General features: G+C 43.0%; 5 protein-coding genes, 1 long non-coding RNA gene and 1 pseudogene across 6 annotated transcripts; 2 read left to right on the forward strand and 5 right to left on the reverse strand.

Annotated features, from left to right (window-relative positions):
* Positions 1-5,641: 5,641 nt before the first annotated feature.
* Positions 5,642-8,302, reverse strand: LOC136354663 (uncharacterized). The gene is made up of 3 exons (XR_010738232.1): positions 7,862-8,302; positions 6,799-6,889; positions 5,642-5,851 (listed from the first exon to the last, which is right to left on the reverse strand). It is a non-coding gene; the product is annotated as an uncharacterized lncRNA (long non-coding RNA).
* A 6,294-nt stretch (positions 8,303-14,596) lies between these two features.
* LOC107277139 (uncharacterized) lies at positions 14,597-16,782 on the reverse strand. Its single transcript, XM_015764085.3, has 6 exons — positions 16,183-16,782; positions 15,966-16,058; positions 15,671-15,844; positions 15,424-15,474; positions 15,155-15,298; positions 14,597-15,021 (listed from the first exon to the last, which is right to left on the reverse strand). The coding sequence occupies exons 1-6, from the start codon at positions 16,273-16,275 to the stop codon at positions 14,677-14,679; spliced, it is 900 nt and encodes a 299-aa protein (XP_015619571.1). The 5' UTR covers positions 16,276-16,782; the 3' UTR covers positions 14,597-14,676.
* A 3,879-nt stretch (positions 16,783-20,661) lies between these two features.
* LOC136354585 (uncharacterized) lies at positions 20,662-21,641 on the forward strand. Its single transcript, XM_066306084.1, has 2 exons — positions 20,662-20,779; positions 20,884-21,641. Exon 2 carries the CDS (start codon positions 20,913-20,915, stop codon positions 21,639-21,641), a length of 729 nt encoding a protein of 242 aa, XP_066162181.1. The 5' UTR covers positions 20,662-20,779; positions 20,884-20,912.
* Positions 21,642-36,072: 14,431 nt separating this feature from the next.
* LOC136354722 (basal body protein 10-like) lies at positions 36,073-37,240 on the reverse strand. The gene is made up of 2 exons (XM_066306301.1): positions 37,116-37,240; positions 36,073-37,007 (listed from the first exon to the last, which is right to left on the reverse strand). Exon 2 carries the CDS (start codon positions 37,000-37,002, stop codon positions 36,262-36,264), a length of 741 nt encoding a protein of 246 aa, XP_066162398.1. The 5' UTR covers positions 37,003-37,007; positions 37,116-37,240; the 3' UTR covers positions 36,073-36,261.
* Positions 37,241-39,057: 1,817 nt separating this feature from the next.
* Positions 39,058-41,948, forward strand: LOC136354586 (uncharacterized). The gene is made up of 2 exons (XM_066306085.1): positions 39,058-41,246; positions 41,324-41,948. The coding sequence occupies exons 1-2, from the start codon at positions 39,058-39,060 to the stop codon at positions 41,946-41,948; spliced, it is 2,814 nt and encodes a 937-aa protein (XP_066162182.1).
* A 10,737-nt stretch (positions 41,949-52,685) lies between these two features.
* LOC136354587 (uncharacterized) lies at positions 52,686-55,191 on the reverse strand (annotated as a pseudogene).
* Positions 55,192-66,723: 11,532 nt separating this feature from the next.
* Positions 66,724-69,154, reverse strand: LOC107279674 (protein FAR1-RELATED SEQUENCE 5-like). Its single transcript, XM_015763775.2, has 3 exons — positions 69,032-69,154; positions 68,715-68,891; positions 66,724-68,643 (listed from the first exon to the last, which is right to left on the reverse strand). Exons 1-3 carry the CDS (start codon positions 69,152-69,154, stop codon positions 66,724-66,726), a joined length of 2,220 nt encoding a protein of 739 aa, XP_015619261.2.
* Between the last annotated feature and the right edge of the window lie 2,935 nt (positions 69,155-72,089).

Here is a 72,089-nt window from a genome sequence, read left to right on the forward strand (position 1 = left end):
ACAAGTCCAATGCCTTCTGAGATGATTGCTTGCTTTCTTTGAAAGTTTGTTTAGTAGAACTACTAGTTATTAATACGGTGGACATAAGATTAAGAATTAAATGAAGAATGGGTGTTTACTTTGCTACACTTGAAATTTTGTCAGAGATCATGATCGACTAACAGAATGTAAAAGGAAGCGACGAATAATATCGTGTAAAGAGTGGTTCTTTCCTCTGACAGATAGTAAACCTGCGCATGTGGTGTCCAACAGCTGCAAAATTATATGAGATTTTGCTCCGGTCCAACAAAAAGTATCTCGATGTACTGGTTTCTCACAGTACCAAAACGTTTTCGATCGTTGATCTAGCTCGGCAGGATAATCCAACGATCGAAAACGATTTGGTATCGTGATCAGGTACTGGTACCTCGAGATACTTTTTAATTGATTGGAGCAAATATCATCAAATTATATATAAATCAACTGTAGGCGGATCCAGGCCTTGAGCCCCCTGGGCCATGAACTGAGGCCTGGGACTGAAAGTCAACTATGCAGTGCAGGTTTCACCGTTTAATTTCAAGCTTGTCCCAAAATGCAATTGGCTGGCCTAGGCCTTGGGCCAAGGCTGGGTCTGCTGCATGCATGCTGCCGTTATTTCAAGTTGATCACTTGAGGCAAATAAAGTACTGAGAGTTTAAATTCGTAGATATGGAGAAAGCAGTTTGTTCATTAATGTGTACGAAAAAGAGAGTTTGTTCATTGGCAGTTTGGCACTGTGAAATGATAGGCATATATACCACCAACATGTAAGTTATTTGCTTCCTTAATATCGTTGAGTACATGGTTGTTGATTTCCTGACTCTCTCCATTTGCATGAAATTATTGAGGACAGTACCATGAGAGCTTCACAGATAAAAGATGAACTGTCACTACTAGAAAAAGCATTTCCCCAACGTTGGGGTCTTATTTTCACAGTCGGACATGACTTTTGGAGCCAAATGACTACCTAAAAATATATAAATTGGGGTGATGTTTGTTGTCCGCATGCGAAAATCTATTTTCGCAGGCAAACCACTTAAGCGGCACCTGCGAAAATGATTTTTGCAGGCGCACCTTATATGGTCCGCCTGTGAAAATGAGGAGTAATATAAATAGACCAGTCTGGAGCAGATTTTTTCTAAGTCCCATTCTCTGCCTTTCTTATCCTCTCCCTCACCTCTCTCTCCCTCTCAGATCCCTCTCCCTCACTGACTCTCCTCTCTCCTCTCTAGCGGTGCGGCGGGAACGGCGGCGCGGCGGGGACGGCGTCTGCATGCGGCGGCGCGGCCGGCGGCGGCGGCTCCCCTCGTCCCCTCCCTCCCAGATCCGGCCGGAGGAGGGAGGTGGGAGGCCGGCGGGGGCGACGGCGGCGACGATGCGCGCGGGGCGGCCGGCGGTGGCTCCCCTCGCCCCCTCCCTCCCAGAACTCTCCCACTCTTGGGGGTCTCAATTCTCAAACTTGCCACCATTTGCTTCATCTTCTCCACCATTTATTCCAGCTTGCTGCCTTCTTCTTCAGGTCGAAAATGTTTCATTCATTGCAAACAAGTTAGAGACAATATGGAAAGGGATAGCCAGTGGAGAGTACACCAATTTTTCTCTGAAAACAACATTATTTCTGGTAAGCCAAAGATTCCAGCAAACTGCAGCTAACAAACTCAAAGTAATTCTAATAGAAATTGGATTAGTATCACTCTTGCAAAGAAGAACAAACTCCTCAAAACTCCTACGGGTGGTGTTCCAATTCAGAGCATCTCTACAAATACACCAAATTAACCTAGCCATGTCACAGTTAAACATGATATAGTTAGTTGTTTCCAGTTCTCCACAAAGCTGGTAGAATTCTGAGCCCCTCCCAACCCCTACTTTTAAGGTGGTCTTTCACATTACAATGTACTGGTAGTATATACTGCAAGTATTACAAGGATACGATAGGAATTTGCTAAAAAAATGGCGACGAGATGGGAGTGACACGGGGTGACGCGGCGCCGTGTTTCCTGGAGGGAAACCGGAGCAAGGGCGCGGTGGTCGTGCCGAGGGGGCGGCTGGGCGAGGCGGCAGCCGGGCGCGACGGCGGCGGCTGGGCGAGCGGCCTGGCCGCGTTGGCAGCCTGGGCGAGGCGGCGGCCGGGCGTGGCGGTGGCCTGGGGCTCCTGTGGCCTGGGGCTCCTCGGCCAAGCTGGTCACGGTGGTCGAGGAGGAAGGCGAAGCGAAGGAGGACGACGGCGACTCGGCCGGTGACGCGGCGGCTGCCGGGCGCGGCGCGGAGCAGCGAGGCGGTGGTGCCCGGGCGATTTTTCCTCTTTTTTTTTGTTTTTTTTGTTCCGTGCGAGCGGTATAACACAACCGCATAGGATAATCGATTATCCCGTGCGGTTGGCCCACCCGCGCGCGAAAATACTGATTTTCGTAGACAGCCGGCTGCAAGTGGGACGGATAACCGCACGGAAAAATTAAAATGCCCGTATGAAAAAATCTTGTCTGTAGTAGTGTTCCCTTGCGGAAGATGTCGGCGTCACTCCCCATGTAGTTCTTGTCATAGCAGGCCTCGTGGAAGCTTGCGCTCCTGAACACCTCGACGAGGTGGCGGATGTACGCCATCGTCGCCGGGTCGATGTCTTCCCTCGCCCTCGCCGCCGCCACCATCGCCGGAGAAGCAGTCGAGATTGAGCAAGCTGAGAAGGACACATGTACACGTACAGTTCAATAAAACGGAAGGGAAGCTAGCCATGATCGGATGCATGTATATATGAGGCTTAGTAGATACCTTGCCGCCGGCGAGGAATCAGGCCGGCGGTGCCGACGAGAAGCGGCGGCCGGCGATGAATTAGGGGTGTATGGCAGCGGTTGCTAGGGTTTGGTTTGGGGGAGGGGATCGAAATGGGGAATTTTGGTTGGGGTTGAGGACTTGAGGGATCATGAGAGGGGGAGGGTTAATTTGAAGCAGATGATTTTAGCAAAAACGGAAAGAAACGTACGCCTGCTGGGTGTGTACTTATCCCATCAGTGCCTCATGTTGCCGACATGTGGGCCCCACGTCGCTTGAGGGCCCACACGTCTGTGCCTGATCGCAGCACTAGCCAACCGTTGGAATTTTCTGTTTCTACTGTAGCTAGTTCGTCCTTCAAAATAATTTTAACCTACGTACGTACCTATTAGTATATGGTTTAGAAAAAAAAACATGGATCATGTTAACTAGTTGTTTTTCCATGGCTGCACCATGTGGGAAACTAATTTCAGCAGCCTCGCTACTTTCGTCCAAATGTAGGAATGTATTGTGTACAATACATTTTCTATGTAGCAGCCATTTGAAATCGTCCTGTTTATGTTTTCTTGGATAATGGAAAAAGTGTATCCAGTGCGTGTTCATGTTTTTTAATTAGATGATGGAAACAAGATGTATCTCTTGTTTTTTTTTTAGATAATGGAAAAGGTGTATCTCATGTGTTTATGTTTTTTACATAATAGACAAAGTGTATCTACTGGAAAAATGTATCTCCTGTTTATGCATGTACACAATTGTTTTGAAGCAAAATTAAAACAGGGCAAATCACCTGTTCTTTTACTGCGTCGTCGTCTTCAACCTCGATCTCATCGCTCTCTCCATCTGGGTTAATTTCTCGACCGTTGCCTTTTCAGTTTCTGCAGCAGGCTGGCAAACTTCGTCAGTTTCTGCACCCGAATGAAAAAGATCAGGGAACCACGCAGGAAATATATATTGTATCGGTTTAATTTGTGGCCGGTTAATTTAAATTAAATTTGAAGCAAAACTAAAACAGGGCAAATCACCATGTTCTTTTACTGCAGGGCAAATCAACATCACCATCACTATCATATTCAGCTTCAGATTTCAAATATCCAGCGAAGAATATCTGACACCCACTAATCGTAGTATCCTTCTAATTCCCTGGCCAAAAAATACATATCATGATCATTTCTACTACAAGGGTATGTCATCATCATGCATCTTCTGCTGCTTCACATTGCAAACATTTTCTTTACTGTAGAGATCTTTCATGTATGGCACTTCTCATAGCCTTAAACTAAACTATATCTTTAACGATCTTTATCTATTATAAAAATTCAAGATGTTTTTACCAGAAATTTCTAACGTCATCCCCTTATAGTGCACGGTTTTTTTTTTATCCAATTTCCTCCCAGATCGTATCTGTATCGCCTAATTTTTCTGTCCGATTCCCTCCCAGATGGCTCCCTCGCCAGATCACGTCCATAGCATAATTTTTCCGTCCCAATCCCTTCCAGATCAGTTCAGGCACACTTCACTCAAATTAAAATGTAAAGCTTCTGAAGGAATTTCCATCTGTCGCCTGACTCTCATTATCCCATGTCGTGCTGTCGTTATTTTACCATATTGAATCAGGCTTCCCCACGGTATATTCCAAAAATCCCAAAACAAACACACATGAACAAATCCAAAGTTCCCGTAAAAAGAATCCCATCTCTTGGGTCTGGACAGATGAGGACTCCACCAGGCAAACTCTTTTCTTATCATGCAACACATACACCATATTGTGAGAGACAAAATTTAGAGCATCGATGGTTCAGATCTCGTGGGCTCATGGAAATCAACCAGTATAGGGACACATGCAAATGCAAAACGGATTAAATTTGTAACTTATCGATTAAGTAAAAGAATATGTTTTTCATACAGTAAACCATTATCATTATCATAACATTAGTTTTTCCCATTGCAATGCACGGCCACCCACTGCAACAAAAACCTTATGTAGAGGCTTTTTTTAAGACAATTTTCGAATTGCCTCTAAAATTTAAAGCTCTATAGTCTAGAGACACTGTTTAGAGGCACTTTCAAAATTGCCTAAAATATTTTTACTCTAGAGACACTTTTAGAGACATTTTTAGCATACTTTGTTAAATTTATCTTGTAGAGACATCTTTTTGGCACTTTAAAATTTGCCTTATATATAAAAGCATTTTCTTAAGGCATTTAAAATGATGTAAAGGTATTTTTCCTAATATTAATATATTTCAAGAAACTAGATATAAGTAACACAAATCACATATTTGCATGTAATTATATGAGGTTGAAATGGCTAGTGCATTGAATATAAAAATGATCAACTCAAGAGGTCATGATATTTCCATAGAGAGACTTCTTATAAAATGCGTCTTAGTTCGCAAAAGGCACTTATGAGACACACTTCAAAATGTCTCTATAACACTGTAAAGACATTTTAAAAATGTCTCTATAGTATTAGAAAAATGTCTCTACAAAACATATTGGCATTTTAAAGATGTCTCTATAGTATTTAAAAAATGTCTTTATAAGGCATATTTGTTGTAGTGACCTTTTCTAGTACATATACATAAGCATTTCTTCTTAAAGAAATCAAATTCCCCACGATATATCAAAACATTATTCTTTCAAAAAAATTATAACAACAATATTGTCTCTTCTGATTTTCAGAACAAAAAACCATCTTTTTTCACTATAGGGACAATGTAATCACCATCACCAATTCACCATCTGTCGGATCCCAGAACTAATGATTCGGAAACCGACATGTTTAACTGTATCAAGCCCTAGATCAGTAGATTGATACATGTTCAACAATCTGGATCTTCATCGCATACACTTGATCAAGGCTCTAAAGGAGATTTCTTTATGTAAAATAATATGGTATTTACAAGGTTGTGGCTAACTATTACAACAAAAGCTATAGAATGACTTAACCCTAATGTTTGGCTATAGACTTAAACCATCTGTCTAATCTATATTTTGCGAATTAAGTTAGAATAAAACTAACTTATGTAATTGAACTCCCAGCTTCAGCAAAAACTCCAAATAGACTCTGAAAAAGAGGGGTTGAAGCAAGGGTGAGTACAACATACTCAGCAAGCTATTATATTAATCAACAATGAATGCATGAAATGGTAACATCTGTGTAGAGCTAGGTTTATTTGCAGAAAGGCTAAGAATGTAGAAGTAGAAAACCTGTAATATTTTAAATGCAGCAGTATTTAATAAAATTTCGAATTAGATTTCTATCCAAGATGCCATAGTGAGTCCCAATGCCCGATAACCGCGAGCACGGCTATTCGAATAGTTTTGAGGATATTCATACTGCAGTAGATGTACGCTTTACCCACAATCCATGATGTGCCAAACACATTAGCCTTGTCATGGCAAAGCTTTTTCGGTTACTAACATCAGTGGTACCTGTTCCATGAACTCTAGTCCCCATGCACTCTGAACGTAATGTTATCAGCAGCGAGAGGAGTTCTGGCATTCCCGAGGTCTTTAGAGATAACTGATTGTATGACACCATGTCATCGCAATCAGGGTTTACAAACAATTTGTCCACAATTCATCTCATATATTTACCTGCGCCTCGGTAAATATAACAATTGCCCTTCGCGGCATAAATTTGCCTCCTGCGCGAGGACTTAAGAAGAACCACTATACAAAGGTAGCACTTTTGCTAGATAACTTAATCAGCTAGGTCTATGCCCATACAAGAATTGCGGTCGTACTCATATGTTCTTCACATGTACTTGGCAGTCTTATGTCGGTTGGAACAACACTAGCCACCCGGAAATCAACCATTTCTACCGTACTGTCCCAATCTAAGTTCATTATATTTTATGCAGTCTAACTAGGCAGGGCTAAGCAAAAGCTAGCATATCTGGTTTGCTATGTTCAGGTTATGCATTTGAAATCATGTATGACTAATGCATGAGGTATCGGAGATATAGAATATAGGGTATTTATGCTCAAAGGAGAGGAATAATAACTTGCCTTGCTCCAATGCAAATAAATCTGAGATAGGCAACCTGATTATCCGATCCTCGAAATACCACAGGTTGCCATCCAAATATAATAGACTCTACTGAAGAAGAGGAAGAACCAAATTCAATAAAAGCCATAAAATAGCAAGAAAGCAAGAAACAGTTAGAAGGGCTAGGGTTTAGGGTATAGCCTATCTTTTTTATAGGGTCTTCGGATTATTGGGCTAGTATTGGCTGAAGTTTGGCTTTGGTAGAAGAATGGCTAGGATTTACTTGTTCTCGAGTCGATGCTGAAATAGAATAGCATATCGGCTCGTATTTCATGTATCGGTTATAGGTAGTTGGAGGGTAAATGGTTGTGACGATATTGTAGCTGGCGTGGAGTCTGGATAGCAAGCTGATTGAGGTAGGATAAATATCAGCTAAGGGTTTAGGTGTTTGCTAGTCGTTGCTAGAGTTGGGCAGTATAATGACTAGAATTGGTATCTTCTCTAGCCGGTGTCAACAAACAGCATAACGGCTAGAGGGATAGGAGGTTTGTGTGGGTTTAGTGGGGCGGAAGTGTTACTCCGATAACCGTGAGTGGCGGCGGAGCGGCTAGGATCACACAGAGCCCGAGAGCTAACTGTGCGGCGTGCTGTGGAGGTCGAGGGAATAGTGAAGCTCCGACCACTATACGCATCGAGGCGTGGGGTGCCAGGAGCAGCACTTCGACCTTGGGTTTGGGTTTTGCCGGGCTCTACAACCAACGGTCCGACGTCGGGGATAGTAAACCGCGAACGTCCCCATGGAAGGCGTAAAGTTCCAACCGGCGGCTTTTTAGTGGCTAAAGGGTATTTTGGGTTAAAAAGAAATATTTGAAAAGACAAACATAAATTCAAACAGTATTTGAATAAATTCAAATAAAATATTAAAAGAGCAAATTTGGGGTCAAAAGATAGGGTTTGAATTTAGATAAATTTAGGTCCAAGTTTCACTCGAATCGGATCTACGGTTTAGGAGATATGGGCTTCTAAAGAATAGGATTTGAATTAAATAGGGAAAATACAAAATGTTACTGTGCAGGGGCCCACCTGTCAGTCTTTCTTTTTCTTTTTCTCTTCTTTCTTCTTCTTCCTCCCGTCATCTTCCTCCTCTCCTTCTTCCCGTGTAACAACAGAGAGAGAGAGAGAGAAGGGGCGCTGGGACTCCAGTGGCCGGGGATCGGCAAAGTCGGTGGCAACTTGTGTTCCCGGACGACGCGCATCTGGGGAGGATGGTTTCCGGCAGAGGGAGATGAGGAGTTGGCCGGAACGGCAAGTAGAAGAGCTTCTCTTCGGCTGCAAAGGAGGTGGTTGTGGTGGTTGCTATGGGGTGGGGGAGAAGGGGAAAACGGGAAAAATGGGTTCGCCGGAGGGAGGGGGAGTCAGTGGTGCAAGGATTTAGCTAGGGGAACTATAGAGGAGGAGATCGACCGATGGCGGCGTCGGCCGGACTTGACAGGAGAGAGAAGAAGAAGAGCTCAAGGCTCGGATGGGGAAAAGAGGAGGGGTTTGCCGGCTATTTATAGGCGGTGGACGTCGGTTCATGAAGGTCGGTTCGCCGGTGGAGGACGAGGAAGGCACGGCGACGGCTGCGTAGGGGAAAAGAAAACGGCGCCGGCCTCGTCTCCTGATTGGTCGGCAACGGCGGCGCGTGCACGTGGCGGCCGCAGAGGAATTGGCGGCGGAGAAGGAGGAGCACGGCACGGCGACTGACGTCATGGATGATTCCTTGGCGACGACGGCAAGGTGGCGGCGGCGCGCACGCGCTCCGATGGCGCACGGCGGCGCCCACAGAAGGAAGGGAGGAGAGAGGAGGCGGCTCAGCTGAGGCTGGGCCGACTTGGGCCGCATGAAAGAGAGGAGGGAAAAGGGGAATTCGGCCCAATGTCAAAAAGGAAGAAGTCTAATTTTTATAGAGGTTTGGATGGCTGCAAATAATTTGAATAGGAAGTTTTGGAAGGAAATTTGGCAAAGGAGGGATTCTCCAATTTATTTGAGTGCAATGTTTTTGGAGATAAAATATAATGGACTAAATATCAAAGCACTCAAATGAGAGGGGAATTAACAATATAATTCCTCAATATATATATTCGGAGGAAAATGGTTGGAGGTAAAGATAAAAAGGGTTTGAATCCTAGATTTGATAGCAGGAATATTTGAAGAATTATTTGTGGCTAATAGGGAATCAATTTGGAAGAGGAGGATAAAATAAAAATCTATTCTTCTTAGCACAAGAGCAATCATTCACAATATTTGCAATATTGCTATTCTTGTGCCGAATAGGAAATCAAGCCATAGAGATTAATGATGGCTAGATCAAAGGGAAGAATTTGGATATTTGAAATTTGGAAAAGGGAACTAAGGATATGCTTGGAATCGAAGGATAGGTTTAAGATCAAAGGATGGGTTTAACAATTAATTCCAATAAAATTGGAATTGCTTCTGTATTAAGTTCTAGCACAAAATGGAAAGGTTGCTTAGACCATAATTCATAAAAGTAAAAAGGGTTTTCAAACTAAATTTAAATAAAGGAAGTTTTAGCGAAAGAAAGTTTTAAATCGAAATCGAATCAAGAAATACCTCAAGATAGGTTTTAAATAAAAGTCATAAAAGAGATTAAATAAAATAAGAGGTTTTATGCAAGTTAGTTTTAGGAGGTCTCTCTAATTATATTTTCCTAGGTTTAAAAAGTTATTAAGAACATAAGAATCAGCATGATGCAAGATTAGAAAATTGCTAATTTTCAGGATGTTACACCATCGTCGCCGCTTTCATTTTTCACTCTTAGATATCTCTCATGCATCATACTGAGCTATGAATTCTCGCAGCACGCGAACACTCCTGATGAATCGATCGGCAGCGCAGAAGACGATGACGTCATCTTTCTGGTGATCGCCGTGCAGCTTTGGGATGGCGTCAAGCCTCGCCTTCTCCTCCACCAGTCTCTCCTTGGCGACGGCCGACAAGCTGCTCGACCAAATTGGCAAAGCCGTCCACGGCCACCGACAGCGCAGCCTCCTCTGACTCCGCCCCGTCGAGCCACTCCAGCAGCGACATTACAGGGACGGTGGCCTCCTCCTCTACTCCGTCCGGCGTCATCATCAGGGCAGCGAGGCGGTCGCGGTACCCCGCCATGGCGGCGCGGACGGCCTTGAGGCGGAGCTTCCAAATTAAGTGTATTGTGTACAGTACATTTTTTCTATGTAGGAAATGCTACCATTTGAAATCATCCTGTTTATGTTTTCTTGGATAATGGAAAAGTGTTTCCAGTGCGTGTTCATGTTTTTTTATTAGATGATGGAAACAAAATGTATCTCCTGTTTTTTTTAGATAATGGAAAAGGTGTATCTCATGTGTTTATGTTTTTTACATAATGGAAAAAGTGTATCTACTGGAAAAATGTATCTCCTGTTTATGCATGTACACAATTGAAAAGGGCAAATCACCTGTTCTTTTACTGCAGGGAAAATCACCATCACCATCACTATCATATCGTATTCTGCTTCAGATTTCAAATATCAAGCGAAGAATATTTCACACCCACTAATCACAGTAGCCTTCTAATTCCCTGGCGTAAAAATACATTTTCTTTACTACAGTCTATAGAGATCTTTCATATGTATGGCACTGTTAGAGCCTTAAACTAATTAAATCATATCTTTATTTTTACCTATTATAAAAATTCAAGATGTTTTTGCTAGGAATTTTGTACGTCATCCCCTTATAGTGCACGGTTTTTTTATCCGATTTCCTCCCAGATCGTATCTATACCGTCTAATTTTTCTGTCATATTCCCTCCCGGATGGCTCCTGATTATGTTTTCTTGGATAATGGAATAGTGCATCTCGTGCGTGTTCATGTTTTACTTCTTAGATGATGAAAATAAAGTGCATCTCCTGTTTTTTTAGATAATGGAAAAATTGTATATCCCATATGTTTATTTTTTTAGATAATGGAAAAAGTGTATCTCGGTATGTCGAATCAGGAACTTCTGACGGACCTAGACCCACACCTTTGACAGGTTTGGCCCTGGTCAAAGATTTGTGGTCACTATTAACTCCACCCACCTTTGATGGGCAACGTACATGCAGTACGGCCGTCAATATTTTCTGGTCCGTCTGAGGTGGGGGTCTCCACAATCCCATGGATGTGGTTGCAACCCGTCAAAGGTGAGCACCTGTGACAGGTCCAAAGGGGACGGCCCATCAAAAAGTGACCCATTCTCTGACGAATCTACCTAGGTGCCCGTTAGAGAGGATAATTTCGTGTGCTTTGGCTTACAAAGTATATAGTTAAAAAAAACATGGATCATGTTGATAAGTTGTCTTTCCATGGCTGCACCTGGAAACTAATTTCAGCAACCTCGCTGCTTGCTTCCAAATTAACTTTGTTGTGCTTGTGTACTTCCACATACGTTTAATAATCAAACGAGGTTTTTAGTCACTATAGCGGAACCTTCATTCATAACAGGTGGCAACACACATCTGTGTCGTAGAAAAGAACCCCTTCACTCGTAACAGGTGGCAATACACATCTGTGTTAGAGAAAAGCCTCATTAGTGATTATATATTGGTGACTAATGAGAAAACCTCATGTGTGACGGTTGAATATCCATCATCAATGACTCGTCTTTGTCGGTGATATGTTATGATGCATGACGAGCCCCTGCAGCCATGACGGCCGCGGTGACGACGACGGCGATGGCATACCCTCCGTAAGACTATGGCTCATATTCAATTTGGTGGACTGTGGAGATAAAAGATGCATATAATGGAGGATCCTTGCAAAATGCACCGTTACAACTAGGGGGTATCTGTAAATATTGTTAAGTGCCCTTAGACCTGAACCCGCTCCGATCTGTGCTGTACATTTTAGATCCGACGGTCCACAGTAGATATTGCATTCTCCCACTGAGGAGTAGTATTGCACTAGATACTTCCCCGTTCATTACTAGAACTCACCATGTTCCCTACCACATTTTTTCTCTCTGTCGGCAGAGAATACCCCAAGCACGGTGAGATCTCCTGCCGTTTGCTCCGTATATAATACCGTTTGACTAACACGCATACATATATCTGAAACAAAATTTACCTACATCAATTTCACTTTTGCTGACAAAAGTAATAACGCCGATAATGCGATAGATAGTGAAAATGTAAACAAAATTTACTTTTATTTTGCTACATCAATTTCACTTCTGCTGACAAGAGGGACCATGACTTAGGTTTTGGAGGAGACTAATTCTAATTCATTGTTTAATTAGAACAACGATACGATCCATCCTTATGTAGATGGAGGAAAGGACCCAATCTAATCTCGGGATAGGACCTTGACCCCTACCTATGACAATTCTGGAGACAAAAAGTGACAAAAAACTGTGGATGGTAATGAAATATTTATGGCCCTGTACAGAGAATGACAGAAAGGAAAGTTTCCTGAGTGAGATAGTACAGAACAGGTTACTGAATGTCCAATGCCCTGTGATGCTGGGAGGTGATTAATTTTAAAATGATAAGAAAATCAGGAGGAACGTTCCACATGAGATGGGCTAAAGCTTTCAATTTGTTCTTAACTGACACAGAGCTGAGGGAACTACATAGAGTTGATAATAAATTCACCTGAACAAACAAGCAATTATCCTTTGACAAAAGTTCAGAGTTTGACTAGAGTTGGCTCAGACCATAACCTAATTGTAGTAACAGTTATAAGCTGCAATCAGTTGAACCTTCACAAAAGACAATTCAGGTTTGATGCATCATGGCTGCGTAAAGAAGATTCTAGAGATAAAGTAATTGAGAAATGGCCAAGAAGGCAATAAGTGGCAAAGTTCTATCTTAAGTAGATTGATGAAATGATGGAGTCTAAACATGGAGAGTGAAAGAAGGAAGAAAAAACTCAAGATTCAGGAGGAAATTAAAGAGATAGATATAGGAGGGTAGACAAATTTCTAGGAAAAGTGGACAAAGAGATATGTTTCAAGGAAGAGTTAGTGGAAATATATCATGACAAAGAAATATATTGGCAAAAAAAAAGTGGGGAACAATGGATCCCCCGCGTCAAGCATCGAAGCCTTCTTCGCGCCAAGCCGAAGTTTTCCACCGCGCCAAGCTGAGCCTTCTCCCCGAAGCCTAGCTGAGCAGCAGCAACAGGTGGGCCTAGACACCGTGTTTTCGTACCTGTCATCCACCTTGCGCCATTCTCTCTAATAGACGAACGAATAGGCGTGCCTTCGCGTCCCTGAAGCCAAACTAGCCAAATCTTCACGACCCGACCGTGCATCTCTTGCCATCACTTATCCCGGCACCTCCTGATGTCACAGCACTGCCCAGCTACCCCGTTCCATCCCTCTCTACCCGAGAATGGCGAGACAGAGATAAATCCATAGAACGATCTCACAAGCATCACGTCCAAACTACACCTTTAAGCCTACCCTTGCGCCAACACTCACTCCTAGTTCGCCTCTTCACGTTCCAAGCAAGCCCAGGAAAAGAACTCCCTTGAGATGGCCGGAGTGTGAGCACCCGCATTGGCGCCAGCGAGCCCACAACACCGTGAAAACTCCTCTGGTGAGCTTCTGCCTGAACCAAGTGCATCTTGTTTTTTTCCTTATCCTCTATTGACCCCATTTAACCCTTCACCTCATACAAAATGCCGCTAGATTGCGCCACCTCTCCGTCATCCTTCGTGTCATCCAGAACGCCGCCACCGCTGCCCCTCACCGCTTCGTGTCATCCAGGACAATCACACTCCTAGTACCTCTCTAAGATGATACCCTCAATCAGTTGCAGGGAAAATCTACCAGAGCACCGCTGCCATCGACGCCGCTCACTACCGGGTCGAGAGCCTCATCGCCAGATCTCTCCACATCACCTCATCCACAAACTAGCCACAGAGTAAGCTTCAAAGTAGTCCCTAGACCATCTCCTTGCTCCGAATCGAGACGCCGTCCTCCATACGTAGCGCCATGGCTGCTGCCATCCCGAACTGCCGTCCCTCTCCCTGCCTATTGTTTGTTCTGGAGGAAGAAGGACCTTCATACATAAATAGCAAGAAGCTTAGGGTCCAAACTGCAGAAGTCTATCACTCATGGAAAAATAGGTTCAGGACCTATACGTAATTTCTAGAAACAGATCTAGTGCTCTGATGAAAGAGTGAACCATATTCGAAAGAATGAATCTAAATCCAACATTACGTTTTGTTACATTTGTTCTATCCGACGGCCAGAATTTACTACGTGGATTGGTTCATCCTAGGATCATCACATGATTTACATCATTTTCTTTACTTCGCTTATTATTAATCACAGATTCGCAGTTCAATTGTGCATAGATCATTGCTTAATAAAAAATAAACCGCTTTGACTTTTTATCATTTTATAAAGAAATATAGCAACATTCCTAACACAAAATAAACATATTATCAAACTATATTAAATGATAGTGTTTCAGTGAAACTAATTCGGTGTTGTAGATGTTACTAAATATTTTTTATAAGCTTGATTAAACTTAAAAAGAGTTTGAATAGGAAAAGAGTCAAAGCGGCTTGTAATATGGAACGGATGGAGTATATTTTAGGAGGAAGGGTTACACAGGCACTGACAAGAGGCTTGATCGTCAATCGACATCTGATGTTGCTAATATTTTTGTTCTGGACTTGCATGTTCGTCTATGAATCGATGTTCTGGACTAAATAATACTTATTTTTAATAATGGAATAAACATCCTGGTCTTTGCTCATTATATAGCTACAGCCAATTATGACTAAACAATACTTATGAACTAAGAGTGACACACATCGTCAATTATAATAAACTTTATTGAATCTCGATCACTACATTAAAATGGAGCTCAATTAATTACAAACAGCTAGCAAAAATTGCCAGGTCCCCCATAAAAGAAACCATCATGTTCAAAATCAGAGACACGGTAGCAATTTGATATATATCCGAGAGCAGAATTGATTTGATGGCTGTTGCCGCCTGCATCAAAAAACTTGACGCTACTAAATGATGCAGCGTTTTTGATTGAAGCATTCCCACTGCCCATCGGAGGACTTGGTAATTTATGTTCCTTTTTGAAGGCATAGCCGCCAAACATTATTGTCACTGGTTTATATGACAAGCTTGTAAACAGAGATCTTGGATAGTAACCTGTAAGTCTGGCTTCACCATTAAACCCATAGTAGACTTGCCAATCACCAGAATTTGGATCCTGAAATCATCAATATGTAGTATAGTGTCATCTTTCATATATATATATACACGAGGAGATATCAAAAATTGAATGTAATAAGATTGATCCGTGATTAATTCAAAAGGAATTAAAGGTATATATATACACGTACCTTGGATACTCTGACTGTAATGTATTGTTTGTCGCTAGAGGTGGTGGAAACAGGGTTAATCACCATTCCTGGAACGATTTCTGAGCTAAATACACTTTCGAATCCAGGACAACGCATATCAGGACAGGCATTAGATCCTTGAGTCTGCCATTAATTGGAGCACAAGATATTAATTACATGATAAATACAAAATCTTTATGATAGTACCATATCCTTAAAGATATAAGAATTGATGGACAGAAAACTGCAGTGTTTATGACGAAACTTACAAACCAAGTACTGAAGTGCGTCTGTGAATCATTGTATGATTCAGGCTCAATCTGCATGAGGTACAATTAAACTAAATGTTAAAACTAGAAAAAAATGGAGTAAATTAATGGTTAATCTAAGGAACTTAGTGACACATGTTCAAGTGACAGTGCAAAGCTCATCCAACTGTGTTGAGCATAACCTACTAAGCTAGCTAGTGTAGGCTTGAACTTACAATTTCAAATCAAGAAGATAATTTTAACTTACATTCCATCCAGCTATAACATTATTTATGGCGGATGCTTCATCCTTATTATAAATCGAAATGAAACCTCCTGTTTGTTGTCCATGCTCTAGATTAAAGCCATAAACATCCATGGTGGCCTCTACTCCATAATACGTTATAGCATTATCTGAAGGACCCCATCCATATACTGCAAGCTGCAAATGTACGTATTTGGTCATGAAAGTTATGATCATGTGTAAAAAAAATTCATCTTTCAGATATAGAAGACAGCAAAAAAAAAAGGGGGGGGGGGGAAAACATAGATATGACACTCACATACAACGTGCCAGCTTGATTTGATTCATGACCCGACGAAGATAAATTCACATCAAGTATAGGGGCCATCAATGTTTGCCAATTCTTTTGGACCTGATTAATTGTTTCGGAAAAGGGAAATGAATCAATATGGACTATAGTTACAACCGTGTTTTAGTTGAATAAAATAGAATCTGAATTATAACAGCATATGGCTATAGAGAATTAAGTATAGTACCTCTTCTTCCATAAGAGGGAAGCAACCTCCTACTGTTGAACTAGCAAGGAACAACACACAGAGCAGTGCAGATTGAGTAAAAAATTTCTCCATATTAGAAGTGGGGAATGGAAGAGGGTATTATGTTTTGAGTTCGTTTTGCGCTAGCCCTGTTTCATCTATTTTATATAGATGAGCTTCAACCTTATTAAATAAGTAATCTGAACTAAATCTTTTGCATTCAATGCAAAATCAAAAACCAAATCTTTAATTCAATGAAACATTAATGAATATATATTTATAATACTGCCATTAATAGGAGGTGCATTTATAGAAGATACTCCTTTTGTCCCACTGAATAAGGCGCGGTCAAATTTGGCATGGTCTTCAAAACTAATATTTGACTTTAAATTTTTCATATATTACAATGTTGTAGCAACAAAATCATGATTACATGAAAGTAAATTCAAATATCATTTCAATGATATTATTTCCATAAAATAAAATTTAGTTTATAATAAAATAAATATTGGTCAAATATTTAAATAGTTGAATAATAAAATGTGTGCACGCCTTATTCCGTAGAACGGATCGGATGGAGTATATTTAAACCATTGGATAAATAAAAATAGATAAATATTTGTATCATAGCTAATATAACGTACCTTAATTTCTATATTGGAAAACTTAATTATGCCAAATTTCTAAAGGAGTTTTTTTTTTCTAAAAACATACGGTTACCAAAGTAATGAAGATGGTACTCCCTCCATCCCAAATTACAAGGCCTATATTTTTTATATACAGTCTTCAATGATATACTTTAACCATTAAATTTTTTCCATGTTATGTTTTCAATTAATATAAAATTAGCATCATATAAAATTACTTCAAAATATGAATCTAGTGATATAACATGCATAATACTTAACATAGATATGGTTACTATGATTATTAGTAAAAAATTACCGAGTTTGATTTTTCTAAAAAAGGGGGTGCCCTATAATTTGGGACAGAGGGAGTATCCAGCTAGCCGGAACATGCCCAAAAAGGGCCAGTTAGTCTGATCTCTTATTGTATCAAACAAGGGGAACATACCTCCTACCACTAACAAATTGTAACGTCCGGGATTTGAATGGCAAGAATTCGTAAATGTTCATCACATAATTCCATATCCCTAACAGCATGGTGCAAGCTATTATTATAGCAGCATAAAATTAACGTAAATAGAGTATTTTGGGTGATCTTAGGCCGTTACTATCGATGGGCCGTACCCGCCTACGGTACTTGTAATGTATGGGGGACGTTGACACCAGGTTATACACAAGATCATGGTAAAGAGATAGGAGACCGGGTTTTCTTATACAGGTTTGGGCCCTCTTCTAATTAGTAATAGCACTACTTCTATTTGCCGAAACCAGTGATGCCATTATATATCAATATTTCACGAGTGCAAGTGGAGGAGAACATAATCTTGACTCTGTCATTCTAGCGGCATAAAGCACAAGCAGATAGTCAATGGCTAAAAGTTGCCGGCTTCCTTAAGTAGGAACTCAGCAAGTTTGGAGGAGGCAATAAGATCCAAACTGTTGTTGGCTTTTGTGGTACTCATTAGATCATATTGGCCTCATCTGGGCTTGCCTTTGGATTCTTCGCGTGTCATATGTTGTATCTTGGCTTGTCCCCTCTTCTTCTGGGGTGTCTTGTATTTTTAGGGAGGTAAATATAGATTTGATCCAAGTAGTCCAGATTTGGTGGAAATAGGACCATGTTCATCTTTCCTTATTCGGGAATACTTTCATTATCTACTCAGGTATATATACTTCAGGCTCGATTTCGTATAGGACTTGTACATGGTGCGCCCTGTGAGCTTGGTACACAAGTATTGGTATCCCCATATCTAGGGCATTGATAGTAGCCCCCGAACTCTATTCTTTGCTCTGTTATATGATTATCCTGAAATCAACAACACACAACAAACTGTTAGATAGAAAACCCCCGAGCGAACACTCAGGAGTAATATGATATAGATTGAAAGTTTGAAAGCAAAGCATATCTATGTGTGATATAACTTTTGCATTATAGAGTTGTATACTATCCCTAGCTAGCCCCCTGTTGGATTATTGGGAAAGGTAACTTTCCTAGGAAGGCAACCGGTATTCACATCTCATAGTGTTGAAGGAATAGGTTCCTAGCCCTTAGCCATGATGTAACGTACCAAAATTTTTGAAAGGAAATACCGGACCTCTTAAGGGCACGTAAGGTTCCCCTTAGCCATGATCACATAAGGTTCCGCGCGCGTGCGAAAATACCGGACCTCTTAAGGGCACGTCTAGAAAAATTGATTTTCACAGGTAGGGTTAAATCTAGAGGTTCTTAAGCTATTTTCGCAAACGGTTGTAAGAGGGTTTTTTTGGCCGCTTGAAAAAATAAAAAGCCAACGTACGTCGAAAAAATTCGATGTCGGTAAAAAATCCATACATCGTGGACATTTAGTAAACATTTTTCGTTCCGTACGTTTAGGCTTTTATGGCTGGCTTGAAGTTGAATCAGTCAATCTGTTTCTGATGATGTTGTTGCCAATTTTTCACTGTGACCTTCTAGCACTGACAGCAAAATCTAGAATGATAGGACTCATGTTTGAATTTAGATATGTACTTGCAGTAGTCCAAAGAAATTGCATACTACTCCCTCCGTCCCATAATATAAGGGATTTTGGTGGGATGTGACACGTCCTAGTACTATGAATCTGAATCCGGATAGGGGAGCCTGTCCAGATTAATTCGTAGTACTAGGATGTGGGACCTCTGTTCAGATTAATTCATAGTACTAGGATGTGTCGCATTCCACCAAAATCCCTTATATTATGGGACGGAAAGAGTAAGTTTTATTCATACACATCTCTACTCTGAAAGCACTAATACAGTCTATACAAAAGCAAGGTCAATTGAAGTCACTAGTTCAGATCAGGGTGTCAGTGATGAACCATCTTTGTCGGGTTAATACGACTTGTTTGGGATCACTCATCTTATAGATCGAAAACTACACCGTTTAAGATATGACTATCGGGGATGACCCGTCCCTGATATGAGGTCATATTTGTCGGGTCGTAGTTGTAACACGTCATGGATAACCTATAACGTATCACAACCTTGCGCCGTCACAGATAACATATCATCCGTGATGGGTGTAATAAGATGACCCGTCAATGATGAGAGCACTCATCGTGAAGGGTGGTAGTTAAAACCTATCATGGATGAAGGACAGTTCAAATTTTTGAAAATTTTAAAATCCTTGGATAGAGTCATACCCTATATGAAGTTGTAGATATCGATAAGATCTTTAAATTTAAATTTGACAACATTTGAATTTGAAATAGTTTATATGCCTAAAAATACATTATAAGTGGTGAGATCTATTTTTCAAATAATCTCGGATGGAGACACACCCTATATCAAAGTCAAAGGGTTCAATGAGATTACAAGTTTCGAGTTGACAATATTTTTATTTGAGATTGTTTACATCCGATCCCCAAATATGTGTTATAATTCATGTGATATATTTCCAAAATATTTTTTGAAATTTTCAAATGACCTTGGATTGAGATATGTCCTACACTAAGGCTGTGTTCGGCAGCCATATTTCCCTACTCATCTCTATCGTTTTCTGCACACACGCCTTTTATACCGCTGAACATTGTGTTTTTTGTAAAATTTTTCTATAGGAAAGTTGTTTTAAAACTTCATATTAATCCATTTTTGAAAAAAAATTAACTAATACTTAATTAACCATGAACTAATGAGTCGCTCCATTTTATATGTATGGGGAAGAGTTCCCAAATTTGGGTGCCAAACTCTATTTAAAATTGTAGAGCTATTCCCTCTGTCTCTAAATATAATGGATTTTAGTTAGATGTGACGTATCCTAGTATAAAGAATTTGGACGTGCCTCATATCTAGATTCGTTATATACTAGAATGTGTCACATCCAACCAAAATCTCTTATATTTTAGGACAGAGGGAGTAGATGAGACTTGTAAACTCTGTAGCAAGTACACAAACACATCAAAAAGTTAATTTGGAAGCAAGTAGCTAGATGAGATTGGCAAACCATATATGCATATCATGGTAAGTTAAAATTATTTTAAACGGTATGCTTTTTTATTATCTAAAAACAGTACTTCCTCCATAAGAAAAACCTAATCCTAGATTTGAACCTGGCCACTACCTACATATTATGTCCAGATTCAAACCCAGGATTGAGTTTTTTTTTCGGGAGGGAATAGAAACAGAAAATTCCAACGGTTGGCTAGTGCTGCGTTAGGCACAGACGTGTGGGCCCCCAAGCGACGTGGGCCCACACGTCGACAACATGAGGCACTGATGGGTAAGTACACACTAACACACCCAGAAGGCGTACGTTTCTTTCCGTTTTTGCTCAAATCATCTGCTTCAAATTAACCCTCCCTCCCTCCCCTCCCTCAACCCTACCAAAATTCCCCATTTCGATCCCCTTCCCCCAAACCAAACCCTAGCAGCCGCCGCCACACACCCCTAAATCATCGCCGGCCGCCGCTTCTCGTCGTCACCACCGGCCGGCTCCGTCGCCGGCGGCAAGCCAGGTACGTGCTGACCATCTACTAAGCCTCATATCTACATGCATCCGATCATGGCTAGCTTTCCTTCCGTTTGATTGAACTGTACTGTGTGCATGTGTCTTTCTCAGCTTGCTACATCTCGACTGCTTCTCCGGCGATGGCAGCGGCGGCGAGGGAAGACATCCACCCGGCGACGATGGCGTACATCCGCCACCTCGTCGAGGTGTTCAGGACCACAAGCTTCCACGACGCCTGCTACGACCAGAACTACATGGGGAGCGACGCCGACATCTTCCGCCACCGCCCGGGGACCACCGCCGTCCCGGACGACGTCGACGCCGCGCTCGACGCCATCGAAGAGATCCTCCGCAAGGGGAGCCCCACGCTCGCCGCCGACGAGCGCCTCGACATCCTCTACAACCGAACCCTGCAGGAGGAGACGGTCGGCGCCGTCGAGGACGCCGTCGCTTCCATGGAGGCGCAGGTCGCCGGCGAACGCGACATCGTGGACGCCAAGAAGCTCCGCCTCAAGGCCGTCCGCGCCGCCGTGGCGGAGTACCGCGACGGCCTCGCCGCCCTGATGACGCCGGCGGACGGAGTAGAGGAGCAGGAGGCCACCGCCGCCGTGATGTCGCTGCTGGAGCGGCTCGACGCGGCGGAGTCGGAGGCGGCCGCGCTGGCGGCGGACGTGGACGGCTTCGACGGCTTGGTCGAGCAGCTCGCCGCCGCCAGGGAGAGGCTGGTGGAGGAGAAGGCGAGGCTCGACGCCATCCCGGTGCCGTCCGGCGATCACCGGAAAGACGACGTCATCGTCTTCCGCGCTGCCGATCGATTCAACAGGAGTGTTCGCGTGCTGCGAGAATTCGTAGCTCAGTACGATGCATGAGTGATCTCATCTAAGAGTGAAAAATAAAAGCAGCGATGACAGTGAATTGGTGATGGTGATTACATATTGTCCCTATAGTGATGAAAAAAATATGTGTATTTTTTATCCGCAAAATCAGAGACAATATTGTTGTTATATATATATATATTTTTTGAAAGGATATGCTTTTGATATGTCGTGGGGAATTTGATTTCGTTAAGAAGAAATGTTTATGTATATGTACTAGAAAAGGTGACCGTGCATTGCAACGGGAAGAACTAATGTTATGATAATGATTATCGTTTACTCTAAGAAAAGCATATTCTTTTTAGTTAATCGATGAGTTGATTTCAACGAGCCCACGAGATCTAAACCATCGATGCTCTGAATTTTCTCTCACAATATGATGTATGTGTTGCACCATAAGAAAAGAATTTGCAGGGAGTCTCTTGTAACAAAGCCCACCATGCGAAGGGCTAAGAACGCTGGTTCAAAATTCCGGGGTGGAATTTCTGAAATTTTGGGTAATTCGGAATCTTTTCAATAGGGAACTGTTTTGCTCCCTCTTTAGTTTTAGAATATTATTTTAATTTAGAAATTTTATTTAAATTTCACCAAACTTTGTTCACCATTCAAAATTTTATTTTGAACCAAAATTAATAGGAATAGGAATAGCAATAGGCAAACTGATATATTAAACCCTGGGCTTGACGATTAAGAGGTAGTTGAAGACAATGCCGATATCAGTGACACGCGTAAGTTAATCAACACAGTGGACGATTCAAATCCAATATTCTCTAATGGAAAAAAACAGTACAGAAGCATTCTCCAATGAGGAAAACATAGAACATTATAAGCAATCTCTATGAGGAAAAAATAATTAGAGAAAAAAATAGAACAGTTCAGAAGCGGTAGCAAGTAGGGGTAGCAGGCAATAGCAGAGCAGCACGTACATAGACCATATTTATGGACTCACTAACTCCCGCATCTTCTTTATCTATTGCATCGCATGTCCTCATCCATTCCTTGAAGAGAGAGAGAGATTGCATGTGAGGGGAGTGCCACCACTGCTACAAAGAAGATTTTTCCAAACGGTCCAAATCGATTTTCACATGCGGTTGCCTGACCCACATGTGAGAAAAGGTCTGCAAAAATCGCAATTTTCCCATGCGGCTAGCGTAACCGCATAAAAAAGGTGATTTTTGCATACGGTCCTCTAAGCCAACCACATAAGAAAATATTTTTTGGCGAAAAAAAATAAAGATCCAACAAAAAACCCTAGCCGTCCCACCATGCTGCGGCCGCACGCTCTCGCCGCCGTCGCTCCCGAGGGTAGGGGTGGCGGATCTGCCCGCCGACTGCTCGCACCCACCGCCGCCGCTTGCCACCATCACCTCCAGTCATCATCGTTGGCCGCTGCTGCTTGCCGGTACCACCTACCGACGCGCCCGCCTACCCGCCCGCCGTTGCGCCCTGCCGCCTCGCCAACGGATCCACGCGGATCCAGGTGAGGGACGGCCACTGCCGCCGGATCCGGGCGGGGGACGGCCGTCGCTGCACCCCTTCTGCCCCGCCGTCGTGCTCCTCTCGCCTCCACCGCCACCCACAGTCACTTGCCCCATTGCTGCTGCCCGAGGTCGAGGACGGTGGATCAACTACTACCAACGCTCCCCGCCGGCACCGCCGTCACCGCTCCCGCTGGCGCCCGCACAACCACCGCTGCCTATCGTCAGTAGCCGCCGCCACCGGTCGTCGCGGGTGCCGAGCCTGCCGCCGTCGACCCTCCCCACCGATGCCGCCGCGCCTCCCTGCTGCCGTCACCGCTCCCACCGTCACCCGCCCAACTACCATCCGCCCGTCGCGGGCGCCGAGCTCGCCGCCGGTTGCCGAGAGAGAGGAGGGGAGAGGAGGTGAGAGAGAGAGGACTGAGAAATTGAGATGGAAGAGGAGAAGTGGTGGGGACAGAAAGGACTAAGAGGAGAAGATAAAATTGCCAGTGCAAAATTTTGAAGTTTTGGAGAGGGGAAGAGGATCCTTAAGAGGCCCCCATGTTCAGAAATGTAGGGGAAGAGATTGTTTACTATGGTAATCAATTTGTAAAGACTGATATGTGCACACTTGCTCTAAAATCACATTATCCATACGGAAGCAATTAATATTAACTTAAAACCCATAGAAATTATAGCTACTTCATACATATATATATAAGAGCAATTTTACGGTTCTTGAGGAGGTACCATGAGGTACCATTTTTTCTATTGTAAATTTGGTATCTCTTGATACCTAGGTACTATGAGTTACCATGAGGTACCAAATTTTATATATAAAGGACCTCCTAAAGGACCATAGAATTGCTCTATATATAAAGTTCGTACTGAATTCATTCAAAGGTTACTGTATGTTGATGTGCCATCTATATTGAAAGGGGCGGGAACAGCAAAATTTGAAGGCAGGAATGCTGCTGAAATTTCTTGGTCCAGCCAAAGAAAAGTCACATCTGAACATGGTCCTTGTTTCTTCATATCATATGATACTTTTGTTATAAATTTTCTGAAAGGTAAAATAAATATAGTTTCTGAACAGAAAAATAATACATCATACATATGGAGCAGATACACAATCAAACAGGGCAAGTATATGCATTAGTTAGCTGCATCAACACATAAATCGCGAGAGGTTCTTGTTAACACCTAGCAAATTTTTACATTTTTACTTAATGTGAACTATATATCACTAGGAATTAAGTGCATCACCTAAATTGATACCAGTACACAACTCGTCTCATTGTGCGGTTGCGCCTGCAAATAAAGGCTAGATATCTACCATGTAATTCAGCATATCATTGTATGTTATAATAAGGATAACGTAGTAGATACATATATATATTGTACTGATGATCAGTATATGCATCAGGAAAAGAAGTTCTTAATTAAGGAAATAAACTTTGTTCTATATGCATAAATATAATTCTGGTGAATTAAACTTTATTGTCCAAGATTAATATTTATGAAGTGATATCTCACCTGTAACTAGCCATGCCTGCATATGTTTGATAGAAAAAAAATGTCTCCTATCAGCAGATGTACTGTTCAAGAATTTTTTTTTTCTAGCATGACAGGATGCAAATGAAAGATAGTATGCGTTGTGATGACTGCTGCCATTAAGTTGTCAGTGATCTGCAGATCTATTCCAACGCGCTGAAAAAATTATGGATGCAAATTCAGCAAAGCACGAAGGAAATCTTATTTGAGCAAATATTGTTTCAGGATGAATTGTATAGAGAGGATAATAAGGAATTGGAAATATTGTTTCAGGTCAAAAAGGTACTGAATAGATATGATTATATATTTTCTAGAAACTGAAGCTAGCTACTATATCATATCTTATTATTATTAGGACATCATGTTAAAAATTATAGATATCTGCCCTGGACCAAACAGGCATTAATCCATTACTATGATCTGATAGATACACCAGTTGCCTGAAAGTTAAATCAGATTTAAAGCAAGCCAATTTCCCTGCAAAATGAAGGACATCATCATGTATATATATTCACACATGTATTCTGTATGACTAAAGGCAGCAGAAATCAATTTATGCAAAATGTCGAAACGGCGCAGCCGGTTCAGCTAACACTTTAGCTTCTGGAATTGTGTGTGTAGATTCACAGTGAGCTATATATATGCCGTCGGTGTAAACCAATTCTAATCAGTTACATGCTCAAAAGCCCACTGTTCTTTATTATCAGTTCTACCACTGGTGGAGAAACCATCTTTGGTCGGTCGGTTAATTTCCACAATAGTCCCGGTTCAAATAAAAACTAGGACTAAAAATCATTTATTTAGTCCCGGTTTAAAAGTTGAGGGGTACCTTTTGATCTTTAGTCCCGGTTCAAGAAGTTGTCGGGTTCAAGACAGACCACAATTATTTTTACTTCCGGTTGGTATAAATAACCGGGACTAAAAATAGATCTTTAGTATACCAACCGGGAGTAAAGAGTACCCCGAACCGCGCGCCATCAACTCGATATTATCCGCGTGCACTCCTCTCGATCTCCTCCCCTCTCATTTACTCCTCCTCCATCCCTTCCTCTCCCCCTTCATCCCCTTCCTATCCCCTTCCCCTCCCGTTCCTCGCCTTCCCCTCTCTGAGCGGCGGCCGGGCGGGCGGTAGTGACGGCCGGGCGGGAGCGGCGGCGCACAGCGAGAGCGGCGGCCGGTCAGCTGAGCTGGTGCGGAGGCCGAGAGGACGGGGGCCAGGAGGCCGGCGGCGCCCTCCCCTTTGCTGCCGATTTTTTTTTTGAATTTGTCATTGGATTTGATCTATGATATATGTGATATTGGATCTGATCTGGGATGTATCTGAGTTGTGATGTATTTATTTTAGGATTTGTGATGTTTTTTTTGTTTGAGATTTTGTGATGTAATGTATTTGTGATCTGTGATACATTTCTTTCCAACATGTGAAGTATTTCTTTCCAAATATGTGATGCTACTTTGATTTGGGGATGATTTGGGGATATGATCGAGGATATTTTGGGAGCAGATCGATTTGAGCAAAGAAACAAAAAAACAGGGACCAACCGAGACTGCTCCCACCATAACACTAACCGGGACTAAATATGGATTTTTAGTCCCGGTTATTTCACCCGGGATTAAAGATGGGTATCTTTAGTCCTGGATTCGTAGTCCCGGTTGTATATAACCGGGACTATAGGGGGTTCCCAACTGGGAGTAAAGCCCCTTTCTCCACCAGCGTACAACACACAGGAAATATATCTATCTGGACCTCACTGTTCTTTATTATAATCATATTTTTCAAGTATTTCTAAACTTTTACTTCCTCTGAATTCTATAGAAAAATATGCAGTATTCGAAAAGATAAAAGAAATGAAGGAACAGGGAAAACCTTATTGTTTTCCTCCACTTAATTTAAACAGGCCACAAATAATAAAATAAAACGGGGACATAATTATTTATTGTGGTTCAATCACCCTCGTCGATCACATTTCGCCATCCGGCAAAAGCTCCGGCGCTGCTGCAAAAGCCAACGGTGTCGTGAAGAGAGATCGAGGTTGAAGACAATGGGCACGCAGTACTTGTAGCACGAATCTCAACGCGGGATCGTACGGTGGGGAGGAACTGACCTGGGGTGATAGTGAAACCGTAGATATATTTGTCTAGAATGAATAAAGTTAGCTAAGTCGTTAAAGTTAGCTAAATCGTAGATATATTGTTAGATATATTTGTCTAGAACGATATAAGTTCAAGTCAGAAAGGGTACGTATACAGTATACTCTCTGTTCTTATATTTTCACTGTCTATCACATGAGATGGCGTAGTTGTGAATCTTGTGATCACTTTTCCACTGCAGAAGTGAAATTGATGTTGCAAAATATTTGACAACTGTTGTAATTTGTGTTTGATGCCCATATATATATATATATACACACACACACAAACCAGGACTTCTCCTTGTGGCCGTCCAGTTTGTATTAATTCTTTGTATTCTTCTTTGACCCTTTTTAATTTTTACTTCCAGTTCCAGATATGATTCTATAGAAAGTTATATGCCAATATGCCATATTCGAAAAGATCAAACAAATTAATTCACAGAGAAACTAAAACCTTGCGGTTTTTTTTAGAAAAAAGTAAATACTGCCCAGCTTTTTATAAAAAGCATACTTAGGCCCTGTTTGATTCAGCTTAGGATTATTATAATCTAGCTTATTAAGAGTAAGCTGAAACAAACAAGTAGATTATTATAGCAGATTATTATAATCTATAAGCTAGATTATTATAATCTAATAAGCTGCTCTAGATGAGCTTTTTTCAGATTATTGAGTGGCTAAAGACCCACTACTCCTACATACTTGAGAAAAATTACCCACCTATGCCATAAACTGAACAGATTGCTGAGAGCATTATAGACCGGCGGCGGCGACAGGCGCGGTGAGTAGCTTCGGCGGTTAGACCGGTTGATCCATACAGGTCAGACCGACGGCATCCGAGCGGTCAGACCGGCAAGGCAACTTCGGTCAGACCGATCTCCGTCGATTTGAAGGGTAACTTTTATTTCCGCTAAAAGTTTTCGGTTTTTGGGTATACCAACCATTCACCCCCCTCTGGTTGGCTTAGTTCTTGTGATTCGATCCTACAAATATATTCGAAAAGATCAAACAAATTAATTCACAGGGAAACTAAAACCTTGTTGTTTTTCTCCAATTTTAAACCGATACAATATGTTTCCAGTGGTTCCCTAATTCCATGATTAGCCCTGAGATGAAAGTAAAACCACACGTAGAGGCACCATTAACGAATCACAGATAGATCGCCGGACTTGCAATTGCATGCATCAGCGTCACCTAACCGTCGTCGCATTCCACCGTCCGGCCGGCGAGATCACTCACCCGGCTGCCGCCACCGGCGCCGGCGCTGGCGGCGGCTACGACATGGCGCAGATGGAGGAGGCAACGGTCGAGAAACTGACGTTTGCCAGCCTAGCTGGTGCAGAAACTGCAAAGGCAACGGTCGACAAATTACGCGTAGCACGAATCTCAAAGCGGGATCGTACGACCGCGCGCTAACCTAGCTCTAGCTGGCCTCACCACTGACACTCTGACAGTAACAGCTCCCTCTCCTCGCTTTCCATGTCGGCTTTAAATTAAATGGCCCTGAGCTCCATTGATCCCCATTCCCCGAATCCCTAGCCACCCATCTCGCCGCGCGCCGCCACCACCGCCGTCAGCCGCTGCTAACTAGGTCGGATCGATCTCGATGGCAGCGCCCGTGCTGGTCGTGGTTCGCCTGAACGCGGCGGCGGTCGACCCGGCGACGGTTGTATACCTCCGCGACCTCGTCGGGGCTCTCAATGGGAAGACTTTCCAGCTCGCCTGCGACAGCCAGATCGCCGCCGCCGCTGCTGCCGACAACGACGCCGGCATGTTCCGCCTCCGCCCGGAGCCGTCCCTGCTCGCCGGCGTCCCCGACAACGTCGCCTCCGCCATCAACGCGCTGGAGAAGCTCCTCCGCAAGGGGAGCCCTGCGCTGGCGGCGTACGAGCGCCACGCGACCTTCCTGAGGCGCGCGCGGCAGGAGGAGGCCGTCGGCGCCGCCCTGGCCGACGTGGTCGCCGTCAACAACCTCATCAACGACCTCCAGGACGCCCTGGATGCCAGGAGGGTCCAGCTGGTGGTCGCGCAGAGCACCAAGTCGCAGATCTTTGCCGAGATCACCGCCGCCGCTCGCTCGCCAGCGGTGATCACCGAGGAGAGCCGCTCATGGGCCGCCGCTGAGCTGGCGGCGCTGCTCCCGAGACTGAGACAGGCGCAGGAGAGGGAGACGGAGGTGGAGATGGCGATGGCGAGGATGATGCCGTCTTTCCTCGTGATGTTCTGGCACCTCGAGATCGCCAAGGCCCGAGCGGAAGCCGCCGACGCGGCGCTCGATGCCATCCCCGAAATGCCCAGCAACTGGATGGATGACTTTCAGGTCGTCCGTGACGGGGCAATGCGTTTCGAAGAGAGTGTGGACGTGCTTCGCGAGTACATGGCGTAGCCAGGCCGGATCTAGATTAAATTGTATCGCTGCTCGTTTGTCGATTTTTTGCCGCTATAGTTATCTTGAGTTTGATAAATGTGTGAAACAAAATTCGTGGATGAATAATAATAGTTGTCTCTTCAAAAATAAGCCATTTCTAGTACACAAAGAAGAGAACGAAGTTTCAACTGCAAGATCAAAACTGATTAGATCATCATAGGTGGTACGTCTAAACTGATTTTGAAATGATTTAATTTTACAAGTTCGGATGGTGAGAGATATAATATTGGCAACCTTTTATACACCCTCTACTTAATTAGCAAATACTACTGAAGAACTGATCTTTACTCGAATAGCAAAAATCACATTTGTCCCGATTCGAATAGGAATCAAGACTAAAGAATATTTTTTAGCCCTGGGTCAAACACCCAACGGTACTTTATGTTCTTTAGTCCCGAGACTAAAGATTATTTTTAGCCACGGTTCAATAGTTGACAGGTCGTATTAGGCCCAACTATCTCTAGTACCGATGGGTAGCATTAACCTATAGTAGAGATATCTTTAGTCCCGGTTGGTGTTACCAACCCGGACTAAAGATGACTCCACAGTTAGTTTAATAAAAAACATCTCTATTCTAAGTTAGATGTGTGTATGTAGTATGTGGGATGGTAATGCACGTGAGAGCCAAGGTAACAGATCTAGTACTTTTTTTTTTGAGTTCGAATCCCACATCCTACACATTTTCTTGTGTTGGTACGCATCTTTAATCCTAAATTGAGAGCCCCGGTTACACAACCGGGACTACTAAGGGTTTCCAACCAGGGCTAAAAATCACTTCCCCATCTATGAGATGAGACTATAATCATGTGTGGATGAAATAATGATTAATTAATACCTACTAGTAGATACATGGACACCTAACGGAAAACGGTGTTACAATATCATTTTGAAACGGAGGGAGTATCATATTTCTTTCACACATGTCACCGTGTGTCGAGTATCTAAAATACGTCGTTGTCACTAGCGCATGCTCTCAGTCATTAAAATGGCCATCCCATTAATAATCTAGGTTTACTCACACATACATATATCGATCAGATCAGTCCAAACATCGTGCAGAATACCGATAGTATGAATTGAACATCACCATATATAATCCCGTTAGTTTCCTACACATGAATATCAGTATGCTTTGTTTCTGAGGTTCTTGTCCTCATTTCAGAAAATGGAACCTGTTGCCTTATCTTGTACTCCGTACACCTTAATACCTTATACGATGGATAGTGCTCTAGTACTAAATAGTACATGTTATCTTAATAGATCCAATACTACCATTGAACTTCTCCACAACGTAGTTAAGAACATAACACTAGCAGAAAAATGATTTCGGCGGGTGTCCTTCCTCTTAATTTCACACCCTACTATGAAAAAGCCAATCACCATGCGGCCAATAAATAGATTTTAGCAGGTGTCCAACCATGTCACCTGCGGCTCTTTAAAAATATAGTATTTTCAAAGGAGGGTAGCTAGCCGACTGCCTGCGAAAATCAATTTTCATAGGTGAGGCTCCTAAGGCAGCCACCTGCAAAAATCGATTTTCACAATTACTTTTTGTCAAAAAAATAGATGGGGCGTGGGGGTTGAGGATGTGACCGGCATCCAATAGTTTGTCTTTTGAGGAGGAAGTGACTGTATTCCTCGCGAAAATCGATGGTAGTGGATGCCATTGAAAACTTGAAGTAATTGCTAAAGGAAGACGAAATGACAATACCGCCGTGAGCATTTAAGAGTGCACGACCTAAAAAATGTTGTCTACATGGGTGGTCATCGTCATACGACTGTCCGCGTAAATATATACATATTTTCTAGGTGGCGGTACAAGGCAACCATCTACGCATGTCTTATTATTATGGGCGACCACTTAGGGCTGCTGTCCAAATAAATTGAAATGATTCTTTTGAGCCAGTTAGCAGCCGCCATTTGCATTCTTATCTGCTGTTTGGTTCATAGCCACACTTTGTCATCACTTGCCAACAAAAATAGCTACACTTTGCCAAAGGGAAGATGATCAAATTCTTAGCCACTACAGCTTACTAAGCCTAAGGAAATCTTGCCTCACTTTTTTAGTCATTAACATGTGGGACCCAATTTGTTCGAAGAGAATCTTGCCACACTGTGGCTACAACCAAACACCCACCAAGCTTATTAAATTTGCCTAACCTTAGACGTGGCAAACTGTGGCTTGCAAGCAAACACCTACCAAGCATGAACGCGTCTACACAAAATCATTTATCTACTAGTGGTTCATGCTCTGTGACTGTGTTAGTCATGGCAATGTCCTAATCTCTATCTGTTTCTAATTACTACAAGAATACGGGATTTTGTCAAGTTTACACATTTTCTTAGCAGTCAAAACTAACCGCCAAGTATACACATTTTTTTGTTGAGGGTTATGTACGACCGCCAAGGTATATGAAGCTTTTCTTGTGAGTTGCCCTAATCGACGAGTAAAACTCTATTTTTATTGGCGGTTGTAAGCAAAACCTCCAAGGAAAGTAAGAAATGAACGGAATTTTCTTGTCGGTCGATCTGACCGCCAATAAACGTTTTATTGACGGTTAGCGAGCATGAAATTTGAATTTCCACTTGCCCTCTATACTTGATGGTTATTTCTTGACGGTTGGCCGACAAGATATAAAACCTTTGGTAGTTTTTATTCTATCCTTGGCATTTTTGGCCACCAAGAATTCCCGATTCTTGTAACGACAGGGACCCACTGTACAATTAATTATATTTGGAGGGTAATAAACATCGAACTAGTTAATTTGGTGTTAACTGTCTATTAATTAAAAATCATAAACTAAAACAATATAATCACTCGAGTCTCTCTACGCCATGAAGGCCCCAAGAGTCCAAGATAGAAGGGTTCAAAGGCGTTGCTGCATGTGCCCGAGGATGTACCGTTCAGTCCTCTGATCAAGGCTAAGAACGTGCCCTCGACCATTTTATTTGTTCGATGAATGAATAAATGTTTATGTATATACATGTGTAGATTTCTTTTATTCCTTTCATCTTATGCGTATTTTTTTTACTTCCTTTCTCCCACGGTAGAAGGGATTATACCTACTTTTTCTTAAAAAAAAGCTAAGTAGCAAAAGTGCATATCATTTTACAAAGACTGATAGGCAAGAAAATAAAGTAGCATTATAAGATAATAGGTGGGGGAATAAGGTGGGTAGGTAAGGAAGAAAATAATATAAAGGTTGGTAAGTAGAATATAAAGGATTATCTCGGGTTCCAAAATCCCTTATATTTTTACGGAAAAACTAAAAAACAAAATATCTTATATTATGAGAGACGGAGGAAATATTCATGCACTCTTCTATGTAAAGAGGAACGGAAAAAATACTATTCATATATTGTCAGGGAGTAAACTAGTTTTTCTGAAAAAAATGGAAAACTACTTAATATAAATAGACTTGTTCGTAGAAGATCACTAACTAGATAGATGAGTTGTTTGTAAAAAAAAAAATTAACCGATTGATGTCTGGGAGGTGAATTTCCCATATGGGATATATGCAACAGGTAGTAAATCTTTTACTGTGTGTATGCAGCCAATATATAACTTGTAGTAAATATTTTACTAGTGTGCTGAGAGTGGGATTGTAGGAACGTGGACAACTGGGTAGTGGGGGAAGAGGGAAACGGAAAACAAGAAAAACAAGGAGAGAGAGCAAAAACCAGAAAACCAACAAAGGGGGAGGAGCAGTACTCATTAAGACTTGTTTGTTAGCTAGGGGCTCTAGCTGTTTGGCAGACTGGAGCTGTAGTCCAAACAAATAGTTTAGCTACATCTAAAAAGAAAGTGGAGTGGACTAAGTGAAACGGGGTTAATTAGGGTCTCTCTAAAATTTCACTCCATGTTCTATTCCTGGATACTCCTGGAGTGGGATTGACGAGTTGAAGCTTTATCAAAACAGGGTCTAAGTAGTATAATCAATATATCTATTTCTATTATATACTAAAAGTCCATTAAACTTCCTGCAAACGTCCTCAAGCCGCCACGTGAGACTCTTACAAACGCTCCTAAGCCGCCACATGGCATTCTAATAAACCGGTGGACCCAATATTTCTAAAATAATAATAAATCGCTAGACCTACTATTTTCAACTATTATATTTATCTTTAAAAAAAAAAATCCCACAACCCACCTCTTCTCCCATAGGCCCACCCTCTTAGACGTGCGTACGTACGTATACATACATACTCTAAATAGTCGTCGTCACGAGGCGGCGGTGGCAGCACCGCACGGCGCGGGTCAGAGGGTAGGGACGAGCGCGGACACGACGAGGCCGAGCATGCCGAGCTGGGACAGAACACCGCCGGCGGCGATGGTCCAGAGGCGGCCGGCGAAGGAATCAGCCGTGCCGGTGAAGTTGGTGATGAGGTTCGAGGCCTCCACCAGCGGTAGGTCCAGCTGCTGTGTCAGGTACGTGATCATGTTCGTGTTGAAGCCGGCCGTGGCGAACCTATCACACACATCGTTCGCTACATTGGCAGAGTAGTGTGTATTTTTTATTATACTTGAAATTTTATATATGTAAATCATAGATACATAGATTTATCTAGATTAATATGTCCAACATCCATGATTACGTGATGAGGTAAGATGAATAATCTGGTTAGTTGGACTGTGCACAATATGCTAGGTTATCTAAATATCCAATGGTTAGAAATGATGGACTACCGAATTAAGTAAAAATTGAGAGTCATATATTTTGTTTTTTCTCGTAACTTCTACTATTTTTTTTTCTAATTTGTATCCTATACTGTACACATATTTATAATTTCCTATGAGGAATTATCCATAGCTATGACCGATTGATGTATGCCATCAAATAATAAAGTTATTATATTTTTTTTCTACATAAATCAGTAGAACCATTAATTATATATGGTTGTATATGTAACGTCTTTTATAACTTAGGCCATATTTGGTTAATGGGGCTAATCCATTAGTCCTTCCATTTTAGTCCCTAAGAATCCAAACAGGGTGACTAAAAGTGTATATTGGAACTAAAATCCATTAATCCCTCTTAAAGATACTTATAGGGACTAGAGTGACAGCCACTTTCTTCTTTCTCGCTTAGAGCACATGCCTTTAGTCTTTTTTAAGTCCTTGGATCCAAACAGCAGTGGACTAAACTTTTTAGTCTAAGAACTAAATGATCCCAATAGGCCTAAGTTTTTTCTCTTTCCATATGAAACTTCAAGAGTCATGTCTTAGGTACCATAAGTTACCAACCCCAATCTTCAATAGGTAATTTTATAAATAAAAATTAAATTCATTTTGTAATGCTGATGAAGAAAACTCATGAAAAACAATCACAGTTTTGAAACATTGCAAATATTATTTCGCTGGTATACCGTCGCTATAAGTTTCTCAAATTCATCCTACGTACGGTACATGCTCGCGCGAATGCGCGGGCTACCTCCCTAGTTGATTAAATACTCCTATGATAGAATTGGCATTACTCAGAAGGCTGAACGTACTACATATAATTATCACAAAGAAATGCTTAGCAACAAATGTGTTCAGCCATGCTAGCCATTTTAACTTGTACATGAAAACAATCATGGAAAATAAATGCCTTGGTGAGAATCATAGGCACAACCCTGTAAAATCAAGTCGAAAAACCTTTACATATTCCCATCACATGGAGTGCATCACAGATTTCAATTTCAAGAACTAATGCTAAGGAGCTCGGGAATTGCAAACAGGATACCTGTATAATTCCTAAACAAAAAACTTGCAGAACACATATCTAATTGGACGTGACTACACAGCAAGTGGTAGCTACCAGCTACCACTCCATCTATAAGAGGCACTATCCACCTATATTTCATATACAATTTTCTCTTAAACTACTCATCCGATCTACGATCCGATTATACCGTTGTGTTCGTAATAACTAAATCTTTATAACAAGATCTCACATGATTATATTTTGATGAAAAATAATAAATTACTTTCATAATATATCTTAATTACTTTTAGATTTCACTAAATTACTTCTTAGACATATAAAAGTAATTCAATAAAGCCTAAAAGTAATTTACATATATTATAGAAGTAACTTATAACAAAAATAAAGTAATTTTAATTAATATATTTTTTCATTGGACGTGACTACACAGCTAGTGGTAGCTAGTTTGTATTCCATATAGTATCTCCTTTCAACTTGAACCATGCAAAAGTTACTTCCAATTAACATTGAAGTTACTTTTAAAAATTGTTAAACTTACGTGTGTTGATCTGTGCTGATTAAATTTAATTTCTAGATAAAGTCATATTTTTATCCCTACAACGAATTTACTTCTAATATCGTGACAAAGTTACTTACGTTTTGTTTTAAGTTACTTTTATAATATATGTAAATTACTTTTAGACTTTATTGAATTTACTTTTATATGTCTAAGAAGTAATTTAGTGAAATCTAGAAGTAACTTATATATATATAATAAAAGTAACTTACGTATATAATAAAAGTAATTTACAAATATAAATATTTTTTTCATCGTAATATAATCATGTAAGATCTTGTTGTGAAGATTTAATTGTAATGAATACAATGGTGTGATCGGATTGTAGATCGGATAAATAATTTGAAAGAAAACTTTGTTTGAAGAGAAAAATGACATGGAAGAGAAAAACTGTAGCCTTTCTCTTTGTGACTCTCTTTGAAGCAGGAATTGCGTGTGCGTGTGGTTGGAGATCGGACGGCTCTGCCAGCGTCGCGCGATAGCGCTAAAACGAGAGGCCTCTCGAATTAGATTTTACGTATCTAATTTCATATCAGAAACGCTTGTAAGACACTTATAAAACACTGAAAATAAAAATGCGCCAATATCGGTTGGAAGAAAAAAAAATCATATTACAAACCATGGAATGTAATATCCATCGCACATTTGTCTATGCACCACATCGTTCATAATTTATTTAGCACATAAGTATAGCCTCTTAACGCGGCTATATACAGTTGTTTTGTATCAATCACAGCAGCGCATAATTATCATCATCATCATCATCGGCACTAATTAAACTAGCGAGCTGAAGCTACGAACTGGCGGAGCACGCGAAGGCAGTCGAGGAATCGCTTCTGCGCTCGGAACAGCACGCCGACGTCCTCCGCGAGGCCGGGCAGCTCGGGCCCCATGGCCTCCAGCTTCGCCTCTTCCTCCTCAGCCTCCTCCACGGCGAGCACCAGCCGCTCCAGCAGCCCGGCCAGCGACGCGCGCAGCCCGTCCACGGCCGCCGCCGCCGCGGCCTCCTCCTCCTGCGCCCGGTTCATCCGCTCCAGCACCGACACCACGGCGCCGGTCACCTCCTCCGCGCTCCCCGCCGCCGCCGACGCCGTCGTTGTCAGGGCGGCGAGGCGGGCGCGGAGGGCGCGGAGGCGGGGGAGCTTGGCGGCGATGGCGCGGCGGTGGGCGTCGACGGCCGCGCCGGTGTCCGCGACGGCGGCCGCGGTGGCGGCGACCACGTTCTGCTGCTCGAGGCGGCGGTTGCGGGCGTCCTGGCGCGCGTAGGCGGCGAGCGTGGGGCTCCCCTTCCAGAGGAGGTCCTCGACTCCGTCGAGCGCGCGCGCGACGGCGGCGGGGACCTCGGAGGGCTCCGGGCGGCGGTGGAACAGGTCGCCGTCGTTGAACTCGTCGGCCTGGTCGGAGCACGCGTCCTCGAACGCCGTGTCCTCCAGCTCCTCCACCAGGTGCCGGATGTACGCCAGCGCCGCCGGCTCGACCCCCGCAGCCGCCGATGCCGCCGTCGTCGAATCCCTCCCCATCGATCCTGGAGAAGACGTACGAGATCCACACCACAGCACAAGAAATGAAATCACCGTGGACGATTTATCGTATGTGAAGCTTGTCTATAAGCTTTGGAAGTAGAGGTACGTACCTACCTTGAGCGCAGCCGGCGACGAGGTCGGGAAGCGGCCGGCGGTGATGCAGACGGTGGCGGCGGCGGCGGTCGGGAGGGGATCGATTGGGTGGCTAGGGTTTGGGTGGGAATGGGGAAGGGGATCAAGAGGGGGTTTTGTGTGGAAATTGGAAAGAAGAAGCAAATTAAAGCGTGAGCAAAGCAAAGCTAATTCTTTTTTTTTGTCTCGTTCTGTTCTGCATTTCTGCTAAGCTAATTCCTTCCGTTTTCCATGGCTGCAGGCAATGGCGTATGTATGCAGTGTTGCCGGTGTTCTCAGTCGGTTGCGGCGGCGATGGCCGGCCGGCGGCGATTGTTCCCGTTTTGCATTTGGTGGTAAGCTCGCTGCCGGCCGGCCGTGTTTCAATTTGGTTGACAAGTCTGATCATCAGTTCATCACCACTTTGCTTTGTGCCCTCAATATCCCAACACAATAATCGATCGTATGTGATATGATTTTTATTGGTATATATGCAAGAATTTAAAATGATTAGGGTCGTCTAGCTAGTCGACCCAGTGCAAGGTTTCTTCCCTGGTTTTCTTTTATATTTCAGACAAGATTTTCTTTAGTGAAAAATCGGAACAATTAAAAGTTCATAAGAAGAAAAGTAAAGGTACGTACTAACATATTAAAACAATTGCCTTTCGGCACCACCAAATTAAGTAAGGATTTTGCTATCAGCAACCCTCACAAATCCATGCCAGATAGATGCTGGAATGAATTCGATCCACTTCATTGAGAAGAATCATTATGTATGTTTTCCTTGCATTCTTAAGTTCGTTGATGTAAACAATTTAAACACGTGCATTGCAGATGCATCATCCCTACCAAAGAACACATGAAGTTTCAGTCTCCATTGATAATTTTGCTCCATTCATGTGCCTGCCACTGCCATGGTAACACGAATGCAAGCGTTCATCCTCCCATCAACTTGATCTTGATAGATGGATGCACCACTAGTACAGATCCTCTCATCTGTGACGGCCCATCACATGCCCGGACAACGTGGGCCGTCAGAACGAAGTCATCTCAATCGGGCCTAAATTTTTGCCGTTGTAGATGTACTTGTCGGGGTGCATATTCCTATAGCCCGTCACCGATGACACTCATCTATGACGGGCTCGAAGTTAGGCCCGATTGAGATGACCTCCACTATCTCAATCAAGCCCAAATACTGAGCCCGTCACAGATGAGTGTCATCGTTGACGGGCTCCAAAGAAGGCCCGATTGAGATGGCCTTAATTCCCATCACCGATGACTCTTATAGGTGTCGGGCTTCTATTTGTGCCCGTTAGAGATTAGTGTGCGCCCGTTAGAGATGACATTTTTTTTGGCCTGATTGAGATATACTTTGCACACTATATATACTCGAGCAGTTCGTTGTCTGTAGTTTATCCCACTATTCACTATTTTGGTGGGAGGTTGAAGGGGGAGAATTTTTTAATTTTTTTGCAAACAAAAACAGGAAAATCATAAAAGTAAGTAAAAGGGTACTAAACATTTCCTATTAATTTAGTAGTACTTATGTTATGAGATGTTAACTAATATTTTGTTCATTGTTCAGCGATGGATTGAAGTTGGATGTACACGACTAGCTTGAGGCGTCAGTACAAGGAGTATAGAGATGGCGTATTAAGTTTTATGAAAGCCGCAGAGGAGGATAGGATAAGAAGAAACGACAAGTACATGTGTTGTCCATGTAGCGATTGCAGGAATGAGATTTTGTGGGAAGATGAAAAGGAAGTACACGCTCACTTGATACGCCGGGGATTCATGGAGAGATACACATGTTGGGTGATGCATGGAGAGCAAGATCTAGGTACTGATGGTGCAGCTGCAGACGGAAGTGGTGCAGACAATCATGAAGAAGGAGATGAAGAATAGCATGACATGTTTGTCCCATCTCCATTGGGCGGTGAAATGGTTGATGTGGACCCTGATATGCTGCAAGACATGTTACGTGACGTTGATGACCCAGTTATGAACGAGAGAGATTCCATGAAGTTCAGCAGGTTGGTCAGTGACTCGGAGACTCCTCTATACGCAGGATGCAAGCCAAAGCACACCAAATTATCAGCAACATTAGACCTAATGAAGTTGAAGGCTAGTTGTGGATGGTCAGACAAGAGTTTTATAGAACTTTCGGGAATACTGAAGGACATGCTTCCTCAGGAGAACACATTGCCCGAGACGACATATGAAGCAAAACAGGTTCTGTGTCCCCTAGGGTTAGAGGTCCGGAGAATTCACGCGTGTCCAAACGATTGCATATTGTACCACAAGCAATACGCGGACTTAGATGCTTGTCCTGTCTGCAAGGCTTCTCGATACAAGCGAAAGAAGACCGCGGGCGAGGGAAAGAAGTCAAAGCGGGGTGGTCCGGCGAAGGCTGTGTGGTATCTACAAATCATTGATCGTTTCAAGAGAATATTTGCCAACCCCAATGAAGCAAAGTTAGTATGTTGGCATGCCACAGAGCGAAGGAATGACGGTTTGCTAAGACACCCTGCGGATTCGATTCAATGGAGGAATATCGATCGAAAGCACAAAGACTTTGCTGCCGACCCCAGAAACATGAGGATATGTTTGTGTACGGATGGCATGAATCCTTTCGGAGACATGAGCAGTTCTCACAGCACTTGGCCAGTTCTCATTGCAAACTTTAACCTCCCGCCATGGTTGTGCTTCAAAAGGAAATATTTTATGTTGTGCTTGTTAATCCAAGGTCCGAGACAACCCGGCAATGACATCGATGTGTTCTTGGAGCCTGTTATCGATGACCTTGAGATTCTGTGGAAAGAGGGTGTGGAAACTTGGGATGCATATGGTCAGCAGAACTTCACACTACGAGTTCTATTATTCTGCACCATTAATGATTATCCCGCGCTGGGTAATCTTTCTGGACAAACCGTGAAAGGAAAGAAGGCATGCTCTGACTGTATGGAACATACACGCAGTAGGTGGCTGAAGAAATCAAGAAAGATGGTTTACATGGGTCATAGGAAATGGCTCCCCCTACGGCACGCCTTTAGAAGAAAGAAGAAAATTTTCAATGGTAAGAAAGAATTTGGGTCTGCCCCTGCGGATTTGTCCGGAGATCAGGTACACAACATGGTGAAGGACATTACTAATGAGTTTGGGAAGAAAAGAAAACGTAGCAAGGAGGACAAGAAGAGGATGTGGAAGAAAAAATCCATATTTTGGCGGCTACCTTATTGGGAAGATCTTGAGCTCCGTAATTGCATTGATTTGATGCACGTAGAGAAGAATGTGTGCGATAGCTTGCTGGGGCTATTGTTGAATATGCCTGGCAAGACAAAGGACGGGTTGAATGCGCGTCTCGATCTACAGGAGATGAACATTCACAGTGAACTTCAGCCTATTACAGATGAGAAGACGGGAAGAGTGTACCTCCCACCAGCTTGCCACACATTGTCGAAGGATGAGAAGATCGCAATGCTATCATGTCTGGCAGATATTAAAGTTCCTTCGGGCTATTGTGCGAGAATAAGTAAGTACGTTAAATTGGAGGATCTTAAGCTGGTTGGAATGAAGTCTCACGATTGCCACGTGCTAATCACACAGATCTTGCCAGTTGCTATAAGAGGCATTCTACCACCACAAGTCCGTCACACGATCCAACGGCTTTGTGCCTTCTTCAATGCAATCGGTCAGAAGATTATAGATCCAGAAGACCTAGATGGGTTGCAGGCCGATATTGTCAGTACCCTGTGTCACTTGGAGACGTATTTTCCACTAGCTTTCTTCGATATCATGGTTCATCTCACTGTTCACCTAGTGAAGCAAACAAAAATATGTGGGCCAGCTTTTATGAGAGAAATGTGGCCATTCGAGAGGTACATGGGAATTCTGAAGTCCTACGTTCGGAATAGAGCAAAACCAGAGGGGAGCATCATTGAAGGTTACACGATCGAGGAAGCCATTGAGTTTTGTATCGATTACATGGCCGAGACTGATCCTATCGGAGTTCCTACGTCTCGCCACGAAGGAAGGTTGGCAGGTGTCGGCACAACTGGCAGAAAAGAATTGTTCCCGATCAAGCTTCCTACGCGCAGGCTCATTTCGCAGTGCTGCAACATATGGCTGAAGTAACCCCATACTTTGAGGAGCATTTAGCGAAGGTCCGACAGGACAATATTGGTCGATCAGATATTTGGATCAACAGAGAACATGGTGCTCGCTTCAACGAATGGTTCAAGGATCGTGTAGCACGGTCGACCGATGGCCCAAGTGAGATATTACAAAGGTTGGCAAGGGGTCCATCTTGGGATGTTGACACATGGCAAGGGTACGATATCAATGGATACACATTTTACACCGTCACACAAGATGAGAAAAGCACAGTGCAAAACAGTGGAGTCCGTATAGATGCATATCAGGATCAGGCTGGATCGAGCACATACTATGGCCGCATAGAGCAGATATGGGAGCTGAACTATCTGAACTTCAAAGTCCCTTTGTTTCGTTGCAGTTGGGTGAATATCCGCACAGGTGTCAAGGTCGACAAGGAAGGCTTCACATTAGTGGACCTGGCCAAGGTTGGATACGCAGACGAACCATTCGTACTAGCGAAGCAGGTCGAACAGATTTTCTACATAAAAGACCCCGCAAACAAGAAGATGCACGTTGTTAGGGATGGCAAGCGAAAAATTGTGGGGGTGGACAACGTCGTCGATGAAGAAGAATACAACAAGAATCTTCATGTCAGACCTCAGATCGACCTTGATGATGATCCCGAAGACGAAGTGGCTTACGTTCGTTTAGACCATTCGGAAGGCATATCACTGTGAATGATGTATTTAATTTGTATTGGAGCCTTAATGAATGAATTGCATATGTTTCATGCCATTCCAGTTAAAACTCTTTGAAGAAATGGATTTGTTAATTATGTGGTTTTAAAAAATTATATTTGTTATTTTAAACTATATGTGAGATAGCCAATTGTTAATTATATGAATTTAAAAAAAGTAATATGAATTTTAAACTATATGTGAGAAAGGCAATTGTCAATTATATGAATTTAAAAAATTAATAGGAATTTTAAACTATGTAAATAAGACATTTGTTAATTATATGTGATAAATCAAATGTAATAGCAATTTTAAATCGGGTAGAAGATAATTATAAATGATTTTTATAACTTAAAAATATTTTAATAAGTTATCTGTGACAGGCTTTAGTACTATGCCCGATAGAGATTATTCCATCTCTATCGGGCTTAGTTCTAATGCCCGTCACGGATAGGTATCATCCGTATCGGGCAGAGTACTAACGCCCGTCACGGATGAGTGTCATCCGCATCGGACATAGTAGTCTGCCCGATAGAGATGAGGATTGACTAGGGTTTACTTAGTCAATCCTCATCCACGAGTCCTTATCCACCGCCGACGCTGCCTCTCACTCTCTCACACTCTCACTCTCTCAGATCCACCGCCTCCTCTGCGCCCAAGACCGCCGCCGCCGCCGGCCTCCTCTCCAAGTCCGTGTCCTCCATGCCCAAGACCGCCATCGCCGGCTTCCTCTCTGCCTAGTCCTCAAGACCGACGCCGCGGCCGTTTCACCGACCGCCGCCGCCTCCTCGTCCTCAATGCTGTCGCCTCCTCCTCCCTCGAAGATCCGGCCTCACCGACCATGGCCGTCTCACATCCTCCTCTCCAGATCTACGCCCGGCGGCCGTCGACCTCGTCCTAGCCGCCGTGTCGACCTCCTCCACGCCGCTACCTCCTCCCGGGCCGCTCAAGATCCGGCCTCCCCGACGGCCACTGCCTCCCTCCACGCTGTCCCCGAGCCCGACGCCTCCCTCCACGCCATCCCCAAGCCCAGTGCCACCCTCAAGACCGCCGTCCCCGAGCCCACGTCAACCTCCTCGCCGAGCCCGCCACCGTGCAAGGTAGGTACTCCTCACTGATGATGATGCATAATGTGATGATTTCCTATTTACATGTTATATGTGATGATTTGATGATTCGATGATAATGTTTAAATTCGATAATGTGATAGTGCGATTATTTGTTGATTCAATGTTTAGATGCTAATGTCTACATATGATGACTTGTGCTAGTGATGAATTTTTGTGTTAGCTAGTGATGACTTGTGCATTTTTATATGTGTTAGCTAGTGATGAATTTTTATATGGTTGTGATGACTTGTGCATTTTTATGTGTGTTACCTAGTGGTGAATTTTTATATGGCTGTGACGACTTGAGCATTTCTATATGTGTTAGCTACTGATAAATTTTTATATGGCTGTGATGGATGAATTTGTGAATTTGGGGGAGAATGGGATGTGATGAAGATTGTTTAGATGTGGGTTGTGATGATGAAATATTGTGGGCTATGATGGATGAATGGCCAGTGATGATTGCTCAAGAACATACCATTTTTGGGATATTTTGGGTCCAATGGGATGGATGAATTGATGTGGGCTGTGATGGTTGAATTATTTTGGGGGAAATGTGAGTTTTGGTATGTTTTTTATGGCTGTTTTTCTATGGCTGTTTTTTTACTGCATAAGGACAGACCCTCTATAGTTGTTCTTATATAGTTGTTTGCAAAATTTTTGGGATATTTTGGGTCCAATGGGATGGACGAATTGATGTGGGCTGTGATGGTTGAATTATTTTGGAGGAAATGTGAGTTTTGGTATGTTTTTTTTGGCTGTTTTTCTATGGCTGTTTTGTATGTACACTTGTTCATTTTATTTGGGGGTAGTGGCAGTATGGGATGTTTTTGCAAAATGGATGCATTTTTGGGCCGGCCTCACTCTGGTTCTTGTTTAGGTTTAAATGTGGGTTTTCAATGCATAAGAACAGACCATATACACTTGTGATTTTTGGGGTTTTTTCAATAAGAACAGGCCATCTACACTTGTTCATTTTATTTGGGGGGGAGTGGTAGTATGGGATGTTTTGCAAAATGGATGCATTTTTGGGCCAGCCTCACTCTTGTTCTTGTTTAGGTTTAAATGTGGGTTTTTAATGCATAAGAACAGACCATATACACTTGTGATTTTTGGTTTTTTTCAATAAGAACAGACCATCTACACTTGTTCATTTTATTTGGGGGGGAGTGGCAGTATGGGATCATTTTATATGGCTGTTTTTTTTTTCATAAGGACAGACCCTCTAGACTTGTTCTTATATAATTCTTTGCAAAATTTTTGGGATATTTTTGGTCCAATGGGATGGATGAATTGATGTGGGTTGTGATGGTTGAAGTATTATGGCTGTTTCTTTTTTGCATAAGGACAGACCCTCTACACTTGATCTTAATTTCTTTTGGGGGTGGGGGCAGTTGCAAATGATGATAATTGAAGCATAATTTCTAAGCAAAACTGAGGCCAAACTTATTATATGTCATGACTTGTGCTTTTTTAGGTACAAAAATAATATATATGTGACTTGTGTAGTATGGGCTGTTTTGGGTCATTTTGAGGGAAATGGGATGGATATGCATAGAAATCTGTTATTAAATGAAGTTACTGAAATTATGGCATTTAGGAGAATACGAAGTGTCCTGGTTGCCAAATCTGGTTTGGTCGGGTTACTGCCTGCACAGTACCGACCAAGACAAATTGGTAAACAGAACATTTCGTTCAAATACAACATTTCTAGAAATGTGGGTTTTTGCTGATGATAACGTTAGGGATCTTGGATAGGAAGGGTTTTGGTTGCCTGTGTGTTCTATCTGCATCCGCCTCGTCAGCAGATATGTATCATCCATATTCCTTAGGGCCGGAGCAGACGGGATCTCGACCTCGACATCCATATCCCACTAGAACTTGCTACCGTTGCCACTATCTTATGTTAGTGACATTGATAGCAAGTTCGAGTGGGATACTGATGTCGAGGTCGAGTTCCCGGCTGCTCCAGCCCTATTGAGCATGGATGCTATGGTTCCGTCGACGAGGCGAACGCAGGTAGGAGATAGAGGTATATCAAACCATAAGAGAATGTGTGTAGATGCAATTTTGTGTTTAAAAAGTACTTTCTCCCCGTACAACAGTGACATAGGACATGTCGCAGCAAGGCAAACCGATGTCGACGACCACTACTGGGACTACATCGAGCCAGAATCCTAGGACCCAGAATAAGATTCCTAAGGAAGTCTACACCATAATAGAGGTGGACGATATTGGATATCCGACGGCTCCGACGAAAGCTGTCAAAAAGTTCCGTACGATATGCGGAGTCCTAGGGAGACGGAACTTCACTATTCTAAAGGACCACATCGATCTGGTCCCTCAAGAAGAAAAAGAAGAGGCCTGGAGGCAGTTCAAGGAAAGCTTCCGATACCCTACAGAGGCCGAGGCAGGACTGAAGCGGCAGGCTATCCGCAAGATGGGGAATTGTTGGAAAAATTTCAAGATAACGCTGGTCACGGAGTACGTCCTCAACCCCGCCCAGCTAGAACCATTTGGGAAATACCCATTCATCACCCAACCCATGTGGGATGAGTTCCATGCTGCCAAATCAACGAAAGAGTCTCGGGAAAAATGCCAGACCTACCGTGATCTACAGGCAAGGAACCTTCACCCGCACCGGATGGCACCGGAGGCTACACGGGGAAACAGGCAGAATGGGACAAGGAGGATGAAGCTGCAGCGGAATCTAACACCCTGCAAGTGCTTGCTGATATCCCGGTCCAGCGAACAAGGAACTGGGCAAGGGCAAGGATGAAGAAGAATAGTGACGGAACTCTTTCGTTCCCAAATCCCGAAGATCAAGTGGTGTACCAGAAAATCGTAAGTTGAACACATAGAATAAGTTTCATTATGTTGTATCTTGTTCTTCGTCTAACGTGTCCTAACTGTACCTCAGGTCGAACTGAATGCTGAGAGACAGGCCTCCCAAGAGGTCAGCTCACAAAAACGCGAGGATGACATCCTCACGAAAGCGTTGGGAAATGAAGAACACCGTGGACGAACAAGGGGCATTGGCTCCAATGTTCCTTGGAAGTTTGGGTTTCCCCAATACGCGTGGCAGTACAAGAAGCACAAGCTTTCCAAGGCGCAGAAAGCTGCACGCATTAAGGCCCAACTTCGGGAGGAGCTTAAAGAAGAGCTTAGAGAAGAGCTCACTGCCGAGCCGTTAGGTATGGAGGCTCGGATGGAGGCACGCATCAGGGATAGGTCGACCGATGCCACTCCCGGTCCCGTAGTACAAGTGAGCCCCACGCAGAGGCGTAGCAGCTGCGCATCAACTGAGACTCCGGCAGAACAGCCTGAAGGCCCCGCCGCGGTGGACCACATAACGGTAAAAACAACTTAATAACACATATATTATATTAGCACCACAATACATTGCAACATATACTAAGGACACTAATGAATCAATCGCAGGAACCCACATCGTGTACCCTAGTCGTTAGGGTGACACCAGGATTTGCAATTCCTACCGCAGAGGGTCAAGCATTCAAGCCTACCCCGAAGACCCGAGTGCATGGGGCGCAGCTGCAAGCCGGCAATGCCAAAGTTCAGATGGACTTAGTGAAGCCCGATTGGGTTCGCTACACTATCCCACACCCACCTAATGACGAGATTCTGACCCTTGGGGCTGCACGTGGGACCTTTATTCAATGGCCCAAGCACAGCATTGAGATCAATATAACTCCAAGGCCAGCGCCAAGTTCTCGTCCGCCGCCGACGCGTCTCCATCAAACTGTTGTATCTCTCCCTCCTGCCGTTGAACAAAGAGATGAACATCTCCAATTACAGTATGATACTGATTTTGGGGACGATGGTATGGAGGTTGACAGCAGACCGCACCTCCCCCCTCCTGCCAAAAGGAGCAAGAGGGCGAAATCTTCTCCACCCAAGCTTGACACACGCAAGAAAGCTGCTGGAACTGGGAGAGGAAAAATAAAGGTGCCATTAGCCCCAAAGAAGCTTGATCTTGGCAAGGCGCCAGTAGCTCCTCCAAAGCCTCTAGCAGAATTCACATTGGGCATGCCATTGGTCGGAGACGATGCCTTATTCAAGATGGGCCCTACATGCAAGGAGTTGCACGAGTACTACATGGAAAAGTCCAACGCAAGGAGGAAGAATAGAGAGACCTCCATGTTGGGCCAGCACGATGGTCAGCCGTTCCTCGGGCCTACTGCCTTCATCGCTGTAGACTTCAAAGATCTATGGGACCTCTACAGGGTGCGAGCGATCGACACCAACCTCCTTAAGTGCTACTCCTTGTAAGTATTTCTTGGTATGCGATATGGTAGTGACTGTCCATAAATTACGCTTACCCTGACTCTTGTCTTGCTCGTAAGTTAACCTGGAAGCATGTCCATCGTAAAGCACCCCATGTTGCCTTACTCGATCCAGCTGTCGTCAACGAGACAATGCTGAAAAACGATCGAGCAAACATGGTGGCCTATATCAAGGACTGCTTATTTGCCCGTCAAGATAAGAACTTCATTATGTGCGCCTACAATCAACAGTAAGCGTGTACCGTACTTATACTCAAATACTCAACGCGTACAACTGTAGTATGTAACTGGCAATTTAATAATTTCGCAGGCGACATTGGATTCTTCTGGTAATAACGCCGAAGTGGAGTTTAGTACACTACCTTAACTCCAATATCAAGCCAGAAATATACGATTGGTCGGCCATCGAATCTGCCTTGAACGAGGCTTGGGACCAATACGTGGCAAGAGGCGGGAGGCATAAGGATGGGCATCCCAAACTCGGTCACAAGAAAGACTTCCCAATACGTCAACAAGATGGCGACCAATGTGGGTTCCATGTCTGCCATAACATGAGGAGCTTCGCAGAAAAGGTGACATTGCTCGACCCTGAGGTGTGTAATTCAATTGTTTATACACACATAGAACGACAAATTTACAAGTATGTAGACTAACTTGGCGCCGAACATGCAGGAATTTATTTCAAGGATTCCGGAAATCAACTTCGAAATCATTAGAGAGGAGATAGCACAATTCATACTAGATGAAATCTTGTCACCGAAAGAGATGTTTAGAGTGAAGTCCTAGGTAGCTCGTCTCTGTATATACTTGCATTTCTAGTTACATATAAAATTGTTCCAATTTATAACTTATTTTTGCAGGTTTTGATGCATGTCGGCGGTTTGGAGAGAAAAATGGATGTGAATGACATATATGTGAATGGGTTGTGGATGTGAATGTATATGTGTTTGATTTTGTGAATTGGCTGTGCTGTGATGGAATATGAATGTGAATTGGCTGATGTGATGCTGGGAATGGGTCTATATGAAATGGCTGTGATGGAATATGTGAATTGATGCTGGGAATGGGGTTGCTGGGAATGGGACTATGTATATATATATATATATATGCTTCTGTCATTTTTGCAGCGGGCATGGCTAGCAAAGGCCTGAGGCTAGCCAAAAAGACAAATTTTATTTTTTTTAGTTCTAAACTCATCCCTGACGGGCATTTAGCTAGTGCCCGAAAGAGATAACTCATCCGTGACGGGCTTTTAGAATACACCCGATAGAGATAAGTCGTCCGAAACGGGGCTAGTTTGACTCAACACGTGGGGTCAAACCTATCGGTGACGGGGTCTGGCTAAATGCCCGATGGAGATGACTACTCATCCGTGACGGGCTTAGTGGTGTGCCCGATTGAGATTAGTCATCCGTGACAGGCTCCTAATTACGCTGGTTTGACTGGTCATACTCATCTGTGACGGGCTTTGTTTTCGGCCCAATTAAGATAACATCCATCAGTGACGGGCTTTTGCCCGATTGAGATTTTTCCTCACATCAGTGACCTTTGCCCAGTGACGGGGGCCTTACCCGATAGTGATGATGCTTTCAGCCCGTCACAGATAAGCGATCCCGTTCTAGTGCACCATACTCTTTGAGATTTAACTACTCTCTCCGTTTCGAAATGTTTGACGCCGTTGACTTTTTAGCACATGTCTGACCGTTTGTCTTATTCAAAAAATTTAAGTAATTATTAATTCTTTTTCTATCATTTGATTTATTGTTAAATATATTTTTATGTAGGCATATAATTTTACATATTTCACAAAATTTTTTGAATAAGACGAACGGTCAAACATGTGCTAAAAAGTCAACGGTGTCAAACATTTCGAAACGGAGGGAGTATAATAGACGTACCCGTGCACTTCGTGGATATGATATGTGTAATATAAAGTAACATGCTGAAAGCCGAATACGTAATGATGATGGAATTAGAAAATCATTGTAGTTGAGCCAATAAATTAACACATTCAAAATCGAAAATGTACAAAGTACACGCTGACAAGCACACATGCGGCAGCGGCACAAATATATTGTCATAAGTTTAACAAACACACATGCGGCTGCGGCACAAATATATTTAGGCTCAGTTTCTGGATTTCTGCTAGAAAAATTGTTTTGCCATTCTCTCCCATTGGAATCGATCATTTCAGTCGGTAGAATTTGCATTCCTTAGATCAGGTCATCATCAATCACCTGATCATCGAGAATCAATATAAGGCTATAATTTACATAAACTTCTTTTCAGAGTCCAGGGAAATCTGACCAAATGTGACTTCAGACTTTTCAATATGGTCTTGGATAGAGCCAATCTGCAATGACATCACTTAAATTAAAACATGTAGAAGAAATTAATTTTATACCACGTCAGGAACACACTATTTCAAACTATGTGTCCAATTCACGGAAAAGCTGATTTTGTGACACAGCTCAGCCACAACAAAATTGTTTCAGATCCTACTTACAGTCCAAATTAATTGTTCGGTCAAATATATGTGCTTGTTGTTATACATTCTTTATGTTAAAAATTTTTATTCACACTACTAGGAAAACCATTTTTTCGGACAATGGCATTTTTTTTCCAGGTGGGTAGGCCTCTCGGAGCCAAATGGCCGCCTAAGAAAATGACAACCATGGGGTGAGATCTTTGTCCGCCTGGAAAAATCTATTTTCGCAGGCAGATCACTTAAGCGGTCCGCCTGCAAAAATACCTTTATTTTTGCAGGTGGACCTCTTAAGCGGTTTGCCTACGGAAATTGGCTGTGGCATATAAATAGACTCGGGAGAGATCAGATATTTTTCTAAGTCTCCTCTCCTCTCCCTCAGGAATCAGCTCTCCTCACCGAGACAAGACCGCCGTCGGCCGGGATTAAGCCTTCCCCATGCAGCCGCAGTAGGGCCTCGCGGCGCTCACCGTCCTCCTCACCTTCGTGGCGCGTAGCACGGACGCGTTCGTCCACGAGAGGGGTCAGAGGCCAACAGTCGTGGTAGGGAAGGGAGGTGGCGGCGATCCGTGACCATGGGAACAGTTTGGCGCCGAGGGCGGCGGGATCTGGCGACGATGAGGCACGGGGTCAGAGTATCAGAGATGACGAGGTGTGGGGGGATCCGGTGAGAGTGACGCACGGGGTCGACAGATCCGGCGATGGCGACGTGCGGGGGATCCACCCCTGGCGCGGCTCCCCTCCCCTCCCTCCAGGATCTAGCCAAAGGGGGGATGGGGGAAGGGTGGTGGCGGCGGCGACGGCTGAGGTTCCCCTCCCTCCCTCCCTCCCAAATCTGCCGGAGGGAGGGAGGGAGAGGCTGTGGCGGTGGTAGCGGAGGTGATTCCCCTCGCCTCTCCTTCCTCGCCCTCTCCCTCCCAAAACCCTAACCCTAGAACAGGCCGAAGGTGGGTAGGGGCACAGGTGGGGGTGGTGGCAATTTTTTTTGTTCGCCGAGATCACTTTCGCAGGCAAGTGACTAGGCCGCCTGTGCAGGCCTTTATGCGTACAGGCAAATCTTTCCCCCGCCTGGAAAAATGATCTTTGGCAGCCTAGAAAAAGGATATTTCTAGTAGTGTCATTTGCTTTGTGATGATGTAGTTTGAGCAAGAATTAATAAATCAATTTTATCACTGCTAAAAAAAGGTTTTCGCTGGCGGCCAAAATAGGTTTTCGTTGGCAACAAAAGGCCGGTGAAAATAATGCACTTTTAGTGCCGGTTAGCCGACCACCTTTTCGCTGGCGGCAGTCGGTTGCGGCGTGCAGGCAGGCGGTGGGCAGCGGCGGCGACTGTTGCCGTTTTGCATTAGGTGGTATAAGCTCCGCTGACGGTGGCGATTTCGTTGTTGCCATGTCTGATCATCATCACTTCGCTTTGAGAGCCTTCGATATTACGGCATAATCGTATGTGATATGATTTTATTGGTATGCAAGAATTTAAAATGATTCAGGGTCTTCTAGTCGACCCAGTGCATGATTTTATTCCGGTCCTCTCTGATTTTTTTTATCTTTCGGAAGATTTTCTTAATTTGTATAAAGTCATAGCAACTTAGCAAGTGTGAAAGGTCCATATATAACAACCAAGTGAAGGTAAAGACTAAGAACATCACAGATCCTAGTTTAGTTAATTGTATTCTTGTGAATAAAGAACAGTCAGTCTACTTATCCCAGATAGCTAGAGCACACGATTGAATTCGATCCATTATTTGACTGTATGATTTAGCTTGGTTAATGTAACATTTCTGAGAGTAGTATTTAATCAACCTATTAATTTCTTCCATCAACTACCGATAAGCAATCAGATTTGGCAAGCGCCACTTTGGTAGGACTAGGTCATGTGCCTTCATTCATGTTTAATTTTGTGCTCCTTGCTAAGGCCATTCGCAGTGCATTTATATAGCATTTGGCCTCAACAATCCATGTAGATCTCCTTCATGTCCACAAATGTCGTTCTCCATGAAGTACCTTGTCCCCCGCGAAGAACCAATACTACAGAAATGATTTTCCTCGACAAGGACCATTTTAGATTGCGTGCGGGTGGTAACTCGATCTGCATGGGAAAATCGGCTCATTTTCCCGTGCGGTCCATTTAAGAGGACCGCACGGAAAAATTGATTTTCGCAGACGGACATATTAAGTGAACCACGCGCAAAAGTGAGACTAAACCCATGGTTTATGCTTTTGAAGAACCCATCTTCCTTCATTCGGAACTTCTTTCCATGAGTGTCAAACCAATCACATCGAAATAGAACCACCATCCTATCGCCACTTGAATCTGCATTGTATCTAAGCTCAATTATTTCTTTCAAGGAACCATAGAAGTCAATTTCCTGGTTGTCATGTGTACCCTCAACCATAATTCCGCTATTTTGTGTTCTTCTATTTTTCTCACGGTCTACAGTGTGGAATCGAACACCGTTAACAAGACATGCTGAATAAATTCGAACTCGCAGATCAGGCTCACATGACAGCGCAAATAGCTCATCATTTATGTCTTGTCTATCCACGTAACGAAGTTTTGTAATCTGCACAAAAAAATAATTGACATAAAAAGTTTGCTTCTTAAACCAGGAAGAAAATGATGAAATAAAGTAATAGAGATCAAACTCACGTGCTTCTTAAACCAGCGAGAAAATTGCTTCTCAAGGGTTTTTTTTGAACATTAGGACATCCTTCATTCTCCAACTCTTTCTTATATATCCTAAAAATGATAGTTAATTCAAACATTATGGCTAATAAGTAAGATCCAAGAAACAATAAAAATAGTACATGCGATGACATACTCGATATATGGCTCAACCTACAGACAATTGTTTAGCACGAACAAAACCATTTTTTTATAATCATGTTCAAGATATGTAAGACTTGGTGCTCCAAGAAGATCAACTCCATGCTGGAAAACAGATAGGTCTTTTTTCACAATAGCAACACGCTCTCTATTTCTGCCCTCCCGATTGTGTCGTGTCTCAACATCATCACCAAAGTACTTCGAGCAAATAGTCAAACACTCAGCAGCAACATATGCTTCTGCAATGGACCCTTCAGGCCTTGTCTTGTTCCTCACAAACCGTTTCAATGTTAATAACCTTCTTTCTATTGGGTACATCCATCCATATTGTACTGGACCTCTAAGAATTGCCTCTTTAGGTAAATGGACAGCCAGGTGTAGCATCACATCAAAGAAAGAAGGAGAAAATATTTTCTCAAGCTTGCACAGAATGATTGGGATGTTAGCTTTCAATCTTTCCAGCACATCTAAGTTCAAAGTTTTTGCACATAGTTGCTGAAAAAAATTACCTAATTCAGCAAGTGCTTCGTTTATGTCCTTGGGCATGATTCCTCGTACAGCACCAGGTATAATCCTTTGAAGAAGAATATGACAATCATGAGTTTTCAATCCTTGGAGGTTGCATCCATCTGCAGTAGCACATGTTGCTAAGTTGGAAGCATATCCATCTGGAAATTTTACACTCTTCAAAAAATCACAAAAATCAGCCTTCTGTGTTTTAGTCATTGTGTAAGGGGCATGAGGAGCACTATATGAATCTCCATCACGGATCAAGTGTAAATGCTTCCTAATACCCATATCTTCTAAATCAAGCCTAGAATTTGTATTGTCCTTTGACTTCCCAGCCATGCCTAGAATTGTACCAAGGATGTACTCACATATATTTTTCTCAATGTGCATCACATCAAGATTATGCCGCAGCTTCAAACTCGACCAATACGGCAAATCCCACAAACATGACCTTCGCTTCCAACATTGGCCCTCTTCATCCCGCTTTCTTTTTTTGCTTTCAGGATGCTTTCCTGGTCTAACATCCTTGACCCTCTCCAGTTGCTCCATCAGCTCATCCGTGGTAAATTTCTCTGGCTTCTCACGGTTTTCAACATTACCATCAAACACCTTGCTTCTCCTCCATGGATGGTCCCTAGCAAGGAAACGCCAATGACCAATGTAACATATCTTATTCCTTATCCTTTTGGAGAAATGGTTTTTATCACAATGCACACATGCATAATAACCTCTTGTGACTCTACCTGACAATGTGCTCAAACCAGGATAATCATGAATGCACCATATTACAGCAGCATGTAGATCAAACTTCTTCTTAGTAAGTGCATCAACAGTAGGGACACCTTTCCAAAGCTCTAGCAGCTCCTCAATAAGTGGCTCCAAGAAAACATCAATGTCCTTTCCTGGGCATTCTCGACCAGGGATAAGCAGACCCATGATAAAGTTTGATTGCTCTACACATTCCCATGGAGGAAAATTGTACGGGATAAGAAACATTGGCCACATGCTATACGAGGAGCTCATTTTACCAAATGGATTGAAACCATCAGTAGCAAGGCCAAATCTGATGTTCCTTGCATCTTCTGCAAACCACCCATACTTTCTGTCAAAGTCTTTCCATGACTCGCCATCAGCTGGATGGCTAAGCTCATTCTCCACTGGCTTCCTCTTCAACTTATGCCATTGTACCTCCTCTGTCGTTCTTTTGGAAGAAAAAATTCTCTTCAGCCTAGGAATCAATGGAAAATGTCGCAAAACCTTCTCAGGAATCTTCTTCCTTCCACCATTGTCTTTCCATCTTGATGTACCACAAACCGGACAAACATCATTTTTTTTCTAAACTCTTCCTAAATAGAACACAATTATTTGGGCACACATGGATTGAATTATATCCGAGCCCCAATGCATGGATAAGTCGCTTTGCTTCCTCGTATGATGCAGGAATAGAGCAATTTGGGAATGATGATGACAACAACTTCAGCAACACTGTGAATGCAACATTAGAAATTCGGTAAAATGACTTGATATGAAGTAACTTCACCACAAAAGAAAACCTTGTGCAAGGACCACCAGGGTACAGTTCTTGTTTCATCTCTTCCAATAGAATTGCAAACATAGACTTTTTCCCTTGACCTTCTTCTTCAGCTATGTACAACTCCTCTACCATACCATGAATTCCATCATCAGGGTCATCTTCCTCATCCACATTCATGTCAAAATCCTAATTGAGACTAGTATCCTCATCAACATGGTCATCAATTTCATGTGGTACAACCTCCAATGGTTCTCCATGATGTATCCATCTAGTGTAAGTAGTAGCCATCCCATGAATATGCAAGTGATCATGCACCCGTCCTTTAAATTGGGGAACCCGATTCAAACACCGACGGCATGGACACAACATCTCTTCATCGTCGCCGAATCTCTCAGAAAGAAAGGTCATGAATTCATTCACCCCATCCATGTATTCATTGCTGAACCTCTTACTGTTGATCCAAGATCTATCCATCTGTACAAAATCATGAGATACACTTGCTCAAAAAAATTTACATATATATGATACTTGACCAAAATTATTAAGCATGTGACATGTCATCATTTATATGCAATTTGTACACAATAGTTGAGCATTGTTTTATCTCCAATAATGGGTCAAATAAATTTACACAAATCTTTTTTATGCAGGTAACACATACTCTTTATATATTTCTTGCTAACAAACAAACACTAGGATACAAATTGGTATTACCATGAACTATTGTCCTGTGATTGGCGCAAATCAGTAAGCAACTACTACTAAGCACTGAGATGCAAGACTGTACCTTTCTTGCAGGCTAGCACTATGAGGAGAACAAATCAAGGATGCTCCGCTGCTTGACGGAGATTAGCCCCAGCCACGTTGCTGGCAACGCTGGACGGCCTGCTCACTAAGCCGCTCCGCTGCCACGCGCTGCTCCGCTCGAGGCTGGCCGTGGGCATCACCGTCGGCCACTGGCCGCGCCTCTCTGCCCGCCCAGCGCGCCGCTGGCTGCGCCTCTTCGCCTGCCCCACGCACCGCTCCCCACACTTCTCCAGTGCGCCGCTAGATCCGCCGCTGCCAGCGCCCGCCAAACCGCTGCCCCACGCTCCGGTGAGGACCCCGGCAGACCCCTCAAAACTGCGTTCAACGAGTAGGAGCACCACGGCGCTCCGGTGATGCTCGTGACGATGACGGAGGAGCCGCACAGCGGCGGCGGAGGCGGAGATTGGAGTCGCGAGGAGAGGACTGCAGTATGGGCTCAAGTGGGAAGGTTGACGGCATGTTAGGTTAGTTTCTTTAGAGGATATAAACGTGATATATAAAATAATATGCAACATCTAACAAACAAATCATTTGTAGCTCAGTGGTTTGCACACTACCCCTGAAACAGAAGGTTGTGGGTTCAACTCCCATGGCCAACATTTTTTTTAAGAAATTTTGCTGAGTAACGGGTTGGCCCATTTCGGGGACGCTGCTGTTGGGCTAGCACCAGGTTGGCCCATCTGTGGGTGCAGATAGGCGGTTCATTACACACAATAGATGGCCTGTTTAGGCTTCTATAGGTGGCCCAATTAGAACGGAAAAACATATTATTAAAAGAAAAAATGAAAATAAAATCTGATGTGGCAGTAAGGCTTGCCTACATGGACAAAAGTATTTAAAATAATACAATAAATAATTTGTGACACACAAATAGGTCTTATGACATACTAAATATTGTCACTGGATGACATTAGACTAGCTATATGACATTTATTGTGACACACAACTTTTTATTGTCATTAAGTTGAAATGCCTGAAATAAAATGTCATAAATTATATGATATAGTGACATTATGACATGTGTCATATTAAATACGTCAAAAAGCCACACATATCTTGTAGTGTAATAATGAATCATCAAGATCATATGTTTCACATGTTAGGATTTTATCTAATACAAACATAATTATTTCAGCACAAGCGTAGATATAGACTATTCTAATCGGACCAATGTTGCAAAAAAATAACTCTAGGTAATATTAGAAAAAATTAACACGCTCACCATTGATATAAGCCGAATTACTAAGAAGCAAAACCTCCATGGTGCAATATTGACGGAATCGAAATTCAATATGGTGATCCATAAAAACATATATAATTTGGTTTTTAATATATATCAACTATGCAAGAACCAAATCATATTCAAACAAATTATTGTCCAATTTGCAAATTCTACACTAAAAAAAAACTAGATGTTGGAGAAGACGAGATCTATGGCCTACTATGGTAGTACCAGAAATGAGATCATTGGATTATCGCATGAAGCTTCCCAAAGCTTGGACGTACTGTCGGCATCTTTTCCATCCAATACGAGACTAACTTAAAGATTTGCGATGTTAACCGAAAAAGTGTATTTCCCATTTTTTTAAGGGAAAGTGTGTTTCCCATTTTTTTGAGGGAAAGTGTGTTTCCCATTCATCCCCGTCACTTTCTCCGCAAAAATAAATAGAGGCCATCGACGGTATCGAGCGCCTGCGAGACGGCGGAGGGAAGCTGGCGGTGGTGGAAGAGGTCGCCGTCATTGTACTTGTCGGTCTGGTCGGAGCACGCCTCCTCGAATGTTGTGTCCTCCAGCTCCTCCACTAGATGGCGGTCGGGAGGGGAGATCGGGTGGCTAGGGTTTGAGGGTAAAGGAATGGGGAAGGGGATCGAGAGGGAGTGGGGTTTTGTGTGGAAATGGAAAGAAAAAGCAAATTAAAGCGTGAGCAAAGCTATACTTTTGTAGTGTTCCAATTCTTTTTTGTCTCGTTCTATTCTGCTAAGCTAATTCCTTCCGTTTTAGTTTCAAAAAAAATAATAATAATTCCTTCCGTTTTCTATGGCTGCAGGTAATGGCGTATATGGAATGCAGTGTTGCATCTCCATGTTGCCGGTGTTCTTTTACTGCAGGGCAAATCATAATCACCATCACTATCGTCGTTTGTTGTTCGATCACCTTTGCGCAGACCTTTTTTCCATGCGGCCCACTCAACCGCATGCAAAAATTCTTTGAACCGTTTGCAAAAACCTAAACTAGTGCACTTTTCTTTGAGCATTCGGTAGCAATCACTGCTACGAAAAGGATTTTGCCGTGCGGTCAAAAAGCATTTTTCCGTGCCGAGGTCTTGCCCATTTGCAACCAAGTGTGTCTGCGAAAATAAATATTTTCGTGTGCGGGCAGCCCAACCGCACAGAATAATAAATCTTCCCGTGCAGTCAGGTTAGGTGGACCGCATGGGATAATCGTATTTTCGTGTGCGGTCGGGTTATGTCACCCGCACGGAAAAATAAAATTCTGAAAAAAAATCAATAAAACAAAACCCTAGAATCCGGCCGGCCGGCGCGCGTGCACGCGGAGCCAGCGGGGGCGGTGTGGATCTGGCTAGGGTGCGTGCGCGCAGGGCCAGCGGTGCCGCTCCCGGCCACCTCCTCCTCATCGTCGTCATCGGCCGAGGCGGCGCGGATCCGGCCGTTGTGCGCGTGGGGCCGGCAGCACCACTCCCAGCCGTCTCCTCGTCGTCGTCGGCACATCCACCTTAGCCGCCTTCTTGAGGTAGTAGAACGCCGGGAGGAACGCCACCCCGACTGCCAACAGCGCCCCCACCGACACCCCCACCTGCTGTCCCCCACCTGCCGTATCATCCGGTTCGTCACCACCTCCAGGATCGCCACGTCCCTCTCCCTTCTCCATCTCTTCATCCTCTTCCTCCTCCTCGCCGTTGCCGTCGTCTTGGGGTCTCGTCGGTACCCCTTCCCGCCTCCGCTACGGCGCCGCTTGCTCTTCTTCCCGGCGCAGCCGATGGTGATGATGTTGGGCTCCGCGTCCACGTCTGCGTCGATCCGGGAGCTCTTGTTCCTACGGGCGCGGGCGAGGAGTGGCGGGCGCACGCGGCTGTTGTTCGGAGCCGCCGGAGAAAGGTGCCGCCGGAAGGTCAGTGAGGAACGACATGGGAGAGCGGTAGCGGCGACGGCGGGCGTGCGCGGCTGTTGTTCGGAGCGGCCGAAGCAAGGTGCAGCTGGAAGGTCGGGGAGGAACAACATGGAGAGAGGCGGCGGCGGCGGCGGCGGGTGCACGTGCCGCTAAGCCACGCGGTGCCCTGCTGCCGTCCGCACTGCCGGGCGCGCTCGCTGCATCGACCTGAGAGATTGAGAGAGAGGAGACAGAGTGAGATTGAGAGAGATGAGAGAGAGGATAAGGATGAGAATGGGTGGATAAGGATGAAATTTTGAAGTGTTGAGGAGGGAAAAGAGGAGGAATGATAGACTTGTAGGCAGGGCTTTAAGAGGCCCGCATGCGAAAATGGGAGGCCGATTTTTGCAGACACAAGTGAAAACGGTCCGTCTGCAATCTAAATAGCTCATCTTCCAGGAAAATTATTTTTGTACTAGTGAAGGCAACGATCATATTTCAGTATATATGATTTTTATTAATGGTATATATGCAAGAATCTAGAATGATAAGGGTCTCTAGTCGAGAAAACAGTTTTGATATGGGATAATTATGTAGTAGTACAGTAGTAGTTTTGATATGGGATAATTATGTAGTAGTACAGTAGTAGTTTATTATTCCTCCGCATTGCGGTAATTATGTATAGTTCAGCCCAAGTCCGTGTTTCTGCTCGTATTAACTGTGTGAGTTTGGCTAATGTAAATTTTGTAAGAGGAGTATTTGATCAACATACTAATTAATTTCTTCCATCGGCTAGCAATAAGCAATCAGGGTTCTCTTTCATCTATATACGTGTTAGAGTGTTTTGCACACATGCATGCAGGGAAGATACTGCAATACGTGTTATCGTATGTGAAGCTTATTTCTAAGCTTGGAAGTACTCCCTCCTTCCCTAAATGTTTGACACCGTTAACTTTTTTAAACATGTTTGACCGTTCGTCTTATTCAAAACTTTTGTAATATGTGTAAAACTATATGTATACATAAAAATATATTTAACAATAAATCAAATGATAGAAAAAGAATTAACAATTACTTAAATTTTTTAAATAAGACGAACGGTCAAACATTTTTAAAAAAGTCAACGGCGTCAAACATTTTGGGATGGAGGTAGTAGCTAGGTACGTACCTACCGGCGGCGAGGTCGAGAAGCGGCCAGCGATGATGCAGGTGGCGATGGCGGTTGGGAGGGGAGATCGGTGGCAATGGCGTTTGTATGGAATACAGTTTTGTTGCAATAGGGTTTGGGGGGAATGGGGAAGGGGATCGAGAGGGAGTGTGGGGTTTTGTGTGGAAATTAATTGGAAAGAAGAAGCAAATTAAAGCGCGAGCAAAGCAAGCTAAATTTTTGTACTGTTCAAATTCTTTTAATTTTGTCTCGTTCTATTCTGCTAAGCTGATTCCCCTCCGTTTTGCTATGGCTGCAGGGCAATGGCGTTTGTATGGAATGCAGTTTTGTTGCATCTCCATGTTGCAAGGACAGGAGCAGGAGAGGGAGGCGGAGGTGGAGATGGCAATGGCGAGGATGATGCCGTCCTTCCACGTGATGTTCTAGCACCTTGAGATCACCAAGGCCCGAGTGGACGCCACGGACACGGCGCTCGAGGCCTTCCCGGACATGCCCGGTAACTGGATGGATGACTTTCGGGTTGTCGGTGACGGGGCAATGCGTTTCGAAGAGAGTGTGAGCGTGCTCCATGAGTACATGGTGTAGCTAGGCCGGATCTAGATTGAATTGTATTGGTACTCGTTTGTCGATTTGTTGCCGCTATAGATTAATCTTGAGTTTGATAAATGTGTGGACCAAAATCCATGGATGAATAATAATAATCGTGTCCTTAAAAAAAGCATTGCTAGTCTAAAATGAAGAAAACGAATTAGTTTCAAATTCAAAACTGATTAGATTATCCCTCGAAGGGCCTCTATTTGATTTTGCGGAGAAAGTGATGGGGATGAATGGGAAACACACTTTCCCTAAAAAATGGGATACACACTTTCTGTTAAAAAAATGGGAAATACACTTTTTAGGTTAACATCGCAAATCTTTAGGTTAGTCTCGTATTGGACAGAAAAGATGCCATAACACAGTGGACGATTCAAATCCAATATTCTCTAATGGAGAAAAACAGTACAGAAGCATTCTCTAATGAGAAAAACGTAGAACAGATGTTAATTATAAGCAATCTCTAACAGGAAAAAAAATAGAGAAAAAAAATAGAACAGTACAGAAGCGGTAGCAAGTAGGAGTAGCAAGCAATAGCAGTGCAGCACGTGCATAGACCATATTTATGGACTCACTAACTCCCGCATCTCCTTATCCGATCCATTTCCTTGGAGAGAGAGAGTACAGGACAGGGGAGTGCCACAACTACTACAAAGAAGATTTTTCTAAACGGTCCAAATTAATTTTTGCATGCAGTTGCCCGACACGCATACGGAAAAAGGTCTGCGAAAATCGCTATTTTCTCATCTGGCTAGTGTAACCGCATGCAATTCTCTAAACCAACCACATGCGAAAATATTTTTTGGTGAAAAAAATAAAAATCCAACCAAAAAAAACCTAGCCATCCCACCACGCGTCGGCTGCACACTCTCGCCGCCGTCATTTCCGAGGGTGGGGGTGGCGGATCTACCCGCCGGCCACTCGCACCCACCACCGCTCGCCGCCATCACCTCTAGTCGTCGTCGTCGCTCGCTGCTGTCCGCAGCTACCACACACCGGCGCGCCCACCCGCTAGCCATCACCACCTCCCACCTTCGCCGACGGATCTGCGCGGATCCGGGCGAGGAACGGCCACCGCCATCGGATCCGAGCCACCGCCGCCGCCGGATCCGGACGGGGGACGGCTGTCGCTGCAGCCATTTTGGCCGTCGTCACTTGCCCCACTGCGGCAGCCCAAGGTCAAGGGCGGCGGATCTGTGACCGCCAACCCTCTCCACTGCTGCCGTCGCGCCTCCCTGCCGCCGTCATCACTCCCGCCATCGCTCGCCCAACTACCATCCGCCCGTCATGGTCACAGGAAGAGAAGATAAAATTGCCAGTGCAAAATTTTGAAGTGTTGGAGAGGGAAGAGAATCCTTAATAGGTCCGTATGCAAAAATCGATTTTCACAAGCAAAAATGAGCATATGGCCTCTTAAGAGGTTCGTATGCAAAAATCGATTTTCAGAAACGTAGGGGAAAATATTGTTTACTATGGTAATCAATTTTCAATGATTGATATGTGCACACCTGCTCTAAAATCACATTATCCATACAGAAGCAATTAATACTAACTTAAAACCCATGGAAATTTTATCTTCTTCATACATATATATAAAGTTCGTACTGAAATCATTCAAAGGTTACTGTATGTTGATGTGCCATCAATATTGAAAGGGAACAGCAAAATTTGAAGGCAGGAATGCTGCTGAAATTTCTTGGTGCAGCTTAAGAAAAGTCCCATCTGAACATGGTCCTTGTTATGATGATGTAGTTCAGTCCAAGTGTTTGCTCGAAATAATAATTAACTGTGTGATTAGGCTAATGTTAATTTTGCGAGAGGGGAGTATTTAATTAACCTCTTGATTTCTTCCACCAACAAGAAATTAATAAGCAATCAGGCTTCTTTTGCATCTGTTAATCACTAGCTAGTACAGCACAGCTAGCCTGCGCTTTGGATTTTGGTGCCACCTGAAGCAAGAATTAATAAATCAATTTTAAATGAATTTTCTTCAAAATTTAATAAGTTTACAGTCCAATAATAAATTCAGTGAAGCGTTTATTTTCTATTTTCTATTAATTTGTTGTTATTAAACGATGTAACGCTGTACATGTATTCGGCGAAAGTACGTTTCCTTAATGCTAGTTAAAGCGCACTTCAGCTATAATTAAGTCGTTTGCACTATATGAGCAGTATGATAAAATTAACTGAAGTTAAGCGCATATATATTCAGTCTGAATGAATGCGTATCATTTTAACTTAATAGACCAGACAGTTTTGAATCCCTCTAATGGACTCTCGGGCCCTGATGCCATGGAGACGCGAGTTTATTTTTTTAATTGGTTAATTTAGCTTAGGATTAATTAAAATTACGGGGTCCTTTTGTCAGACAAATAAACACACACACCAGGGGCATCTCCTTAATATATAGGGACAGTCACAAAGCATGACTGATTGACTGGTGTCTTGCTCGCTGGATGGACTCATAAAATCTCGTCTTAATTTTGGGGAATATCCGATCTCACACGAAGGGGTTCTTGATATTGATTAATTAAAGTTTAAAACATACTACATATAGCAGTATTTTTTTTATTAGTTATCACACAATAATATTGGAAGATGCAGCAATCCATAATTAATCTTCTGGTCTTATTTTGTGTACGTATATACAGCCTGACGAATATAAATGTAATTAGGGATGTGCTTCTATGCTCCGAAAAAAAAAACTTGCACGAAAGTTAAAGCTAATCAGCGGCTGTGATTAGAAGCGAGATTAGCACTTAATTATCATTAGCGAGGGGTAATTTCGTCAAGATTTTCGAGCGCATATCCAGCCCAGTCCATCTGAAGCGATCCCCACCCCCACCGGTCCACCACGGCGCCGCTCCTCAACCGCACCACCACGCCGCCTCCACTCCCTCCTCCCCTCTCCTCTCCGCCGCTGCTCCGCTCAACGCCGCCTTGCCGCCCCAGCGCTCCGCTCTCTTCTTCCCCTAGGCTGGCCGCTCAGCCCAGCGCCGCCCGGCTTGCTGCCTCTCCATCCTCTTCGTCCCCTCGTCTCGCCGCTTCCCCTCCCCTGCGCCGTGCAGCCCGGCGCACCCCCTTCATCCATCTCACATGCGTAGTTTGCTTGATGAGTGGTTTGCTCCATGTTAGAAGCTTGGTATTGCAGCAGAACATGGCTATTTTGTCAGGTAAACATTTTGAGTACCTTTTTTTTTCTTCTTAAATCTGTTTTTATTTGCATTTTCTCCACACACTATTATGCAATTGTACAGTTGAATTATTCAGGAGTATAATGAACTGTTTATGTTCTCTCAGATGGAACAAAGCAGCTGAATGGGAATCAAGCTATCCAAACCATGATTTTGAGTGGAAGCACATCGCTGAACCGATCATGCAAGTTTACACCGAAACAACTGATGGGTCCTCCATAGAGCCAAAGGAAAGTGCTCTATTATGGCATTATCTGGATGCAGACCATGACTTCGGTTCCTGCCAAGCAAAGGAACTACTGGGTCATCTTGAAAGGGTGCTATCAAATGAACCTGTTGTTGTGAAGTGTGGTCATTACATTGTAGAAGTCAAACCACAGGTCTATACCATTTGAATTTATTACTACATTTTTTCACTTTCAACTCATTATGTCCAGCTCACACTAAATGAAATACATTACTTGTGCAGGGAGTTAGCAAGGGTCTTGTTGTGGACAAGGTAATTCACAGATTGATGAACAACGGGAAGACGCTGGATTTCATAGTGTGCATCGGTAACGATCGATCTGATGAGGACATGTTCAAAAGCATCGACAGCATGACCTCCAGCTCCGCATTTCCTGCAGTTCCAGAGGTCTTTGCCTGTTCAGTTGGTCAGAAACCCAGCAAAGCAAAATACTATGTCGACAATGCTGGTGAAGTAGTAAGATTGCTCAAGAATGTAGCCGGCATTTCGTCGCACCGGGAGGCCATCAGCCATGGACGTGTGATCTTCAGGGATGTGATCGATTATGTGGACTGAACCACCTAATAACATCCAAACTTGTGTACATTCCAATGACTTCATCTAGATTTGACCGAAAGCATGAATCATCACCACCATTAGGACAACTACAGGAGTGCAAGCGGAAGCTCAACATTTTTAGTTTAGGTGATGTATACTCATATGTAGGCAATTTTGATAGTTGAGGAGGTTCTTGCTGGAGAACTGCACTGTGAAAGAAAAGCCCCTGGCTTTGAATAGCCATCGTCCCATCGACTTGTTTCACTTACCGGTTATTACCAGTTGCCAGCGTTTACCTAAATGGCTGAATGACTGAATCCAATCTCCTGCTTCACACTGATGATTGTGTTGGGATTTTGGAAATTATATCTTAGAGAAAGTTGCATTATGCCATCATGGAAACCTTCTAACTCTTATTTGCTCCTCCTCCAAAAAAAAAAGATAACTTGTATTTGCTCATGCTACTTTTCTAGACTTAGTGCTTGGTCTGACTTCTGAAGATTGGAGAGACCTGAAGGCATTGTTTGAACAGTATCAATTCGTGAGATCGAGTCACACAGCCTTACTGCATTGTGTTCTGATGACCGGTAAAAAGTCTCTTATGTTCAGGTTGGCTTTCATTCTCAAAATATCCTCCAGCAAGATGCCCATTGCTAACTATAGTAAGAAAACATCATACTTCTCTGTTGATTTTATGCTTTTTTGCAACTTCAGGTGACTGAAAAATAAATAAAGAGCAAAGACAAACAAATTCAAACCAAACTGCAAAAAATAGACCTTGTTTTGGCTTGTCAAAATGTTCTGAGCGTATGGTAGTGCGGAGCCTAGACTCATGATGTATTAATAACCATTCCATGGCCATACCATAGTATAGGGCTTGTTTTGTTTGAAGCCAATTTTTGCTCTACTAAAATCTTGTAGTGCCAAAACCTTGATAAGTTTAGACACTACCAAATTGGGTAGTATTGAATTTGAATTATTGTGGGCAAAATTTGGTAGCAAACCAAACATACATTTGCTACTGTTGAAGTTACCAAAATTTTGGTAGTGCAATAAGTTGGTACTAAACCAAACAAACCCTAGTTCAAGTGACACCGTAGAGTATACAAGTTCCATATGTTAACAGGCTATCAAAGCTTTGACACGAGAATAACAGCAATAACCATCATTACATGAGCCTACCATGCCCTGATCACACTTATACATGACACCAGCACTTAAGACACGAGCACATATCAGATCTTGTTATCTTACTTACATTCGATAGGGCAGAATATACTGACACAATAGGTTTTTAGTCAGGCACTACTACAGCAGAATAGCAGATAGCAATATGGAGACAGTACACCCAAGCATCTGCTTCAGATGCCCTTAACTTCTCATCTGCTCTGGCAATAGTTGCTTCTTGTACCACTGCTTGCTCTCTAGCTTTCCCTAGCTCAGTGCGCCACATATGAGCCTCCTGAAGTGCAGCATCTCTTTCTTTCAGCAATTGATCCTTCTCTTTGCTCAATCTAATTACCTTTTCTTCAGACTGTCATAGCAGTAATATCCATAGACCATTTGGAGCATGAGAATTCAGAGCATTCAAAATTCAGATATTAAATAAAACTATTTACCTTGAGCATGGATTGTTCCATTTGTCTTTCTATTGCTTGTAATGTCTTAGGCGCTCAATCTCTGAACATAGAAGTATTCTATGTTCATCCATCGTATGAGCTGCAGAAGCAGCAGCTTCCGCAGCCTCTGCAGTCTGTGTTAATTTATCTGCTATTTCCTTAATTGTAGCATCCTGAGCACGAATATTGTTGGCCAAATTCTGCAACTCCTCATCTTTCACCCGAAGAGTCTCCTATGGAATATGAAAAGTAGAAAATTGTTAAAATAATGCTCGTGAATAAAATCAACAATAACCAACCACGTGCCTAGCAGCACATGCATGAAAATTGAAACCTAACAAGCAAAGATGTAACCATCTTAAATGTTTAGCAACGAGAACATTGTTGAACAAATCATACCAAACAGTGTAAATTTATGTCATACAATATTACAACAATTTTCAGACTCTCAATAAGGGCCAAATCTTGTCTACATATAATTAACCAGGTGTGTTCTGTGGCATGAATTTGCTACTAGTTTATACAGGATATATTAATCTGACAATCTAGCCTGAGGCAACCAACCTAATATTACACTAGCACAGATTGGCAGCAACGATGTAAAGCATTCATTTGCCCGTTCTCAATATGTGTTTGTAGTAATGTGCGCAAACAAAGAGAAATACTAGTGTTATGCACATAACATAAACACACCAAACTCAAATCATTTGTACACAACATGAAACATCAACTTACTCTTCTCGCTTTGCCTCTGGACAACGGCGAATGTCATGGCCTGGTTGGCGACAACGACTGCACAATCTTGGCCGATGCTCATCCCATCCTTTCATGCTCCTAGGTGCACCCTTGGTGGCTACACAGATGGGATCTAAAACAGAACCTTCAGGCCTATGTGATGTTTCACCAACCTCGTCAACATGCGTGTGCTTCTTGGTTGCTGCATTAGAAGAACTTATTTTTGATAGTTGACTCTCCATGTATTCTTTCACCTCCCCAAACAACTCACAACTATTAGATGCCAAGTCAAAAAGTTCGGACCCTCGAGCATTCAATTCATAATAATTCTTTTGTTTCTCTGTCCAAACATGCAAATCACTTTTTCGAACAGAAGGAAGATCGGCTTTTGCATTCTTCGATAGGCGCTGCAGCACACAACACTTTGGGATTTCCTTCACCTTCACCTCCAGATGCTTCAATACCGAGAGAATATGCTTGCAAGGGATCCCTTCACGCTCCATCTTTCGGCAACTGCACCTAATATCATGGTTTCCTCCAATGCGAGTGTAATCAACATAGCATTTTCTCGCACTTTTTTGCTCAGATGTCACCATGTACCTCTCACCCTTACCATCTTGTACTACATCAACATGGAGACCATCTAACTTCTGAAGCTCCTTTTGAACTAGATCAAAATTTGCAGATGTGAAAATATGCCCTGCAGATTCTTCGATTTCAGGACTATCAGTGATAGTAGCAGGCCATGATTGAGATGCTTTCGAATCAAACTCAGCCTCTTTTTCACGCAATTCAGAAACACATACCTCATAATGCTCTACTAAATCAAGCAAAGACATGTAATAGTCTAGATGCCTATGAAGGCATGAATTCAAGCTCTCACTCCTCTGGTTGCTTTTCATGCCCAAAAAATATGTGTTAGTCAAGAAAGCAGCTGCCCACAATTTCCTCTTTCTATACATCCTTTTCAACCAACCCTTGTTTCTAGAGGTTCTGTACTTTAAAACAAAACTACTCCACTTTTCTTCAAATTCAGCATGTGAGCAGGCATCATATATAAAGGACCTGAATATCTTTATTTGTGAGAAATGGAGGTGCTTATTGATACCTCTCTCGATATGCCACGAGCATACACGATGGTCGGTATCTGGGAGCACTTGGCGGATTGCTTTCATCATTGCATTATCGCTGTCCGTTATTATAGACCTTGGTTTCTGCTGGCACATTGCTCTCAAGAACACCTGAAGAAACCAAGTATAAGATTCAACACACTCGTCGGACACAATACCACAGGCAAAAATAGTGGTTTGACGATGGTGGTTGAGCCCAACAAAGGGAATAAATGGCATGTTATATTTGTTCATCCTTTGTGTGCTATCAAACACAACATCACCGAACGATTGATAGTCCATGCGAGACTGAGCATCACACCAAAACAGATTTTTCAGACGACCTTCATCATCAACTTGGTACTCATAGAAAAAACCAGGATCCTTGTCCCGCCTTTTCTTCATAAGTTCTAAAGTTGCACTTGCATCACCTTCCAAAATTCTAGACCTCTTATACCTTGATGAATAATTGTACAAGTCCTTTTTGACAAATCCCACCTTATCGTATCCTCCATACTTGCACTTCATGACCTTCATTATGACATTTTTCCGAATACCAATAGATTCTAGTGAATGTATTTCAGATTTTTGGAAGTCCTTAATTTTCCTATGAGACCGAAGAAATGGAGTTTCGTCGTGGCTCGTCAATGGGTGGTTATGGTCATCAATAAAATTGTCTACAAACCAGATACCACGTTTCTTATCAAGCTTGATGCTAAGACTAGCAGCGCATTCCATTCGAGTCAACGCTCTTTCCCTTCTTGCACGATCCTCAGGTTTTACCAAACTAGGATCTCGAATCCCCTCCTTAGAGCAAACAAAACGCCTGTATTCGATGGCTCCAACTCTTTTTTCACGCCTCACAATTCCTTCCTCACACTAAAACCTTTCCTTTTAGCATAACTATTGTAGAAGTTGTAACATTCATCTTCAGTCTGAAAATTCATTTGAACTATATTCCAGTACTCATCTAGAGCTACATTATCTTCCTCAACGCTGTGGAACACATTGTGACTGCTACTAGGATCATTAGGCTGAGATTTATTGTGGTCTCCCTATTATAAAAAAAAGTATTTAACCCCAATACTATGAGCTAACGTGATAGAAATCTAAACTACAACATGTATAAATAATTGCATAAATCCAACAAATAAATGATAAGCACTCTATGGACATGTGCAGATAGTGAACTAACCAAGGAACATTCAGCATAGTCATCATCATTTGTATTGGACGAATTGTCCATGTACGAATCAGTTGAACAATCCTTGCCACATTTAGCATCATCTTTATTGCCTGTGCCACGAAACTCACCCATCCTACCAAGTAAACTCATTTCATTATTTGGACAGAAAAAATTTGCCTTGTATGCTGCTAGTATGGCTAAACAATATCAGTTCGCTAAACCACCATGCATGCAATGGAAATTCACATAGGCAGGCAGCTAGCAAGCCAGGCTAGGCCAAAACATAACACTGATATGGGTAAACCCATTGAACTAGGTTTCTACAGCCTTAAACTGTTAACCCCAAGTTAAGAACTGTTAAGAAGCACTATCTACTATGCAAGTGGTGTAGAGGCAAAATAGATGGAAAATACAAAAAATTTCTAGACAACACAAACTAATACTAGGAAATTAATAACCGTGATTAAAATGGTACTTAAACAGCCTTAAAAACTATAAAACAACTAACTTGCCCAAAACCTTGACAGTTGGGAAACAATCGGTGAATAACATTTAGCTAATACTCCCTCCATTCCAAAATATAAGGCACAACCACCCTTAATCCAAAGACTAAGAAATAACTATTATCATCTTGTAGTTTGGATCATCCTAATAAATACTAATGCATGCATTCAATAGGATTAGATAACATGAGAGTGGAGGATTTAAAAAGTAATAATTTAATGGAGAAGATGTCATAGTTAATTGCATACTTGCATATATGCCTTATATTATGGAACATCTAAGAAAAGTGGTTGTGCCTTATATTATGGAATGGATGGAGTAGGTCATACCATAATTAGCTATCGACAAAGAACAGTCAAGGAATCAAATCAAGCTATATACTCCAAATATGAGTAGATTGGAGGCGAGTCATCATATTCTATACAGTGAAACAAAACAAATATGATGGGAACTGAAACTATACCTTCAGAAAAGGTCTTCTGATGGAACAGGAAATTGTTTCACATCAAACCTGTAGTCCAAATCAATTGTTAGGTTAATGCTCAATCGACATCACACACGAGATGGGGCACATCAGAAATAGCAAGCGTACCGGTATGTTGCAATTCGGAGGAGCCTCGGCGGAGGAAGGGGGCTGTTCATATCTCAATCCCGTGCATCACTCCAGTTGTCAGTGGCGGCTCCGGCGTAGCGCCGTGGGAAGGAGGCGCCTGTGGATACTGCGGCAAGCCGGCGGTGAGCTGTGAGATGGATGAAGGGGGTGCGCCGGGCTGCACGGCTCACGGGCGGAGGTGACGATGGTTGGGCGGCGCCGCCGACGCGCGGGTTGTGGAGGAGCGATGGCGGCGCCGATGGTGGCGGAGGGAGGCAGGAAGCGGCGTAGGGAGGGAGCCGGGTGGCGAGGCGGCGTTGCGAGGGGAAGAAGAGGGCAGAGCAGCGACGGCAAGGCGAAAATCGGCGCGGCGGTGCGGTTGAGGAGCGGCGCCGTGGTGGACCGGTGGGGGTGGGGATCGCTTCAGGTGGACTGGGCTGGATATGGGCTCGAAAATCTTTGGACGAAATTACCCCTCGCTAATGATAATTAAGTGCTAATCTCCCTTTTAATCACAGTCGCTGATTAGCTTTAACTTTCGTGCAAGTTTTTTTTTGCGGAGCATAGAAGCACATCCCATGTAATTAAGTACAAAATAAAATGACATAGCTGATATTTGTACATAAGTGTTCCTTAACAGTTTTATTCTTAATATTAATGCTAGTATATCCATGGTGCTCTGGGTTTTCATCTCTGTGGCACAAAAACTAATGCACTGACAATTACAACGTGATGGATCATTTTTTAATTGACTTTCCATGGGTAGACATGATCGATTTCTCGTGCTACCTCCGTCCCAGAATATTTATCACTTTACTTTTTTTAACTTTTAATTGTTCGTCTTATTAAAAAAATTATAAAATTATTATTTATTCTATTTGTGACTTGCTTTATTATTAAAAAGTACTTTAAGTATTACTTATCATTTTTTATATTTGCACTAATTTTTTAAATAAGACGAATGATCAAACATTGTAAAAAAATGTCAAAGCGACCACTAATTTGGGACGGAGGTAGTACTTACGTGTATATCGCACAATTCTGATGTGGTCAATCAAATTCATTTTGTTCTACAATATATATTTCCGAGCGCTGTAGCACCTTCTATCCAGATCTGTTACCAACGGTACAATCGATCTCTTCGACCGTTTCCTTTTGCAGTTCTGCAAAAGGCTGGTAACGTTCGTTTGGTAACAGCGAGGTCCAGATATATGTCCTGTGTGTGGTAGAATAAAGAACAGTGAGATTTTATGCATGTAACTGATCAGAATTGGTTTTTACCGTTGGCATATATAGCTCACTGTGAATCCACACACAACAAATTCCAGAAGCTAATTGTTAGCTGAACCGGCTGCCGTACGTCTCGACAATTTACATAAACTAGATTCTAGGGCGCATCAATGGCGCCACCTGTACATAACTTTTTGTTACTGTACTGTTGATCAATTTTGAAACACTACTAAAAAAACCGGTTTTTGAATGTGTTAATTTGTTGGCTCAACTACAACGATTTTCTAATTTCATCATCATTACATATTTGGCTTTTAGCATGCTACTTTATATTACATATATCACATCCACGAAGTGCGCCTTAAGGTCTAGTACAGTTAAAGTTCAAAAAGTGAATGGTGCATCCATCAAGATCAAGTTGATGGAAGGATGAACACTTGCATTCGTGTTACCATGCTGGCAGTGGCAGGCACATGAATGGAGCAAAATCATCAATGGAGACCGCAAGTTCATGTGTTCTTTGGTAGGGAGGATGATGCATCTGCAATGCACGTGTTTAAATTGTTTACATCAACGAACTTAAGAATGAAAGAAAAACATATATAATGATTATTTTTCATATAGTGGATCGAATTCATTCCAGCCTCTGTCGTCTGGCCTGGATTCGTGAGGATTGCTGATAGCAAAATCCTTTCTTAATTTGGTGGTACCGAAAGGCGATTGTTTTCATATGTTTGTACC

Source organism: Oryza sativa, chromosome 12, assembly GCF_034140825.1.
Source record: "Oryza sativa Japonica Group chromosome 12, ASM3414082v1".
NCBI classification, from domain to species: Eukaryota; Viridiplantae; Streptophyta; class Magnoliopsida; order Poales; family Poaceae; genus Oryza; species Oryza sativa.

Excerpts from the sequence above, each read along its gene's own strand:
- LOC136354585 (XM_066306084.1), top strand. The coding sequence starts at position 20,913 with ATGGCAGCGGCGGCGAGGGAAGACATCCACCCGGCGACGATGGCGTAC.
- LOC136354586 (XM_066306085.1), top strand. The coding sequence starts at position 39,058 with ATGGTTGATGTGGACCCTGATATGCTGCAAGACATGTTACGTGACGTT. Across the intron at positions 41,247-41,323 it reads TGCTGCAACATATGGCTGAA|AGAACATGGTGCTCGCTTCA; the intron begins GTAACCCCATAC and ends TTGGATCAACAG.
- LOC107277139 (XM_015764085.3), bottom strand. The coding sequence starts at position 16,275 with ATGGAGAAATTTTTTACTCAATCTGCACTGCTCTGTGTGTTGTTCCTT. Across the intron at positions 15,845-15,965 it reads ATCAAGCTGGCACGTTGTAT|CTTGCAGTATATGGATGGGG; the intron begins GTGAGTGTCATA and ends GTACATTTGCAG. Across the intron at positions 15,022-15,154 it reads TTACAGTCAGAGTATCCAAG|GATCCAAATTCTGGTGATTG; the intron begins GTACGTGTATAT and ends TGATGATTTCAG.
- LOC107279674 (XM_015763775.2), bottom strand. The coding sequence starts at position 69,154 with ATGGGTGAGTTTCGTGGCACAGGCAATAAAGATGATGCTAAATGTGGC. Across the intron at positions 68,892-69,031 it reads ACTATGCTGAATGTTCCTTG|GGAGACCACAATAAATCTCA; the intron begins GTTAGTTCACTA and ends TTTTTATAATAG. Across the intron at positions 68,644-68,714 it reads CTAAAAGGAAAGGTTTTAGT|GAGGGGATTCGAGATCCTAG; the intron begins GTGAGGAAGGAA and ends GTTTGCTCTAAG.
- LOC136354722 (XM_066306301.1), bottom strand. The coding sequence starts at position 37,002 with ATGGGGAGGGATTCGACGACGGCGGCATCGGCGGCTGCGGGGGTCGAG.